The sequence below is a fragment of the Vigna umbellata genome, chromosome 1 (genome assembly GCF_029865625.1).
Source record: "Vigna umbellata cultivar VRB3 chromosome 1, Vumbellata_1.0, whole genome shotgun sequence".
In the NCBI taxonomy this organism is placed as follows: Eukaryota; Viridiplantae; Streptophyta; class Magnoliopsida; order Fabales; family Fabaceae; genus Vigna; species Vigna umbellata.
In genome coordinates, this window is record NC_142165.1 from 2,392,999 (window position 1) to 2,465,087 (window position 72,089).

Genomic DNA, 72,089 nt, shown 5'->3' on the forward strand with positions numbered 1-72,089 from the left:
ATTTTCAAAACATTCATTGTCATATCTGCATTATTTAAGTTTTCGAAAAAAGAATAAATAAACAAAAAAACGATGGAGAGGGCTAAATGATGATAGAAACGAGAACAAACACGATTCAAATATCACACTGAAAGCAAAATAAAAGCGTCAACCCGTAAGTCATGAATCCTAAAGCTCCGGGTAAAGCAATAGGATCAATTAATATATTACATTTCATTCGAATTAAACATCACGGGTAAGTCCATAATCTTCCAATTGCTGAGCCGCGCATCCGGGGAGCAAGCCCACACGAAGTTTGAGCTTTCAGATCCAGCTTCCTCTTCCACGACCGCTATATGGCTAGTGTTCACCCATCCAGCACTGCGAAAACTCTCCTTGATATCACAAATGTGAATCTTCCTCGTCCTTGGTTCTCGTCTCTCCATCCGAGCCAGACTGCGCTCCCTCTTTTCCTCAATCAGCCTCTTCTTATCCTCCTTGCTGGGCTTGTATCCCAGGCCGTACTTGTTTTTGTTCTCGACCACCTCCAATGGGAATGTCCGCCCCTGCCCGTACTTGCCTAAATCGTTCCCGTACTTATAGCCTTCTTTCAGCATAACCTTGGCCGCCATGATAGAGGCGCATGACAGATATGGGTTTACTGGAAATGGTTCCACATAGGTGTTTCCCACGATCTCCAATGATTGAAAAGCTATCTCGAGAGCTTCCTCGGCTGCTTCTATATAGCGGGCGGAGGATGGCCCACTCACCAGGAGATCCTCCTCTCCAGAAACTATCACCAGCTTATCTCCCATGACATATTTCAGTTTCTGGTGTAGTGTGGAAGGTACAACTCCCGCAGAATGGATCCATGGGCGACCCAATAGACAACTATAGGCTGGGAGGATATCCATGACCTGGAAGGTTATTTGAAAGACACATGGGCCAACCTGGACCGGCAACTCTATTTCGCCCATGACTTCCCTCTTGCTACCGTCAAACGCTCTCACAATCATAGAACTTGGCTTCATATGCATTCCGTCACAAGGTAGCCTCTCTAATGTCGTTTTGGGCATGACATTCAGGGAGGATCCGTTGTCCACCAACACGCGTGCTACGACGTGGTCCAAGCATTTCACGGAGACATGGAGAGCCTTGTTATGCCCTCTCCCCTCAGCAGGCATTTCCTCATCGGTGAAGGTGAGGTAGTTATTAGCAGTGATGTTGCTAACAATGCCCTCGAATTTGTTCAGGGAAATACCTTGTTCTACATGGGCCTCGCTCAGTATCTTCATCAGCAGTTTTCTATGGGAGGTTGAGTGCATGAGCAATTCTAACAGAGAGATCCGGGCTGGCATACGATTCAATTGTTCCACCACTTTATATTCACTTCGTTGTATGAATTTCAAAAACTCACAATCCTCTTCGTCGGATATTTCTTTCTCGTCCTCCTTGTCGGGGGTCTCTTCTGCCTGCACCCGTTTCCCCTTTAAGAGCTCCTTAGCTTTCGCGGCCACCGGTGCTTCATTATTGCTAGTTCCTTCTCTCATCAGGTTTGGTGGCGTGAAGATTCGACCACTCCTTGTCATTCCGCCGATGCCTGATATATTTTCAATAACTGGATCCTGGCCGAGGAATTGACTTTCAACACATTGTCCTTCATCGACCGCGTGTGTTCCATACCTCCAAGGAATAGCTTTCTCGCTCTTGTAAGGAAAAGGAACTGGTGTATGGATTACGACGGACGATCTTCCTTGAATAACTGGTGCAGGGGTGGTCCGAGTGAAACGAATTACCAACGACTCTGGCAGGGTTACATCAGACTCCACACCGGTTTGTGCAAACACCTCTTCATCCTTATCCTCGTAGCACACTTGCATCAAATTCCTATCAAGCAGATCTTGCAGAAACTCTTCGAATTCAACACATTCATCGATAGAGTGTTCAGCGCATGGATGGAGTCCACATGCTCTTCCCAAATCATAATCACCGTTTAAAAATCCCAACTTCAATAATTCCTTGAAAATAAACCTTCTGGAACTTCGGATTTTACTTGCATCCCTTATCAGTTCATGCCTCTTAACCTCAATGGCATTTGTCGAGGCACTCCCATGTCCGGATAACGGATTATCATCAATGCTAGGTTTATCTTCTTGAAATTTCAGCCACCCAGCATCGATTAGGGCCTGTACTTTATGTTTGAAGGCCATACATCTCTCAGTTGAGTGACCCACTCCTCCCCCATGATAACTACACTTGGCATCGGCATCATAACCCCTAGGGTACGGAGGTTGCATAGGCATCATCGGACATATAGCAACCAGACCCCTTTTGACGAGGTGGGGTAATAATTCAGTGTAAGTCGTAGGGATGGGGGTGAAGTGAACAAAGTTTCTTTCTTGGGTTTTTCTTGGGTAAGTGCCTTGACCCGCATTTGGATTTGGATTCGCGCCTGTCCCAGTCCTCCAGGCGTTGTTTGTGATTGGTTGCGCTTGATAAAATCCTTGTTGTTGTTGAGGTCTAATTGGATGAGCAAAAGCTGCATTGGCTGCATATGGAGGTTGGCCCAGGTGTGGTCTATAATTGTGAATAGGAGCTTGACCTCTCCATGCAGGCATTGCCGATGTCGCATGCACATCTCCTTCTTTCTTCTTTCCTGGATTGAAGCTGGGCTTTTTAGAGTTTGCTACCGCAGACGGGCCACCGGCAATCTTCCCATTCTTCAACCCAATCTCTATTCTTTCGCCTATTATGACGATATCGGCGAAATTGGAGGACACGTTCCCGACCATGTGTTCATAAAACGGTGGTTGGAGCGTGTTCACGAACATTGCCACCATTTCTTTGTCGTACAGAGGCGGCTCAACCTGCGCCGCTAGCTCTCTCCATCGTTGAGCATATTCCTTGAAAGTTTCATTATCTTTCTTTGCCATGTTTTGCAGTTGCAACCTGTCGGGTGCGACATGCATATTGTACTTATACTGCTTCACGAAGGCGTCAGCTAGGTCCACCCAACAACGTATGCGAGACGGCTCTAAGTGGGTATACTAGTTCAATGCTACCCCAGCCAAACTATCTTGGAAGAAATGGATAAGCAATTTGTCATCATAGGCATACGCGGCCATCTTTCTACAGTACATCGTTAAATGGCTTTTAGGGCATGTATTACCCTTGTACTTCTCAAACTCCGGCGCCTTAAACTTGTGTGGTATTTTTATCCCGGGGACCAAGCTTAATCTCGCGACGTCACCGAATCCATAGCTTTCGACTCCTTCTATGGCTCTCAGCCTTTCTTCCAGAATTTCCAGCTTATTCTTAGCTCCGATGAAACTACCGATCCCCCCAATCACCGTGGTGTGTGGCGCAGCCCCGGCTGAAGAGTCCTCCTTAGCGACTACGGTCACCCGCGTTCCTTCAACTGCGGTCGTCTCATTCATAGCTACACCTGTCATGGGTGCCGAAACTGAGACAGGACCCTGAGTACCGATAGGCGGCACATTGATGGTCGTGGGAAAAGAGAAAGACGTATGCTCCGCTTCCGAGTAATCTCCCATGGGGGGCGTATACCCCGGGGGCAAGCCATACATCGGGAACGGAATCGATGGGCTCAAGGCATTAAACATTGGGGGATAAGGGGGGCCGTTCCCCTCGATCCGCGCTGACGATGACTCTCCCGCAATCTTCAGCGATTCTAGAGCAGCAAGGATTTGGCCGATCTGGTCTTTCAGCTGGCCGATATCGGCCTTGATGGATTCCTGAGACTCCTCCCAGCTTTCCATGATTCTTGAATTGGCTCGAGTCCTGTAGGGATGTCGTGGAAAATTGGCCGTTGTTTTCCTCACTTGTACTGTTTTATTATTTTGATTAATTTTAAATTAGATGAGAACGAAATAAAGAAAACATGATGCATGTTGGTAATAGGTGGAAATCACTGGGTCGCGACAACATTACCGATGGAAATCAACACAAGTTGGTACCAAACAAACATTCCATATCTTTCATTAAAAGTACTCAGTTCAATACATCGCCTACAGAAACAAAATACAAGGATTTCAAAATACATCATTCTCGAGATCGAGCGATAAAGGATTTCATCTCGCCCACCAACCATTTACAATGATTAATAAAACGTTTTATCTCTTCCGGCGGGCTATAAAAGTGAGTACTTGCTTCGGCGTCCAACACCATCTTGGGGATGTTTTCAATTGCTTCATTTGCCAAAGCTGCCAATTGGGAGAAACTTTCCTTCCAATGTCTCACAGCCACTTCTTGCTCTGCGATGTGATCTTCCATTCGCTTCATCAAGGCCTGATGTCTCTCTTCAAACTCCATCGACCTCCATCCCTCATCTTGCGCCTCGATATAATCCTCCATTTGTTTTATCATGGCTCGATGCCCTTTTTCTGCTTCTGCTAGCTTCCAACGCTCTTGGTTCATATCCGCCTCAAACGACGTGGCCATTTCTTTCATCTGATGCCCCGTTTTTTCCACCTGAATCTGCGCTTCCCTTAGTCTTTTCAAGGCTTCCCGCTTATCTCTTTTGGCCTCTTCGTAGAGGTGTTTCCATTGTTTTCCCTCTTCCAACGCCACGTTCTTCTCCTTCACTCTCATAGCTAGCTCTTTGTTTGCGGCCGCAAGGTCTTGCTTCACTCGGAATGTATAATCTCTTTCGGCCTTCTGGCTTCTAACAATTTCTTCATAGGCCTGTGATCCTTCCTCTTTAGCATTCCTCATATCAACAAAATCATTGCGCGCGATTTGTAATTCTTTTTCCAACCTAGCATTCATCTCTCTCAGTTTTTTCATCTCCACCTTCAACTGCTTCACCTCTTCGCTCTCTAGGTCTTGGGATCGCCCTTCATTAGCTAGCTTATCACTGATTGGCTTGAAAGGCAGTTTGATTTCCTTTACCCTTTTTAGGATCCATGATTGATAATTAACCTTGTCGTCTGCCACCCCTACCCTTAGATCTTTTTCAGCTCGCACAATACTTTCCCAAGCGCTTCTAACTTTCCTCAACATTTCAGTGCAATGTCCATCCTCATAGTAGATGAAAAATGCCGTGAGATAGTCCGGCGAAGGTCCCCCTTTCATGGGATGCCCGAATTGTCTTTGAACCAAAAGAGGGTTGTAATTGATGCAATATCGGGCCCCTATGAGAGGTACATTGGGAAAGCGACCACAATGTTGGATAGATGTTTAATTCCAAGCCAAGGAAGACGCCAATTTATTTTTCCTCCATTCAAGCTAGCAAAGAAATGGGCCCACTCATTTCCTCCTTTGTCCGTAAGCCCCTGGCGTGACAGATCTTCCGAAGGGCACTTGACATTGACTACGCCTTTAAACACGCGTGCAGTCATCCAAGCATACAGTGCCGGCACACAACAAAGGATTTTCTTCCCCTTCCTTTCGTGACAGAAACTCATGGTGCCATAAACATCAGCAAGGACTGCCGTCACAGGATTCTCCGATCTCGTCTTTCTCGCCACGAAGACATCTATTGCGGTATAATCCACAAAGTCTTCTATTTTGGGGAATAAAACAATGCCGTACACGGTGAGAGCTAGCACATCCATAAAAGTCTCCCACTCTTCCTTATCAGCCAGATGATGCAGGTACTGTTCCAGATACCCCTGTGTCAGCCCACGCACTTGATGTCTCATTACCAACCTATCTTCGAGCTCCTTGGGCTGTAATTTCATTATGGCAGCAATAGTGGAGATAGAGGTATGATGCTCCAAATGCTGATACGGCATGGTACCCTCCAGCGGTAAACCAAGGATATGCTCAAACTCTTCTATAGTCGGTGCTAGTTGGAAGTCTTGAAAGGTGAAGCATCTTAGCGGGGAGTCATAATACTGTGCTAGGGCTGTGATAGCAGGCAACTGTACCTCCACTTCCATTAGGCCCAACAGGTTTCCATACTTATTCTTGAAAGTTTCTCTTTTTATAGTCTTTAGTCGTTTGCCTAAGCTTATCAGCCCTGTCAAATTCCCCCATGAATCCTCAGGCGAGGTTTCTTTCTTAAAATGATAGAATCGGTCTGTTGGGTAGCACCAGATCTTGTATCGACTTCCATCTTGTAGGAGGTCAAGTGAACACTTGTGATTTCCCCTAAAACCAACATGTCACCAAATGATGTATGAACATGATGCATGATAACATAATGAAGCAAAACATGACCAACAACACAAATGCATGCGTAGCATGAAAATGCAATGTCATTATTTTCAAAAAAGAACAAACAGGGTGAGGGTTAGAGGAATACACATTTTTCCCTTTGTGCCCTAATAAAGATTCAGCGCTTCAGATTGAATGTCAAGTATATGCAACCTCACAAGGATGGCTCCCTGAACCTAAAGGTCGATGGTCACTAGAGCTATGGCCCCCTTCAGAGTATCTCCACAACAGTCGAGTAATCAACTAGATGCGGAGACACAAGTGAAGAGAACAAACTCTAGCTGGGGTTCTCACGATAGCCAAACAGGAAGTATGTCCCAAATGGCACCGCTACACAACCCCTCTATTTCTAAGTTACACTCAGACCCGGGTATAGGGCCCCACTCATGATATGCATAAAGTGTGTGTGTGTGAAGGGAGAGCGTAATGCATACCCAAACCCTCACCTGCAAAACAACCAGAAAAAATCCCAGGCAGATATAGACATGTTCTCTACCTAGGGTTCAATATAGAAAAATCAAAACAAATCATATGCAATTACTTCAAATATCAAACATAGATAAAAAGAAAGGAAGAAAACATAAAGCAAAACCACATCGAATTCGCGCATCTAATTAAATGGCTTGACTCTCTAACGTCCCCAGTGGAGTCGCCATCTGTCGCAACCAATATCGCGACGGGACGACGATCCAAAGAAACGGAACGGGTTTTGAAAAGAGATTTGGAGTCGCCACCATAATTTATTCTGGAAAACTATGGAAAAACCATAAAATGATAAGACACGGTCCACGAAAACCATATTCTGGGTTCGGGAGTCGGTTACGCGTAGGGAAGGTGTTACCACCCTACAACGCCTGCCCTAAGGCAATACCTTTAACTAAATGCACGAATATGATGTGGTTTTCAAAATGTTTAACTATCCCCTAAAATAAAGTTCTAAATAAACAAAATATATTTTTTTAGTTTTTTGGGCCCGACAAGGATTGACCTTGCTCCTACGTATTCTCATTCAGAATGAGAAATCAGGGTTACGTAGTTCTTTTGAAACTGTTTGAGAAGTTTGTTTGGAAATTGTTTGAAAATTTGTTTTGAAATGATTTTGGACTTTTGGGAAGTGAAAGAGGAGAGGTTCTTGGCATAAGGACGATGCGTGCGATCACACATATGCCTAAACCTTTAAAACATTTTTATTATTTTTTAGAAGAGAAGAAGAAAAGGTTCTAACACAAGGACGATGCGTGCGATCACACATGTGTTTAAACCTTTAAAATATTTTATTATTTTTTTTAGAAAAGAAGAGGAAAAGGTTCTAACACAAGGACGATGCGTGCGATCACACATGTGTCTAAACCTTTAAAATATTTTATTATATTTTTTAGAAAAAGAAGAGGAAAAGGTTCTAACACAAGGACGATGCGTGCGATCACACATGTGTCTAAACCTTTTAAAATATTTTATTATTTTTTTAGAAAAAGAAGAGGAAAAGATTCTAACAAAAGGACGATGCGTGCGATCACACATGTGTCTAAACCTTTTAAAATATTTTATTATTTTTTATAAACATGCATTTAAAATGGAAACCAAAAGGGAAAGAAAAGAAAATAAAAATAAAATAAAAAAATAAAAATAAAAATAAAAATAAACATAAAAATAAAAACGAAAAAAAGAAAAAGAAAGAAAAAAATAAAAATAAAAAATAAAAAGGATAAAAAAAAATAAATAAATAAAAAATAAATAAAATAAAAGTAAGAATAAAAATAAAATAAAGAAAATAAAATAAAAGGGTCAAATAAATAAATAATGAAAATAAAGTAGAAAGTAAAAGGATAAAAAATAAAATAAAACAAAAGTAAATAAAATAAAAAGAAAAGGGGCATGAGGGTGCTAAGTAAGAAACAGGGGTGCCTTAGAAAAAATCGAACTGGGCCAAAGCCCGGGCGGAGAGGGGTGCGAAAATGAGAATAAGGGAGCACTGGGAAGAAATTCATTTTTTTTTTGGAACAGAATGGGCCTAAGCCCAGGCCAAGGGAATGGATAGGGGGTGTGTGGGTGAGAAACGGAGGGGTGCGCGAGGGAGAAAAAAGGTTTTATTCATTTATTATTTATTTTTGGATCAGAAGGCCCAAGGCCCTTTTTCATTTCTCAGATCTGGAAAACCCTAGGGGTTCTCACGTCCCAACTCATCTCCAATGCACCCAGAGGCTTGAATTCCTCTACTTGAACGAGAAACCCTTGGGCAATCATCATCCCTCTGCCTCAGTCCCCGTTCAAACGGCCGGCCACCGTTAGCCGCGACCCCGGCTTAATCCAAAGCGACACCGGCGACCAGGCGCCCCCGGAGCCGCCCTCAAACCTTTCTCTCCGTCCTCGCGCGCGGGAGGTCCCTTCCTTCTCCGTTTCTTCGCGCGCGTACGGCTGTCTCCGCCAAACCAGCCACCGCTAGACGCGACTCAGGGCGTCACCTTCGCTCCTCCTCTCTTTCCGCTTCGGAGACGATGACCCAGGGAGGGGTTTTCTTCCTCTACACATGCGCCACCACCTCCTCCAAGACCGGCCGCCGCAGATCCTTCCGGTTGCCGCGCCAAGCTTCTCCTCTCCTTCTCTTCTACCATAGACGCCGCCACCAAAGAGACAGAAACTGCCGCACCCTGTCGCCACCTCTCGGACCACGAACCAGGGTTGCCCTCGCCGGAGCTCCTTTCCTCACCGGCGCCACCCCTCTCCTTCTCTCATTCCCTTTGAAAATTATTGATTAGTTTGGATGTTTTGTCTTCTGAGATTAAGAACGATGGGTGTCTGTTTTGTCTGAAACAGTGGTGGCCCCTTTTCTCTTTTTTTTTTTTGGAATTAACCTGATGAATGTTGTAACATGGGAGTGGGCTAATCTGATAGATTGTGTTACAGGCTGAGGATGACAAAATTTTGGTGCTTGGTGGGATGGAGCCGTGATTTGGTATGTTTATTCGGTTTGATGCAGGTGGAGGATGATCTTAAGATAGAAGATATCTGCGACCGACATGCGCATTGTCCAGTGGAGAGAAAAAACTATTCCTCTTTTCTATTCTCTCATGAGAGCTTATATGAAAACACCTATGCCGTCTCTGTTTGCTTTTTATTACATGTTTTCTGGATGCTAATGGGTACTAAAGCTTTGATGTTGGGGAGTATATGCCTATTTGTTATTGTTAACAAAATAGATGAAGTTTGCAGGCACTGAAACTGCATTTTAGGTGCAGTTTGAATTACCAGGGGGTTTGATTAACAGAGGAAAGCAAACACAACTGTATGCATTGACTGAACACAATTTCATTCATCTTTCACAGGCATAAGGCAAACATACATAAAACATATAAACGAGCATGACCAAAGAGCCTAGATGTATGAAGACTTACCTTCGCAGCTTCAAGAGAAGATAAAACTTTCCTTTTTGCTTTAGTCTCCCTTTTCTTTACTGGATTCAATTTCCCCTTCGTTCCCAACGTTGTTGCAGGTGCCAGAAAACTATAGTGAACGGGTGCCAGAAAACTATAGTGAACGTGAACAAGGGATACCGGATGGCAACGAGGATCCGAGGATAGAGTTGAAAGAAAATGAAAGTTTTTTTTTCTTCCCCACTAAGGCTCAATGTTTTCTCTTCTGATCGTGATGAGTGATCTCTAATGTGATTCTCCCCCCCTTTTGAAAACCCAAAGCCCCCTCCTCTCTGCTGTACCCCTTGGGATCTCCTCTGGTGCCAGATTTCCTTCGTCTCTTTTTTTTCATGTTTTTATGTTTCATTTTGCAGTTGGCTTGATGCCCGTTCAAAACTTTTTCCTCTTCCATGTATGTCCGCTGTTGCCGCTTAAGAATTTCAGCAAGAAAAACAAGTAACTTTTCCACGCTGCCACCACGCTAACACTTTCTAAACATTCACTGTGGCTTCAGAGGAGGGAAAGAGTTGACCTTGGGATTTTACCTTTCTCTTTGCTTTTTTCTTTCACTTCTTTTTTTTAATATTGCAGTGGAAATTTTTTCATAAAAAAAAAATAACCTTTCTTGAATTTTTTTTAAAAAAAATAAAAATAAAAGTAAAAATAAAAACGAAATTAAAAGGAAAACAACAAAAATAGTAATAATAAAATAAAAAAATAAATAAATAAAAATAAAAAGTAAAATACATAAAAATAAACCCTAAAAAACGGAAATAAAAATAAAAGCAAAATGGAATAACATAAAAAAAGAAAAAAGAGAAAAAAAACAAAATAAAATAAAACCAAATGAAATAAAAATAAAATAAAGCAAAATAAAATATAAATAGGAGAGAAAATGAATAGAAACGAGTAAAAACAAAAGGACAAAAATAATAAAAAGGAAAACGGAACAAATTCATTTTTGAGACTTCGTATTAAATTTATCTTTGCCCGTTTATTTTATCTTATTACCCCTTTTTAACTCTATATATATTTTTAACTACCCGGACGAAATTGGGTATTAACAGGCTTCACTACTACAAACCAACAAATTGTTACAATCACAAAGAAAATAAACAAATTGAAGGTTACAACACCTCTCTTGTTACCCCAAGAGATGAAATTCACTTCCCCTAAAACCCACAAGGGATGAACACCTCCTAAAAATGTTTCACGAAGGATGATCACCTGCTTTGAATCTTCCCAAAGGATGACAGACTTTCAACTCAGCAACAACAACAACACTCAATCACACTCCTAGTGAAAGTTCTCGCTCTATTCCAACACGCCAAGTTCTTAAAGCCACAACATAAGGTTATACAAACCCTAGAACATTTATCACCGCACACTGTAGATAAGAATTTCCGAAATACACTTATTTTGTATTTCATATTTCGTAGTTTAGAATGAGAGTCTCAATCTAATTTATAGAGATCTCACTCAAGAATAACTCAAAAAATTCGTTGTGAACTATTTAACGTGTGATAATCAATTATCCATTTATGGTAATTGATTATGCATTTAATAAACTGATAATCAATTATTATAATTTGATAATCGATTATCTTGAGTATAAAATGAGGTTTTCTGATTCAAAACAAATTTTAATGTAACTTAAGATAAACAATACATAGAATCAAATATAAACCACATCATATATATAAATATACTAAATTACAAAAGCTTTAATACAAGACAGATCTTCATGAAGATCTTCTTGCAACAAGAACACTTGAGACTTGACTTTGAGACATCATCAAAACTTCTTCTCTTCAACTTTATGCTAACAAAATATTTGTAATCTATTACAATTTTGTCATCACACCACTTTTAATACATAATCTACGTCCAACCGATATAGAAAAACTTATCATATTTACAATACTACTACCGCACCACTTTCTATACTTGATGAATTTCAATCGATATAAAATCACTATAAAAAATATATTTTACAATAGACCTTCATATTTATTTCTTTACTGATGATAATCATTGGTACAATACCCTTAATGACATAATTGTGGCCCAATAAAAACATCATTGAGAAATATATATACCAACTTCTAGCTAGCAGCCTTTAGCCATGATTTCTGATTAATAATTCCATTAGAAATAATTCCATTTGCAAGGGACTTTAGCATTGGTTACAATGTTCGGTTTGAATTTTGAACTCTTTAAAGTAGTATTGAAAAAAATGTTCTAGAAAACTGAAAGTTTAATAATCTTCATAAAAAAAATAATTGTTATGATTTTTATCTTCTCTAACCAGAAAAAGTTAAATAATAAAGAACTTAATATATATTATGTTTATTAGGAAAAGAGTTTATTGAATACACTTTACCAATAAAATATCAGTTCAATTATATAAGAGATTGAGATTGACACTTGCTTCAAAATCTTAAAAAATAGATTATTAAGTTTTAATTCAAAATCTTATGAAATTAGGTTAATAAGTTTTCATTCTTGTAATATTCTAATGTGAGAATTAAATTCATAAATTTTCATTAATATATAATTTTTACTTACGAAATAACAAGTTGTTATTTTTCTTGATATTCAACCATTGGTACACGTAATTTTATAATTTTGGGAGACATTTATACTCTTCTGTTAGAATGTGAATTACAACAATATTACGAATATGTTGTACCAAAGACACCAACTTCTAGAGTTTATTCACTCTAGACTTTTCTTAAATTCTTTACAAATTCGCTAAATTGATATTGATATTATTAAAAGATAAGTACTTTATTGGTGATGTTATATACTACCGGTTTAGTCTCTCTTCCGAAAATAAAGGATGTTTTTTTTTTTATTTGCTTTGAGATGATGCTGCTATTATTTTTCTACTTTCTTCTATGATCTTGTCATTCACCATCGTTATTTTACTTATGTACTACTCGCGTTTGTTAGTTAGTATCACATGATCAATAAAATTATATATTACATATGTGCATTAGAAAAAAATATGTTAAATTTCATACATACATCATTAGTATCAAAATTTAATGGTTCTTTTTCAAGCTATGATATTTTAAATTGCCCAGTCTATGGTTCTGCCCCTGAAGATGAAGATGAAGATGAAGATGATGAATTAGAGTTCATGGAGACTTCATCAGTTATTTCTTGTTGAACGTCTGAATTTAACGCTTCATTACCTTGTGAGTTATGCGTGTTATCTTGCTCAGAGGTTGTCGAGTTATTCCCATCATTCGTCACTTGTGCCTTACTTGAATTCTCTGAGATGTTGAACACTTCCTGTTGAACAACACCAAACATTAAAATGACGAAAAAACAAGAACATCTTCCATGGGTAAATAGTTTGTGTTAACTGTTTGGAACAACCAAGATAAATGAACAACACAAAGACAACACAAAGACAACATAAAACAACAGGAAATTTGACTCACCCTTGGTTTTTCTTGTGATGAATGGTTAGCACGATTATCCATCAATCGCATCAACCGCTTCCAACGTGCTGCCACAACTGAAGAATGAGAAGGTTCCATGACAAAGTCTTTCACACCAAAGATGTTATTATGGTCATGGGTCATTGAAAAAGTTGGAGTGTCATCAGGTATGTCAGAAGATATGGAGCTTACATCTGCTGCATTTTCTTCATCTATGTTTTGCAAAGAAAGAGGTGAAGAAATGTCCCTCCAGCTGTTTAATTCCGAAATATCTTGCTCACTTACTCTACGAACTTCTCTTGAATGGAGTGAGGCTCCCCACATGTCTTCACTGCCAGAAGTAACATCCTTGTCAATGTCCCCATCATAAATAATCGATTCTCCGTCAGTGGTTGTGGTGGTGTCGTTGTTCTCATCAACCGTCAGTGTAGGTGAACCGATTTCAGAAACCTCCACTTGTAAGTCAGAAGCCAAAGAACATGAAGGGGTGTGACGGATTGGGCCACCACTGAAACATGTTGGCTTGTTCTTTTCAACAGATGGTGGAAGAGATTCATACAAAGAGTCATTTATTTTAGTAGCACTAGCACTTGTTAATGGTAAATTGTTGTCACCCTCTTCAGGCTTAGCAACTGTTGGTTCTTCTACCTTCTCTAAAAGTTGAGCTCTATTATCATCTATTGTTGGAATCATGTCTGACTCATTTGCACGCTCTGAATTGGAGTTTGTTGTTTCAGCATTTTCCACCTCTTTACCATTGATGTCAACAGTTTTCTCAGTTTCACATTTTCCATTCTCTTCACATGCTGTTTCCTTTCCTTCTTCACTTAAAGGAACAAAAGCTTTGGACTCACATTCACTGGCTTCTTCGGATGATAATTGTTCGAGTGGATCATTATCTCCAGTACCTGTAGGAATGTGCATAAGTTTCATCATGATTGAGACAATGTGGGGAAAGAAAAAAAGAAAGTGATCATAAATATTATACCTTGAAGCCTTTCGTCTATTGGGTGTGGTTCTGTTGACATTGTGTGCTCTTTGGCTTCAAGGTCTTCTTGTTGTCTTGGTTCTGTTAACAAATTCTTCAGTTCTTGATCAAAACCGTCCCCTGTGAGATTGGGTTTCTCCTCCAAAGGATCATATGGAATATCAAATGGGCTTCTCAAAGCAGATGGGGCAGAACCAGGCATTTGTATGCCCTCAAATTCTTTCAGAGAATCGAAATGGTTGAGTCTTGTGATAAACAAAGGAGCAATTTGATTTGAGGACATGGATTTCATGTCAATCACACCATTTGATATCTGCAACTTCGATTGTTTTCTTGCTTTTCTCCTTGCCATTAGACTCTCTAGCCTTTTGTGTCTCTCAAACGCACACGTCCCAAGATCCATTGCATTCTTCTGATCATCCTCTTTCGGTTCTACACTTTTGTTGCCATCTTCTAATCGAGGTTTTTCCACATCCACTTTGTTTTCTGTTTTTTTCTGTTGGCCATGATCACCATGAATCACCGGGTCCAGCATAAAAGGTTCAGACAATAGTGTTTGCTTTTCTGGAGCCTCCGAGAAATCAAAACCTGTGTCTTCATCATAAAGTTTAAACTTTCTGCTAAAATCTCTGTTAGAGATAGTGAATTCATTACGAAACACTGATGATAAATCCTTGGCTCTTATTTCCAAACCACCGTACACCTCCAATCTCTTCCCAGTGAAATTTCTTCTTCTACTTGTTGCATTATGTGATGGACACTTATACAGCATTCCACGTCTCTCATTCTTCATCACTTTTGGCGGAGATTTTATTTCAACCCTTTTCTCCTTTGCCTTTTTAACATCTTCTTCATGTTGGTTTTGCTCAGAACTCCAAAATATTCTAACAAAAATGGCGATGCACACAAAAAATGGGGACAAGAAAACCAGCAGGTTGTAAATGTAAGAGAGAAATATATACAACAGGAAGAACACCAACAAAGCACCCGAAACCAATGGATGCTTTCTCATGAAACTGTAGCCAATCTCAGCTGAAACATGAAGCACTCTGGACAAGCGAAGTTGAATATCCCTTGAATTCAACCCCATTTTTCTTTCCTTCAAACTAGGTTCTAATCTCTGTAACTATACGATGCTTTCAAGGTCCTGTTTTTATGCATGCATGCATGCATTTCTCACAACCCTACAATGGAAAACTCTTATGTGGGACATTTTAGCCAATTCCATATCCAAACAAGTTCTTATTATAATGATCATGGTAATAATCAAACTGGGTTGACATGTTTGTTGCAAACTTCAATTGAAACATTTAAAGAAAAATGTGGTCTGTTGCCATGAACGAGGAAAATAAATGTATGTGTAACTTATGTTCTAAGCTACGGAACAAAGAGGAAGAATATCGATGATGGGAAATGAAAATATTGATGTGATTTTTGAGTTCAGTCCATACAAATCATTCTGAAAATCGAAAAACTAAAGAAAGAATAATAAAGAGAAAATAGGTAAAGGGACTCATAAATTACGGTCAGCAGTGGGAAATATTTTTTACCCTCTCCCTAACAAATGGTTTGCCGTTGAAACTATAACCATTTATTTATTTTTTCCCTTTTTAGGAAATTTTTCCTTTGGTTGAGAATTTTATACAGCCCTCTAATTTAGGAATTTAACAGTGCTGTGTTTCTTGTCAACTTGGGTAACCGGAAAAAAAGGACAAAACGGATAAAATTTACGAAACAATTTCACAAATCAAACTCAAAGTTGCAATACACTCCTTACTTGGGAAAACACAGGTCTCTTGAAAATTGGGGGCATTTTGTATTTGAATTCTTACATAAAATGGCTCATTCATTTTATGTTATTTTCCGAAGTTTTTTAAGTGAAAATAGTATTTCGAATTTTACAATTAAGTAATTTAATTATATCACTTTATGATAATAAATTTAATGTAACATAAAAAAAATGAAAATTGTCATTTAACCATGATAACTGTAAACAAGTATTATAATAACATTTTTTTAAATATTACTCGCATTTATAAATCATTTCTAATATGATATATAATGCCGTCAAAAATATGTTGTAATCCGCAAGCCAACCTGGCTCACCATGGGTTTGAGCCGGGTTGGGTTTGAAAAAAATGTAATTTTTTTATGCGGGTTAGTTTTCAATCAGGCTCACTTAGAACTCAGCTCACCGGATTGAACCCGTAGTGAGCCGGGTTGGCTCACCAACCCACCTAATTTAATTTAATTATTTATTATTTTGTGTTTTAATATTATTAGTTAGCATTTTTTATTATATTGTAGATGGTGATAAAGAAGATGTTTCAAGAGAGAAAAATATTATAGATTTATCTATTAAAGATTTGAATATTATAAATGGACAAGTCATACAAAAATTATCAACATTAAAAACTTATTTGTTTGCCTTTGTACATGTTTTTGGATTACGCTGGGATTGTATGATACTTTTATTTATTTATTTTGAATTGTCTTTGGAGTTTAACATCATTTTAGTGTGACGTTTATTTATATTTGAATTAAAAAAAATTGTAATTTTTTATTTTAAAAAACTTATAATTAAATGAGCCAATGAGCCAACCCATTTAACCTACCAACCCGTGGTGGGTCGGGTCGGGTTTGAATTTTTTCAACTCGCTAATAAGTGATCTGGGTTAGGTTGGCTCACTAAGTAACCAACCCGTGGTGAGCCGGGCTGGATCGAGCTGGGTTACCCATTTTGACAGCTCTAATGATATACCGATATCCTGTGGGGCAATAATCATGGATTTGACTTTAAATGGTTGCACACCCATAATTTCCTATTGGAGTGCTTCTCCCTGCACCTCACCTCACGTATCTCATCATGCACTTCTCTGTTTCTTAATTTTCTCAACTGTGCCTTTGTCAAAAAATAAGAGTCTTTGACTGTTTTATTTTAATTTGACCTATTCTACAAAAACTCATTATCTCTTGCCGTATTTCATATTCCCAAACCCTACATCCCCTTTCTCCTCTCTTCGAGTGTTGCCTCCCCTCCTTTCGTCCTCTCTCATTTAAGTTCTCACAGTTTTAGAGTGTGTCTTTCATTCTTAGCAAACTCTCCTCATTCTCGTTTGGTGGCTGTCTTGGTGGTGTCGTGGTGGTGGTGGCATCTTCTCACAATTCACATCAAGTTTGATTGGGCTTTGATAACAGTTGAAAAACTGTTATTTTTATGATTAAAATTGACACTAAAAGCAACCTTTACACTTAGAAACTAGCTTGAAATCATGCTTTTCTTTATATTTCTGGAAATAAGAGAGCTGGACAGGTTTATGCTTGATTTCAGTGTTTTTGTGCAGGTTTTAAGGTGAATTTGGTGAAAGAAGTGAAGAAGGAGAGAGTTGAAATCAGAAAAGACAACAAAAAGTGCAAAAAGGAGAAGCCGAAGTCACCGCTCAGCGGCAGTTTACCGCTGAGCGGCACTCAGGAGCTTGCGGGAGGTCCGCTGAGGGGCAAAATGGCCGCTGAGGGGAGAAAACAAGTCACGCACTCACCGCTGAGCGGTATTTTACCGCTGAGCGGCACTTTAATGGGCTTGGATTTGACTTTTTGTAATTTACGAATGATATATAAGCTTTAGGGTTTCCTAGGGTTAGGCATCTCTGGCTGGAACGAAGCAAACACTCTCTCTTCCACCCCTTTGAAGGAGGATCTTGGATGCTGAGGCTTCCTCTTCACCTTTTTAGGGTTTATTCTTTCATTGTAATTCATCTAGGTTCACCATGAATATGGTGAACTAAACTCTGTATGTTTGTTGGGGAATCAATGTAATCTTGTGAAACTCTCATATATGGAATCTGTTTTTACATCTTTTAATTAAGACTTATGCTTTCTTTCATCATTAGTTAGGGTTTTTCCTCTTTGCTTAATGCTTGCATTGTTTAACTCATTCGATGCATGATTATTGGTTTTGTCGATACGGGCACGTACGGGGAAGTCTAGATCCGGGGAATTTCTCCCAATATGATATTGGTTGTCGTTAAGCTCCTGCACTTATGAACTGATCATTAGGAATGCTAGGAATTGTATGAACTCGTGATTAGGGAGAAGCCTTCTGGAAAGGTACATTAGAGAGTGGCATTAACAATGATGATTTGAATGTTGAATTCCTAAAATATATGAGAGTGGATAAGATGAAATTGACCCCCAACAACATATTCATATCTATATTTCATTGAAAGTGTTTATCTTTTGCTTTTTGCCATTGATCAAAATTCATGCATACATGTTTATTTTCTGTCTTGCATATTAAACCCCAAATATTTCGTTTGTAAGTCTTAGTTAATCAAGAAACCACATAACTAAACTAGGCCGTGAGTCCTTTGGGAAGAACGATACTTGGTCTAACCAAGTTTATTACTTGAACGATTCGGTCATACTTGCCGATTGAAAACAAGTTTGTGACATCATAATTTGGTGTTCATAAATTTGTCCATCAAGTTTTTGGCGCCGTTGCCGGGGACTCTGGTTTAACTGGTTAATTTGTGTGATTATTGATTATCTTTGACTTATTTTTTTTATTTTTTTATTTTATTTTTAAATTTCGAATTTTTATTTTATTTTTCTGTTTTTTTTTATTTTTATTTTTTGAATATTATATCTTCTCTTATATCTTTTTGTGCTAACCAAATCTTTTCTAGGGTTTTGTGTTCTTGTGTATGCAGGAGGCAATTCGAACTAGGAGCAAGAAAACAACAGAACCTCTGCTTGAAGGATTAGAAGATAGTAGACGGAGGAGAAGAATCAGAACATCTAGAGAACTTTTCCCTCCTCCGGAAACTTTGTTGCAACCATCACCACAAGGTTCTGACAATAGCACAGAAAATATGGAGAATAATAATATCAGAAGAACTCTTGCTGATTACACCAATATAGCTGGACCTCAACACTTTAACAGCATAGCTAGACCTAGAGTCAATGCAGCCAATATGGAGGTCAAACCAGCACTGATCCAACTGGTGAAGAGCAATCAATTTAATGGGTTATCTCATGAAAGCCCATATGAGCACCTTACTACATTTAATGAAATTTGCAACACAGTGAAAATCAATGGGGTGCCAGACGAAGCAATCAAACTTAGTTTGTTTCCTTTCTCATTGGGAGGCAATGCTAAGCTTTGGTTGAACTCTTTTCCAGAAGGAAGTTTCACAGAGTGGGAAGCAGTGGTAACAAAGTTTTTGAACAAGTACTTTCCACAATCAAAGGTGACAAAAGGCAAGCAAGAGATATCTTCATTTAAGCAGGGCATGGAAGAATCACTGGGGCATGCATGGGATAGATACAAAAGTCTGCTAAGAAAAACACCCACGCATGGCTTTGAAGAACAGGAAGTAGTCTTAACTTTCCTTGGAGGGCTTGGTTCACAAACCAAGATGATGCTTGATGCCTCAGCAGGAGGCAATATTAAATGGAAAACTCCAGAGGAAGCTATAGAAATCATTGACAACATGGCTACTAGTGATAATGAGCTCAACAGTGAAAGAGGAGCTCCTATGCAACAAAAAGGGGTTCTCCAATTACAGACACATGATGCCTTGCTAGCTCAAAATAAAATTCTAACTCAACAGCTGGAGACTCTGACTAAAACTCTTGCACAATTACCTAAAGAGTTGAAAACTGTTGCACAGGTACAAACCAAGTTGTGCGAATTATGTGGAGGTGATCATATCAATGGTCAATGTGCTTTTCCAGTGGAAGCCTTGGAGGATGTTAATTTCATGGCTAATCAATTTCCATACCGTCAAGGGAATTACAATCAAGGGTGGAAACCACATCCAAGCATTGGTCAAGGACAAACTGGGCAAGCAAATCAATATAATAAGCAGCAGCAGCAACCAACCTTTTGGCAACAGTTATCTATGCTTAATGAAAGATCAACAAGGTTGGAAGAAACTCTTCAGCAATTCATACAGAAAACTGAATCTTCTCAAAAGAGCACTGAAGCTGCTATAAAGAATTTGGAGATTCAAATGGGTCAGATTACCAAGCAATTGGAAGAAAGGCCAAATAGAAATTTTGGGGCTAATACTGAGGTTAACCCTAGAGAAGAGTGCAAAGTGGTAAAGAGTGTGAATGAAGAGATAATTGAGTTAGAAGAAGGAGAAACAGAAGAAAGAAGAGAAATAGAGAGCAAAAACAATTTTCCTTTTCCAATAAATCAAGAGAAACAAATGGACTTCACAGAATTATTCAGAATGGTGGATAATAAAGCACCTTGGGAACAGATTTTACAAAAAATTGCAGTTTACACAAAATCTGATGAAGAAATCTCTACAAAGAAGAGACGTAGAGATGATGAGGCAAAAGAATGTATAACTGTTAAGAAAGAGTCATTCCCTCTTAAAGCGTCAGATCCAGGCAGTTTTTCTATCCCTTGTACTATAGGGAAGAAAAAGGTAAAGAAAGCTCTCCTTGATTTAGGTTCAAGTGTTAACTTGATGTCTTATTCTTTACTGGAGCAAATCGGCAATGTTAAAATGAAACCTGCAAAGGTTAAAATAGTAATGGCCGATGGATCTTCAAAGGAGCCATGTGGGATTGTAGAGGACATTATAGTTTGTGTTGGCAAACTTCAGTTCTTGGCAGACTTTGTGGTGATGAAGATGGAGACTGAGAAGATACCTATCATACTTGGAAGACCGTTTATGAAAACGGCCAGGGCTATCATAGATGTAAATGAAGGTATAGTGGTGCTCCAGGATAGAGAGGAGAGAGTGGTGGTAGATGTTTTCAAAGATGAGATGCAAGCAAAGGAGGAAGAAGCTAGTTATAAAGCTGCATTTCGAGATGCACCCATGACTAGCCGTAAAGAAGAAAATCTTGAGGTTTCAGGTAACCATTGTTTGTTGTTTCAGGTACCCCAGGAAGAAGAGATTGGAAGAGGAGAAGAAATTCCTAGAGACTGGAAGAAAAGAAGACTCCAACTTGGCTCACCTGTTAGAATCAAGAACAAGTTGTGGGTTGTGAAGGGATTTAAAGAGAAGGAGATGATAGAGATAGAGTCTCCATATTCTAGAAGAACCAAAACAGTTCAAAGGAAATAGCTGAGGAGTTGGTGGAATGACAACATCAACTATAAAGAAGATGGAACTTGAGCTTTATTGGGTCAAGCTAATGACGTTAAAAGAGCGCTTGCTGGGAGGCAACCCAGTGAATTTAAAAACTTTTGATTTGGTTTTGTAATTTTTAATTTGTGAACATTAGTTTTGTAATTATTTTGTTGGAGATAGCATCTACTGAAGGATGCTAGGTGGTTAAGTATCTACTGAAGGATACTATGGCTGTAACACCTACTGATGGGTGTTGGTAAGAAAATTTAACACCTACTGAAGGGTGTTGGTGGATTTTGGGTCAGGCTCGTGACGTTAAACAAGCGCTACCTGGGAGGCAACCCAGTTGATTGAATATTTCTGTTTGTTTATTTTAGTTAGGGTTTGCATAAGCATTTTGAACATTGAATTGCAGGGAACCAGTGAGGGGCACATATGGGAGGCACGTAGGTTAAGAAAAGAAGGAGAAGAGCACTTCACTAAAGTGCCGCTGAGCGGTACTCTCGCAGAATAGGGTTTTAGTTCCCCTTAGCGGGACCCGAGCCCATTAGGGTATTTTTAAACCCTAAGTTGCGCATTCTTTCACACTTTCAGACTTTTCTTTGCACAAACACTCCCACATACCTTCTCCAAGGTTTTCCACATCTTTTCACTCTTCCCTCTTAAGAAAATTTCTCTTCTACTCACTTTTTCACTAGTGTGCCATCAAAGTTTGGGGTTGGAAGAGAGCATTCTAGCTTGGAAGCATTCTCATTGCATCTAGTATCTCCACCCAAGTAAGTAAAATGCATTTTGTTCATTCTAGGGTTTTGATTTTGAATATGATGGTCAAAGCATGAAGATTTAGGGGTTTTGATTTCTTTGCATGATTTGATGATATATTTGATGTTTGAACCGATTAAACTGCATGATTATGAACTGGAAAACTGAAAATTGCATTTGGGTGGAGTTAGGAAAGCTTTAAAACAGGTTTTCAAAAATCTGCAGAGTTACCGCTGAGGGGTAAACTGCCGCTGAGCGGCACTCTGCCAGATTTTATTTTTCTGGTTTTGTGTGATCTGGAATGTGGTACTGGTGGCGCTGAGGGGGAATTCTGGCCCTCAGCGGTGGTTTAGCTTCGAAAGGAGTTGTGTTTTTTGTTTTACTAATGATTAACATCATGTTCTGTGGTTTTGTATTTGTGTTTTGAATGTAGGAATGGCATCATCTTCAGGAAAAAGATTGAAAACCATGGCAACCAAGAGAAAGGAAAAGGAACCAGAACAACTCCACTCTAGCAGGTTCCTATCTAGGAAACATGAGAAGCACTTTAAAGTGGTTCAGGACAGGAGACTTCTGATGGAGAGAAAGGTTGGAATGATACCTAACCTTGCTCCTCAATTTGGAGAGCAAGTTTTAGGGAATGATTGGGGAAAGCTAGCCACTTATCCTGCACCTGCTAACATAGCTGTGGTAAAGGAATTTTACACCAATGCAAAGAAGATTGGTGATTATCCAGCTGAGAATTATTTGGGTTATGTCAGAGGCCATGCTATCAGGTATGATCCTGATTCTATCAATAACTTCCTGGATACTGTGTGGGCTGGCGAGCAGTGCCAGTTTGCTCTTTGCATGGAGGAAGGTGCTGATTATGAGGATGTGGAGAGAGTATTGTGTATACCTGGAGGACACTTCCAAAGGAATCGATCTGGCTCAGTGGTTAACATTAGGAGGACAGATTTGACTCCTCTTGCAAAGTATTGGATGGCGTTTTCTCATGCCAACATTCAGCCATGTTCACATGTGTCAGATATTACTCTCAGCAGGGCATTTTTCATCTACTGTGCTATCAGAAACTTGAATGTTAATATTGGGCAGGTGATAGCTGATGAGATTAGTGTGTGCGCCAATACTTCAAACAACAAAGCACCACTAGGACATCCTTCTTTGATCACGCACCTTTGCAAGATAGCTGGGGTGGACACTTCTGCTCCACCTTTTGAGAGGCCAAGAAAAGCTATTGATGAGGCCTACTATAGACAGTACTGTGGAGGTGATGATGCAGCTCAACCAGTTCCACCACGCCGTGCTCGTAGAGAGAGAGGGCCAGCACAGAGCCAGACATCTGCTGAGACACATGAAGTAGAGCCATTCCAGATGAGGGACATGTATATGTCTCTTATAGGGGCTCAGTTGCAGTCCATTCACAGAGGGCAGGTGGCCACTGCTGAGATGATTGTGGGGATGTATGATACACCTCCAGCCCACAGGTGGACTATGGATGAATTCCATAATGTGGTAGCTTGGCCAGAGGAACCAGTGCATGGAGGAGGAGCTGAAGCAGCTGAAGCTTCAGCTAAAGATATGGAAGAAGATGAAGCTGATGAGGATGATGCATTTGAAGATGATGAAGATGAGGAGGAAGAGGAAGATACAGAGGACAGCTCAGATTGATGAGGAGCTGAGATAGCATTTACTGATGAATGCTATCATATGATTATGCTTTTGTGGTTTAAGTTTTCTGAACTTATTTGTTTTTGTTTTTAGATTAGGGTTTGATGTACTCTATTTGAAACCTGGTTTCTTGTGATGGTTTGCTATTAACCGTGATTGTGTGATAAGTAATGCTGAATGATGCTTATGATTGATTGATGTTGAGATGATGTGCACATTAAAATGCTTATACAAGTGATTCACAAGTTTTGTGAACAAATGCATGATATCATGATTGTGATTGTGAAATTAAGCAGGATGTGTATGTCAAATGTGAATGAGCTTATATGTGAGATTTTGAGCTCCAGAGTTGTTATTGTTGAATGCTATTACTTTGAAAGCATGAATGATTTTGCCCAGGTTTTCTATGATTGAATCAATTGCTTGTTTTGCATCACATGATCAAGGCCATTTGTTGAAAACCTTTTTATTGGCCAAATTCATAAAATTAGCCACTAAAAGAGAACACTGTATGTTCTATCCTTTGAACCCTTAGCCTTGAATAGACACTGAAAACCCTTGATTGAAAATCTTTACCTTGAGTTAAGTAGAAGATCTTGTGTGGTATTGTTAAATGTTCAAGTTTGGGGTTGTTGGGAAAACATGAAAAGCATTGAGCTAAGAGCTAAAAAGTAAGAATATGCAAAGAAAAAGAAAAGAAAAGAAAAAGAAGCAAAGCTCAATGCAAAGGCAAAAGAAAGTTGGGAATGAATAAGATGATTGTGTTGTATGATTCTCTTAACTCAAGGATTTTGTGATCCAGAAAAACCAATTTTCTTGTTAGCCCAGCCACATTATAAGCCATAGAAAAGTCCTTGTGATGATGCATGCTTGTGAATGTTTTTGATTGTGGTAAAATGAAAGGCAAATTTGATTCATGTGACATTGTGATAGTAGAGTGAATGAGTGATCATCTCGTATACATTTGAGTGTGAGTGAAACACTTGACTTAGTGAGGAAATATTACATGAACACATGAACACCCATGCTTAATTGATTGATCATTCATGAGAATAGCATTTGTTGGAATTTAAATGACTTTGTGAACACTAAAGCATGTGCACATCTTGATTAAACTCTTGGTCATAAGTTTGAGTGAAGTTGTTACTTATCTTGAAAAAGAGGATTTTTGAATGAGTGAACCATCATATGAATTGGTTGAAGATTGAGTTACATCTTATTTGCTTGAGGACAAGCAAAGTTTTAAGTTTGGGGTTGTGATAACAGTTGAAAAACTGTTATTTTTATGATTAAAATTGACACTAAAAGCAACCTTTACACTTAGAAACTAGCTTGAAATCATGCTTTTCTTTATATTTTTGGAAATAAGAGAGCTGGACAGGTTTATGCTTGATTTCAGTGTTTTTGTGCAGGTTTTAAGGTGAATTTGGTGAAAGAAGTGAAGAAGGAGAGAGTTGAAATCAGAAAAGACAACAAAAAGTGCAAAAAGGAGAAGCCGAAGTCACCGCTCAGCGGCAGTTTACCGCTGAGCGGCACTCAGGAGCTTGCGGGAGGTCCGCTGAGGGGCAAAATGGCCGCTGAGGGGAGAAAACAAGTCACGCACTCACCGCTGAGCGGTATTTTATCGCTGAGCGGCACTTTAATGGGCTTGGATTTGACTTTTTGTAATTTACGAATGATATATAAGCTTTAGGGTTTCCTAGGGTTAGGCATCTCTGGCTGGAACAAAGCAAACACTCTCTCTTCCACCCCTTTGAAGGAGGATCTTGGATGCTGAGGCTTCCTCTTCACCTTTTTAGGGTTTGTTCTTTCATTCTTTCATTGTAATTCATCTAGGTTCACCATGAATATGGTGAACTAAACTCTGTATGTTTGTTGGGGAATCAATGTAATCTTGTGAAACTCTCATATATGGAATCTGTTTTTACATCTTTTAATTAAGACTTATGCTTTCTTTCATCATTAGTTAGGGTTTTTCCTCTTTGCTTAATGCTTGCATTGTTTAACTCATTCGATGCATGATTATTGGTTTTGTCGATACGGGCACGTACGGGGAAGTCTAGATCCGGGGAATTTCTCCCAATATGATATTGGTTGTCGTTAAGCTCCTGCACTTATGAACTGATCATTAGGAATGCTAGGAATTGTATGAACTCGTGATTAGGGAGAAGCCTTCTGGAAAGGTACATTAGAGAGTGGCATTAACAATGATGATTTGAATGTTGAATTCCTAAAATATATGAGAGTGGATAAGATGAAATTGACCCCCAACAACATATTCATATCTATATTTCATTGAAAGTGTTTATCTTTTGCTTTTTGCCATTGATCGAAATTCATGCATACATGTTTATTTTCTGTCGTGCATATTAAACCCCAAATATTTCGTTTGTAAGTCTTAGTTAATCAAGAAACCACATAACTAAACTAGGCCGTGAGTCCTTTGGGAAGAACGATACTTGGTCTAACCAAGTTTATTACTTGAACGATTCGGTCATACTTGCCGATTGAAAACAAGTTTGTGACATCATAATTTGGTGTTCATAAATTTGTCCATCAGGCTTCCAGGTTGGTTCCCATTTCTTTAAGCTTAGATCTGATAGATTCTATGATAGTTGAAGTATGGTTGATGTTTGTGTTGTTGTTCTGTGTTGTTGATGATGCATTTCTCGGACTGGATTGTGCATTCATGGATTTGTGATAGGGACGAGAGTGCTTGTCCCTGTACCTCATGGATCTCATCCTGTACCTCCTTATTTTTTAATTTTCCCAACTGTGTCCCTGTTAGAAGAGAAGAATCTTTGACTGCTTTATTTTAACTTGAACAATTCTACAAACGCCCATTCTCTCTTGTTGCATTTCATATTTCCAAACCCTACATCCCATTTCTCCTCTCTTCGAGTGTTGTCTCCCCTCCTCCATCATTTGAGTTCTCACAGTTTTAGAGTGTGCGTTTCATTCTCATAGAACTCTCCTCATTCTTGTTTAGTGGCTATCATGGTGGTGTCGTGGTGGTGTTTGCGTCTTCTCAAAGTTCAATTGCTTAGGCGTCCAAGTTGGTTCCTATTTCTTTAAGCTCACATCTAATAGACTTTATGATAGTTGAGGTGTGGTTGATGTTTGTGTTGTTGTTCTGTGCTATTGATGATGCATTTCTGGGATTAGATTATACATTGATGGATCTGTGATAGGGATGAGAGTGCTTCTCCCTACACCTTACGTATCTCATCCTCCAATTCCTTGCTTTTTAATTTTCCTAACTATGCCCCTGTCAGAAGAGAAGAATCTTTGACTGCTTTATTTTAATTTGACCCATTCTACAAAAATCCATTCTCTCTTGGCTCATTTCGTATTCCTAAACCCTACACATTCTTTCTCCTCTCTTCGATTGTTCCATCGCCTCCTCCCCTCGTCCCTCATTTGAGTTATCATAGTTTCAGATTGTGCCTTTCATTCTTAGAGAACTCTTCTCATTCTCGTTTCGTGGTTGTCGTAGTGGTGTCGTGTTGGTGGAAGCGTCTTCTCACAGTTCACATCAAGTGTGCTTGGGCGTCTAGGTTGGTTCCGATTTCTTTAACCTCAGATCTGATATATTGTATGATAGTTGAATTGTGGTTGATGTTTATGCTTGTTTTGTGCTATTGATGATGCATTTCTAGGATTGGATTATGCATTGATTGATCTGTCATAGGGTTGAGAGTGCTCCTCCCTACACCTCACGTATCCCATCCTGTGGCTACTTTTATTTTTCCAATTGTGCCCCTGTCAGAGGAGAAAAATCTTTGATTGCTTTATTTTAATTTGACCCATTCTAAAAAAAATCATATCTTGCTGCATTTCATATTCCCAAATCCTACACCCACTTTCTCCTTTCTATGATAGTTGTCTCCCCTCCTCCCTCATTTCTGTTCTCACAATTTCAAAGTGTGAATTTCATTCTCACAAAAGTCTCCTCTTTCTCGTTTGGTGGCTTTCGTGGTGGTGTCATGGTGGTGGTGGCGTATTCTCATAGTTCACATCAAGTTTGCTTGGCATTCAGGTTGGTTCCCATATTTTAAAGCTCAAATATGATAGATTGTATGATAGTTGAAGTGTGGTTGATGTTTGTGTTGTTGTTCTATGTTGTTGAAGATGGATTTCTAGGATTGGATTGTGCATTAACGGATCTGTCATAGGGACGAGAGTGTTTCTCGCTGCACCTCGCTTATCTCATCCAACTCCCTGATTTTTAATTTTCTCAACTGTGCCCCTCTAAGAGAAGAAGAATCTTTGACTGCCTTATTTTAATTTAACCTATTATATAAAAAAAAATTCTTACCGCATTTCATATTCCCAAACCCTACACTCCCTTTCTCCTCTTTTTGAGAGTTGCCTCTCCTCCTCCCTCATTTGACGTTTCATAGTTTCAGATAGTGACTTTCATTCTCACAAAACTCTCCTCATTCTCGTTTGGTGGCTATCATGGTGGTATAGTAGTGGTCGTGGCGTATTCTCACAGTTCACTTCAAGTTTGGTTGGGCGTCCAGGTTGGTTCCTATTTCTTTAAGCTAAGATTTGATAAATTGTACGATAGTTGAAGGGCGGTTGATGTTTGTGTTGTTGTTCTATGTTGTTGATGATGGATTTCTGCAATTCGATTGTTCATTGATGGATCTATGGTAGGGACGAGAGTGTTGTTCCCTGAACGTCACGTATCTCAACCTGCACCTCCCTATTTTTTAAGTTTTCGAACCGTGCCCCTGTTAGAATATAAAAATCTTTGACTGATGCATTTTAATTTGACCCATTCTACAAAAAACCCATTCTCTCTTACCGATTTTCATATTTCAAAACCCGACACCTCCTTTCTCCTCTCTTCGAGTGTTGCCACCCTTTCTCCCTTCCTCCCTCATTTGGGTTCTCACAGTTTTAGAGTGTGTCTTTCATTCTCAAAATACTTTCCTCATTCTCGTTTGGTGGTTATCGTGGTGGTGTCATTGTGGTGTTGTTGTGTTATCGTGGTGTCTTCTCACAGTTCACATCAAGTTTGCTTGGGCGTCTAGGTAGGTTCCCATTTCTTTGAGCTCGGATCTAATAGATTGTATGATAGTTGAAATGTGGTTGATGTTTGTGCTATTGTTTTGTACTATTGATTATGAACTTATGGGATTGGATTGTGCATTGACGGATATGTGATAGGGATGAGAGTGCTTCGCCCTACACCACACATATCTCATCTTGTATTTTAATTCTCCCAATTGTGCCTCTATCAGAAGAGAAGATCTTTGACTACTTTATTTTAATTTGACCCATTCTACAAAAGCTCATTCTCTTTTGCTGTATTTCATATTCCCCAAAACCAACATCCCCTTTCTCCTTTTTTCGAGTGTTTCATCCCCTACTCCCCTCCTCCACTCTTCCCTCATTTGAGTTCACACAGTTTCAGAGTGTGCCTTTCATTCTCATTGAACTATCCTCATTCTCGTTTTGTAGTTGTCGTTGTGGTGTCGTGGTGATAGTGGTGTCTTCTCATAGTTGACATCAAGTTTGCTTGGGCGTCTAGGTTTCTTCCTATTTCTTTAACCTCAAATCTGATAGATTAGATGATAGTTGAAGTGTGGTTGATGTTTGTGTTGTTGATTATACATTTCTGGGATTCGATTGTGCATTGATGGATCTTTGATAGTGACGAGAGTGCTTCTCCATGCACCTCACCGATCTCATACTCCATCTTCCTATTTTTTAATTTTCCCAACCGTGAGAAGAATCTTTGAATGCTTTATTTTAATTTGGACCCATTCTACAAAAACTCATTCTCTCTTGCCGAATTTCATATTTCCAAACTTGATACCCCTTTCTCCTCTCTTCGAGTGTTGCATCCCCTCCTCTCCTCCTCTCTCATTTGAGTTCTCATAGTTTTAGAGTGTGCCTTTCATTTTCACAAAACTCTCTTCATTCTCGTTTGGTGGCTTTCGTGGTAGTGTCTTAGTGGTGTCATGGTGTCTTCTCACATTTTACATCAACTTTGCTTGGGCATCCGAGTTGGTTCCAATTTCTTTAAGCTCGGATCTAATAGATCGTATGATAGTTGAAGTGTCGTGGATGTTTGTGTTGTTGTTTTGTATTGTTGATGATTCATTTTTGGGATTGGATTTTACGTTGATGGATTTGTGATAGGGACGAGAGTGCTTCTCACTACACCTCACTCTCATCCTGCATATTCCCAAACCCTATACCTTCTTTCTCTTCTCTTCGATTGTTGCCTCCGCTCCTCCCCTCTTATCTCATTTGAGTTATCATAGTTTCAGATTATGTCTTTCATTCTTAGAGAACTCTCCTCATTCTCCTTTCGTGGTTGTCGTGGTGGCGGTGGCTTCTTCTCACAGTTCACATCAAGTGTGCTTGGGCGTCTAGGTTGGTTCCAATTTCTTTAACCTCAGATATGATATTGTTGGTGTTTGTGTCGTTGATGATGCATTTTTGGGATTAGATTATGCATTGATGGATCTGCGATAGGGACGATAGTGCTTCTTTCTACACCTCACGTATCGCATCCTACACCTTCCTATTTTTTAATTTTCCCAATTGTGCCCCTATTAGAAGAGAAGAATCTTTGACTGCTTCATTTTAAATTGAACCTATTCTACAAAAACCTATTTTGTCTTGCGGGATTACATAATTATAAACCCCACACCCCCTTTCTCCTCTCTCCAGGTGTTGCATTGCCGCCTCCCTTCCTCCCTCATTTGAGTTCTCATAGTTTTAGAGTGTGCCTTGCATTCTCACAGAACTCTCCTCATTCTCGTTTGGTGGTGTAGTGGTAGTATCGTGTGTCGTGGTGTCTTCTCACAATTCGCATCAAGTTTTCCTAGGCGTCTAGGTTTGGTCCAATTTCTTGAAGCTAAGATCTAAAAGATTGTATGATAGTGGAAGTGTGGTTGATGTTTATGTTGTTGTTTTGTACTATTAATGATGCATTTCTGGGATTGGATTTTGCGTTGATGGATCTATGATATGGAAGAGTGTTTTTCTCCCTGCACCTCACGTATCTCATCATACAGGTCCCTGTTTTTTAATTTTCCCAATTGTTCCCTTGTCTAAAGAGAATAATTTTTGACTGCTTTATTTTAATTTGAACTATTCTATAAAACCCCATTCTGACTTGAGGCATTTCATTTTCCCAAACCCTACACCCCCTTTCTCCTCTCTTTGAGTGTGGCCTCCCCTCCTCTCATCCTCCCTCATTTCAGTTATCATTGTTTCAGATTGTGTCTTCCATTCTCACAAAAGTCTCCTCATTCTCGTTTGGTTGTTGTCGTGGTGGTGTCCTTGGGTTGTCGTGGTGGTGTTGTGGTGGTGGCGGCGTATTCTCACAGTTCACATCAAGTTTGCTTGGCATCGAGGTTGGTTCCCATTTCTTTAAGCTCAGATTTGATAGATTGTATGATAGTTAAAGTGTGGTTGATGTTTGTGTTATTGTTCTGTGTTATTGAAAATGGATTTCTGGATTGGGTTGTGCATTGACGAATTTGTTATAGGGACGACAGTGCTTCTCCCTACACCTAACGTATCTCATCGTATAGCTCGGTGCTTTTTAATTTTCCCAATTGTGCCCCTGTCAGAAGAGAAGAATCTTCGACTGCTTTATTTTAATTTCACCCATTCTACAAAAACCCATTGCCTCTTACCAAATTTCATATTTGCTAACCTGACACCGCCTTTTTCTTCTTTTCTAGTGTTGCGTCCCCGCCATTTGAGTTGTCACAGTTTCAGAGTGTGCCTTTCATTCTCACAAAACTCTCCTCATTCTCATCTCGTGGTTGTCGTGGTGGTGTCGTAGTGGTGACATTGTGTTGTCTTGGTGTCTTCTCACAGTTCACATGAAGTTTGCTTAGGCATCCAGGTTGGTTCCCATTTCTTTAAGCTCAAATCGAATAGATTGTATGATAATTGAATTGTGGCTGATGTTTGTGTTGTTGTTTTGTACCTTTGATGATGCATTTCTGGGATTGGATTGTACATTGATGGATCAGTGATAGGGACGAGAGTGCTTCTTCCTACACCCCACGTATCTCATCTTGTTGCTTCCTAATTTCTATTTTTCCCAAGTGTTCCCTAGTCAGAAGAGAAGAAGCTTTGATTGCTTTATTTTAATTTGACCTTTTCTACAAAAACATATTCTCTCTTTTTGCATTTCGTATTCCCAAATCCTACACCCCTTTTCTGCCGGTTGATGTTTATGTTGTTGTTATGTGTTGTTGTTTAAATTTGGCAAAAATATTTAATATTTTAAACTTCAATCTATATTTGATGATGATAAATAAGATTCATGATAATAACATTAAATTATTATATTATAATAAATAAAATGTCTTTATATAAAATTTTCAAAACATATTTAGTAAAAATAAAAATGATCAAATGAATATTTAAAAACCATTTGATATGTCATTGAACAAAGTCACATAAATAAATAAAAGATTGTATAATAAAGTATTTTGAAGGGCTAAGAAAACTTTGAAAATATCGAATCACTTAGACCATTAAAAGATAATGATGATGAAAATTATTTTATCAAAACTTATGAAGCTCCAACACGATTCTAACATTGCATGTTCTCATTTTTCGATGCACTATTGGCACAAAGACACATTGGGTGTGCATGACATTAAACGGTTTTTTTGGGCTAGACACAATCCTTTTCATGGTTGTGTCACAGAAGACATGATATTGTTCCAATAAGACACTAAAGTTGTTATGACCCAATATTAGACATGAGTGTCATGCAAAAACCACATGATTGTTACGCTTACTAAAGTTGTGAGCTTAACATTATCATCATAACTAAGTGTGGAAATTGCTACATTATTATTCACAATTATTTTCATCCCTAAAATTTCAGTCAATCAATTTTGAAAATACTTTTTACCATTGTTTTGATTAGTATTGGTTCCGCACCACTTATTCTGAATTTTCTTTTCTTTAATAATGTTTGGCATTGGAAGGACTTAGAAAATAGAGTATTAGAGTAGATAGGTGTATTAAAATAATGAGACCAAAATTTTTATTTTCAAATAATCTTATAATATAAATAGAAATTTCTAAAGCTCGGTTCATTATCTAAATCACCTCTATCTCTCTAAAACACTGTTTGCTTTCCTTTCTCTACCTTCTCTCTAACTTTTCTAAAGATTGGAGTCTTTGATTGACGATTAGGAAGTGCCTAGACGATCCTGGTGTCAAGGGCAACAATCTTGACCAACTAAATATCTTATTCTGAGTCGGTAAGTCGTTTTTCCCTTTTTCCCATACGTTTTTGAACCATGATCATACAATTGTTTTTGTTTGCATGTATCTAGTAGTTTCTTTCTTCAATTCTCAGCTCAATTTAGGTTATAAGAGTTGTTCCCTATCATCAATTAGTGATCTGTAGGTGTTTCTAGAGTTTCCTTGCGGTGGAAGGCAAGGTTGGAGTAATCCTGTGAGCTGGGCAGTATATCTCTGAGGTAAGGGGAGCTAGAGTACTTTGATTTTTGGAATTTTGTTGTATATATAAATGGTCAGCATGTGAATCATGACTTATTAACTAAATTTTTGTTTTAAGGTATTATTGAGATGTATTTTGAATGTTATGGTGTGTCAATCGTTGAACTATGAATTTAACTTGATTGAATGATGTTTAATGTGTGATTGGCTGTGTTAGAAGTTAGAAATTTGAGATAATATGAATTGGTTGTGAATTGAGTCATCATGTTGTGGTTTAGAGTAGTTTATGTTTGTTTTAAGTTAACTGGAAGGATGTGAGGTAGTGAAAATGAGAACTAGGAGTTAAGGGCTCAATTGGTCTGTTGGGCCAGTTTAGGTAAGTCAAATGTGACTTGTTTGAGTCATCAAAATGGTGAAAAATAGGTTCAAAGTGATAGATTGTGATTTGAGTGTCTAAGTTGATGAATTTGATGATTTCAAGTAGAAACTGATCCATAAACACTTTAGATTGATGTTAGAAAGGTTTAGGAACGTTTAGTCAAGTCTAATTAGGTATATAATACAATTTAGGAGTGTTAGAAGTTGGGAAAATAGATAGAATTAGTATTTGGGGTTTGGGTTGCATAATTTTGCAGATTTTCGTTCTGCAGATTATGCAGACTCACTGAGCGAATGGATTCCCACAGCGAGTCATCCTGGCGAGATGCTCTCTACCAGGGCATTCGCACAGCGAATTGGTGCAATGTGCGAATGGTTTGAGAGGTTTATTCTCTGTCTGATGATCCGCATGGCGAATCGGGGCGTTATGCTCCTGGTTGGGGTGTGAGACTACTGCCATTTTTATTCGAATAGCGAGTAGGAGCGAAAGGTCCGAGTTAGTCTCCTCTTTATTTCTTTGTCTTGAGTTGAATTAAGTTAAGTGTTATATGCATTGTGATGTTTGTTTGAGGGTGTATGTTTGATTATTATTATGAGTAAATTTAAAAGTAAAAGTATGTGATTCAAAGTGGTGAATGTAAACTTCAGTGTAGAATCTCTTGGTGAGATTCGAGGTTGTTTAGAATGAATGCATGAGCTCAGTCTTGGGGGTTATCCTGAAACTCCAATGGTCTTTCATTCTCAAGTAGAGAGGATTGAACCATGTCGTGAGGAGTAGTAGGAGGGTTTAGTCTTGGAGGCTTCCAATATGCTCCAAGGTGTGGTACAGACTAACCTCGTGAGTGTGGTAGGGTGAAACCCATTGGCAATGGCTTTGCAAAGCAGTAGAGGCCACCACGAGTGCATGACACACCATAGCTCGACAATCATTCTAGGAGGACCCCTTATTCTAGACCATCCTCTTCTGGGTCTAGGGGTTCTTCCTCTCAACCTTCAGTTCATTCAGGGCAGTCTAGCTTTTCTAGTGCAGCGAGGTGTTATTCTTGTGGAGGGCCTCATCTTCAGTCGGTTTGCCCTCAGATGGCGAGGTTCAAGAGGTGCAATATCTGTAGGCGCGAGGGCCATTATGCTAGAGATTGTCCTACAGTGTGGAGGACAGATCCTCAGACTCAAGAGGCTGGGAGAGCATTTTAGAGGGGCAGTGCCAGACCGCAGGCATCTGGTCGAGTTTATGCTATATCTGGTGCTGAGGCATCCATTTCAAGCAACCTTATAATCAGTAGCTGCTTATTGTTTGGAAAACCTTGTTGTGTATTATTTGATTCTGGAGCGACACACTCCTTTGTGTCAAAGGCTTGTGTAGAAGAGTTGGGGTTGTTACAATATGATTTGATTGTATCTACTCCCACTTCGGGATTGGTCAAGACATTTATAGTATGTGCTAGATGTTCAGTGGTTATGGAAGGGCGTCAGTTAAAGGTAAATTTGATTTGTTTACCACTACAAGGGCTAGAGGTGATCTTGGGAATGGATTGGTTGTCTGCCAATCACATTCTCATAGACTGTGGTGAAAAGAAGTTAGTGTTTCCTAAAGAGGAAGAGGCAATGCTTAAATCTTCTGGGAAGTTGAAGCAAGAGATGATTGGAGGAGCTTGTTGTTTTCTAGTGATGTCTCATGTGGTAGTTAAGCAGAGTGGGCGGAGTGTAGATCACTTAGTGGCGAGTGATTTTTTGGATGTGTTTACTCAGGAAGTGCCTGGGTTGCCTCCTTAGAGAGAGGCTGAGTTCTCTATTGATCTGGTGTTAGGTGCAGGGCCAGTATCAATAGCTCCTTATTGGATGGATCCATCAGAGTCAGCTGAGCTGAAGAAGTAGATTGAAGATTTGCTTGAGAAGTAGTTTATTCGGCCTAGTGTATCGTCGTGGGGTGCGCTTGTGTTGCTTGTGAAGAAGAAGGATGATAACTTTAGGTTGTGTGTGGACTACAGGCTTGATGACTTGATGGATCATCTGCATGCAGCTATTGTGTTCTCCAAGATAGACCTAAGATCAAGTTATCATCAGATTCTGGTCAAGGCAGGTGATGTGCAGAAGAATGCCTTTAGGTCCAAATATGGTCACTATGAGTATGTAGTTTTGTCTTTTGGTGTGACTAATGCTCCAGCCATATACATGGACTACATGAACAAAATCTTCAGGCCGTTCTTAGATAAGTTTGTTGTTGTCTTTATAGATGACATACTCACTAGTGCAGTAAGAGAAAATGGCACCGGTTACTTTTGCTTATAGGCACCAGTTCTACAACCGAGGCATATACAGGCGAGGTAAAAAGGTGTAGGTTTTATGCCTCAGTTATGAACTGAGTCAAAAAGGATAGGATTATGCCTCGGTTTTTAGGTAACCGAGTCAGTAACGTGTTGTTTTTTTAATTTTTTCAAACTTTAGGATATTGATTCACTATGGAATGATCTTGCTGATGTTCCTAAAGCTGGTAAACAATCATCCTTATCTCCTTGACATTGCTTGTTGACCATTGCTACCTTCAAGCTTTCCTTCCTAATCACCATTTTCCTCACTTCTTGCTCCTCCTTTGGCTTAGGCATCATCTGTTCATGGTCAGCCAACCAATAAGCCTGTTTCAGGAGTGGAGAGTCAGAACTCAAGGCTTCATTTGGGGTTCATAGCATAGTAAGAACAACAACATATCAGAAATTACTACATACACCACAAAGCAATACACAACACACAAAGAAGCTTCATCGCACCTTCATCGCACAGTATACAACATCATCAACAAAAGAGAAGCTTCAAGAAGATCCTAGAAGTTTGTCAGGAACTAACATGAAAGCGCGAACAAAGTACTTTCATTTGCCTTCTCCGCAGGCAACGATTCGGAGGCCGTCGGGGGACCACTGAAGGTGGTCGATGCGCCCGGAGAGGACTCTTAACTCCTTCAAAACGAAGTCGTTTCGCGTGCCCCAGATCCTGATGGTACCGGAGGCGTTGACGAAGGCGACCCACTCGCCGTTGGGGGAGCAACGCGCGATGGTGACCGAATAGGCATGTTCCCCGTAGACAGAGACGTGAAGGGGATTCTCGAGGCTCACGATGACCACAAATCTAGCATTGGTGTAGATAGTGGAGTTGGACTTTGCGTCGCCGAAGACGAGGCTCACGATGTCGCAACCGACCAAGCTCTGTTTCAATTGATGCAATCTAGGGTTCATAGCGGCGCGAGGCTCGTGCATTTGATTCGATTGTTGCAGGTACCATTGCGAGGAGACGAACTCGTGAGGTTGAACAATGACTCAATTTAGGGTTCCATGGCAATTGGGATTTTTTGATTTCTAGGTTTGCAGGTGATGAAGATGAATGGTGGTGCATTCTGCTTGCACCGCTGTCCAGATTTCTCTGATCGAATTGCGGTGTAGATGGAGGTTGCAAGGCTGACGACGGAGCTTCGTGAAGATGGCCATGGAAGATTCTTTGTCACGATGAAGATGAGGCGCAATTCTGGTGGCGCATTGATGGAGGATAGCGGCGGCGCTAGGTGGCTGACGGCAAGATGGCTAGGGTTTCGCCCAATGGTTGGAGGTCGCAAGGAAAGAAGAAGAACGAGGAGGCGCGCTAGGGGAAGAAGGAAACTGTGTAAACTTTTTCTCAGGTTTCAATAAATTTGAACCACTAAAAGAGATACTAACTCGGTTCATCTCTAATCGATGCCTTAAAGAGCTAAAAGAAATTCAAATTAACTCGGTTCATCTACTAACCGAGGCAGCGAAGTGCATAGACTTCGGTTCTTTCTGAACCGAGGCATATAAGTTCACCTTAATTACAAAAATGCCACCGCGTTTTAATATGCTTTAATTTTGTAAAAACCGAGGCATATTAGACGCGTTAAAAGACTTTTTTTTACTAGTGACTTATTTATTCTAAGACTCGCGAGGAGCATAAGGATCACCTTAGGAAAGTGCTTGGAGTATTGAGAGAGAAGTTGTATGTTAAGTTGTCTAAGTGTGATTTTTGGTTGGAAGAGGTGCAGTTTCTGAGGCATGTCATCTCAGTTGGTGGCATTTCTGTGTATCCAGTCAAGGTTCAAGCAGTGCTTCAGTGGGAGAGATCTAAGTCTACCACTGAGATCAGGAGTTTTGTTGGTTTAGTGAGTTGCTATCGTAGCTTCATAGAAGGATTTTCTAAGATAGTAACACCGTTGACTGAGTTGACAAGGAAGGATCAGCCTTTTGCTTGGACGGACCGATGTGAGACTAGTTTTCAAGAGCTAAAGTAGAGTTTGACTAGTGCTCTAGTTTTGGTGATCCCTGACACAGGTAAACCTTTTGATGTTTTCTGCGATGCCTCATATCAGGGGTTGGGTTGGGTTGTGTTGATGCAAGAAAGTAAAGTGATTGCCTATGCTTCTAGGAAACTCAAGGTTCATGAAAAGAATTATCCCACTCATGATTTGGAGTTGGCAACATTGGTTTTTGCCTTGAAGATTTAGAGGCACTATCTCTATGATGCACAATTTCAGGTATTCAGTGATCACAAGAGTTTGAAGTATCTCTTTGATCAGAAGGAACTGAATATGAGGCAGAGGAGATGGATGAAGATCCTGAAAGATTACGAGTTTGATCTACTCTATCATCTTGGGAAGGCAAATGTGGTTGCGGATGCCTTGAGCAGGAAGTCAGTGCACGTGTCAACATTAATGGTCAGAGAGTTGGATTTGATGGATAGTTTCAGGGATTTGAGACTGTAGGTGGAGTTGGAGTCATATTGTATCAGATGCAGCAGTCTTGTGGTGTCGAGCTATCTGTTGGGCCCTATTAGAGAGAAGTAGTTATCAGATGTTGTGCTATAGAGGTCAGTGTTTGATTGGTATAGAGCAGCATAGAGACTTCGTTTTGGGGGTTGATGGTATACTACGGTTTAGAGGCATAGTCTGTGTTCGTAGTGATTCGAAGCTGAGGAGATTGATCCTTGAGGAAGAGCATCAGAGTCATTTTAGCATGCATCCTAGCATGACTAAAATGTATCAGGACGTCAAGGAATGTTTCTGGTGGTCTTGGATGAAGAGAGAGGTATCACGGTTTGTATCTTCCTGTTTAACTTATTAGAAAGCTAAGGTGGAGCATCAAAGACCTGGAGGTTTATTGCAGCAATTGGAGATTCCTGAGTGGAAATGGGATAGCATAGCCATGAATTTTGTTACCCATTTAAAATAGACGATCAGAGGTCATGATGCTATCTAGGTGATTGTAGACCGGTTGACCAAGAGTGTTAACTTCTTGGCAGTCAATTTAAGGATGTCTATAGCGAAGCTTGCTCAGTTGTATATCAGAGAGGTGGTGAGACTGCATGGGGTGCTTTCCAACATTATATCAAATAGAGATCCACAGTTCACATCTCGTTTCTGATAGACGCTTCAGAGTGAGTTGGGCAATCGACTACAGATGAGTTCAGCCTATCATCCCAAGACTAATGGCTAGTCAGAGAGGATGATCCAATAACTTGAGGATTTGCTGAGGACGTGTGTCTTGGATCACTTGGGAGTCTAGGATGAGGTGTTGTCGTTGGTGGAGTTCACCTACAACAACAGTTATTAGGCCAACATTGATATGGCACAGTTTGAGGCACTGTATGGGAGAAGATGTAGACTGGGCCAGAGTTGATTCAGTGTTGACTGGGCCAGAGTTGATTCAGTAGACTACAGATAAAGTGAAGTTGATTCAAGAGAAGGTGCGGGCTTCTCAGATTAGGCAGAAGTCTTATGCTGATTAGAGGCGGAGACAGTTGGAGTTTATAGTTGGGGACCATGTATTCCTCAAAGTGACTCCTACTACTGGGGTAGGAAGATTCATTCGTGCGAGGAAGCTATCTCCTATGTATCTTGGTCCTTATCAGATTCTGAGACGTATAGGGTCGGTTGCTTATGAGATAGCCATGCCACCCCAGCTGGCGAATCTTCATTCAGTGTTCCATGTCTCACAGCTCAGGAACTATATGCCTTATCCTTCTCATGTGCTAGAAGTTGAAGATGTGCAAGTTAGAGAAGATCTTTCAGTGGAGATGCAGTCTGTCAGGATTGTGGAGAGCCAAACCAAGCAACTTAGAGGAAAGACCATCAGTCTAGTCAAGGTTGTCTAGGATAGTAGGACAGGTGATTCCACTTGGGAGTTAGAGGAAGTTATGAGAGATTCATATCCTCACCTGTTCTCTAGTAAGTCTAATTTTCAAGGACGAAAATTTTTGTTGTTGGGAATAATGTAAGGACTTAGAAAATAGAGTATTAGAGTATATAGGTGCATTAAAATAATGTAGGTGTTTCTAGAGTTTCCTTGCAGAGCAAGGCAAGGTTGGAGTAATCCTGCTAGCTGAGCAGTATATCTCTGAGGTAAGGGGAGCTAGAATACTTTGATTTTTGGAATTTTGTTGTATATATAAATGGTCAGCATGTGAATCATGAACTATTAACTAAATTTCTGTTTTAAGGTATTATTGAGATGTATTTTGAATGTTATGGTGTGTCAATCGTTGAACTGTGAATTTAACTTGATTGAATGATGTATAATGTGTGATTGGCTGTGTTAGAAGTTAGAAATTTGTGATAATATGAATTGGTTGTGAATTGAGTCATCTTGTTGTGGTTTAGAGTAGTTTATGTTTGTTAAGTCAACTTGGAGGATGTGAGGTAGTGAAAATGAGAACTAGGAGTTAAGGACTAAATTGGTCTGTTGGGACAGTTTAGGTACGTCAAATGTGACTTGTTTGAGTCATCAAAATGGTCAAAAACAGGTTCAAAGTGATAGATTGTGTCTCTAAGTTGATGAATTTGATGATTTTTAGAAAGGTTTAGGAACGTTTAGCCAAGTCTAATTAGGTATATAATACAATTTAGGAGTGTTAGAAGTTGGGAAAATAGATAGAATTGGTATTTGGGGTTTGGGTTGCATAATTCTGCAGATTTTCATTCTACAGATTATGCAGACTCGCTAAGGGAATGGATTCGCACAACGAGTCACCCTGGCAAGATGCTCTGTGCCAGGGTATTCACACAGCGAATTGGTGGGTTGTGCGAATGGTTTGGGGAGTTTGAGCCACTGCTTGGGGCTCTCGCATAGCGAACTTGGGCGATATGCGAGGGGTTGAGGTTTGGTACCTCTGCGAGTTAATTCGCATAGCGAGATAAGTCGTTGTGCGAGCAACTCCTGGTTTCGCCTTGCGAATAGGGTGCGCGGAGCAACAGGCTGAGTTAGTATCCTTTTTATTTCTTTGTCTTAAGTTGAATTAAGTTAAGTGTTGTATGCATTGTGAAGTATGTTTAAGGGTGTATGATAATATATAATTAAGTATTATTATGAGTAAATTTACAAGTAAAAGTATGTGATTCAAAGTGGTGAATGTAAACTTTAGTGTAGAATCTCTTGGTGAGATTTCAGGTTGTTTAGAATGAACGCATGAGCTCAGTATTGGGGGTTATCCTGAAACTCCAATGGTCTTTCATTCTCAAGTAGAGAGGATTGAACCATGTCGTGAGGAGTAGTAGGAGGTCTTAGTCTTGGAGGCTTCTAGTAAGCTTAAAGGTGTGGTATAGACTAACCTCGTGAGTGTGGTAAGGTGAAACCCATTGGCAATGGCTTTGCAAAGCAGTAAAGGCCACCACGAGTGCAAAGCTCAACAATCATTCTAAGTCCGGACAAGTCAAGTCTAGAATATAACATGCTAGGATGTTTGATTTAGTTACTTTGCTTGATTTATCTTGTGTATGTTATGTGCTATTAATTTGTATGTTTTCTTTTACATCTAGCTTACCCTTCTGCTTGTGTTTGTATCTTGTATGTTTGGTGTTCTTTCTATGCAATGATCATCCTATGGATATGAGAAGAGGGAGATGAGGTGTCTTTGGAATAGACTATGGAGGGCGAGGATGTTGTTGTTTAGTTAGTTAGGTTATTTATTTTTAGCATATTGTTTTGGTATACTCTTATGTATATAAAGTTTTAAATTCTACGGTTATTTTGGATAACTGTAAACTTTATACTTTATCTTCCAGTCTTTAAGTGTTCTCTTTTATTATTTCTGTGACTAGTATTACATGGTTTATTACTATATTTTGATATATTAGAGGCATTGTTGTTAGTGTAATTGTCATGTAGGAAAAATTTTATTATTCAAATCCCTTACTTCTAAACAATTTGATAGATTTTTTTATTCTTACTTTTAAACTAAAGTTTGTTTTCCTAAAATATGCAAACAATTTGTTGTCTCTTTATCTTACTTTCATCTTTGTCCTTTTTATCTAGATTACTTATTTGAAAGATAATATTTTTTTTGAAGTTAAATATGTTTTTAATTTTTAAAAAATAAGGATTATAGTTAATTTTAATTTAATGTCGCAAAAGAAATTAACACATTATACTAAAAGGGTTATATTTCTTTTTTATTTTTTAAATTTAAAGACTAAAATATATAAAAATTTAAGAGAAAAAGATATTTTAATTTTATATATAAGTTCATAACTAAAAATACATTTAACCTATTGTTTCTCTTAATATTTAAATCCCCAAACACGTCTTTATTTCAAGTTTGCAGATCTTGTTTCAGATTTTTTTAGCTTTTCTTTTTATGGTGAACATACTACTTCCTTTGGTCTCATACTTCTCCCAAATCATCTTAACGTATTCCTTAAACTCTCTGTTAGAAGCATCTCAAGCGTCTAAAGATCGAATGGCTTTGGGTCCCAATCTATTTTGGAATTTTTACCAACAATTGCACAATGAAAGTGGTATATGTTTTTTTTAAAGGTTAAACCCCTTTAATTGTCCTTATTTATGTAGGTTTTTTTCAGTTTAATCTCCGTTTTTTTAAAATCCCCAGTTGAGTCCTAAATAGTGTTGATTTGAATCAATTGAGCCCCTGCCGTTAATTTGGCTTAACGAGGTTAAGTTTTTGATGAGGTGTGAGGTTGACATGTCAATTTTTTTAAACTTGGCATGGTGAGCGTTGAAACGTGGCATGCTGATACCTTTATTAGTGGAATTTGGTAAAATGTTATAATTTAATATTAGGGAATTAGGGATTCTGAAATGAAATGGGATTTAGGGTTCATTCAAATTGAAATTGAAATTCACACTCCTTCTTGTTCCTTCTTCCTTGTCGAACATCTCGTACACGAAAACCTTATGCACACCGTCCTTCAGCTACGGCGTTCCCATCCGAGACTTCAGGTGTTGCACCAAGCCCTTCAGGTAAATCCAGGCGTAGCCGAGATTAGCGTCGAACTCGTTCCCGACGACGCTAAAGCTAGGCCAGCCAGTTTCGATCACGACGAGTGGGATGGTCTTGTAGCTGGCAACAGCGAGGGCGGTAACAACGGCGTCGACCATGACATTGAAGAGGTTGCGGTAGAGGACGCAATGGTGAAGTTGTCGCGGAAGTTGAAAGGGTATTCTTGGAAGAGCGCAATGCTGAGGGGGATCTCAGGGTTCAAACGATAGAGGTTGTAAGGGTAGAGGTTGATCAAGAAGCAGGAATATGTATCCTGCAAGAATTGGAGGAGCATACTGAAGAGTGTGATCCCCGAGGGTTCTTGAAACTATGCGTTTGAGGGCTGGAACGGGGATGATAAGGCGGAGTAGAGCTTTGAGATGGTGGTGATTTTGACAAGGTTGTGCTAGAAGAAATGAACATTTTCTTTTCTTGGACGTGGGGACACAATTCAATTTCTAGGAATATGTATCCTGCAAGAATTGGAGGAGCATATCGAAGAGTGTGATCCTCGGGGGTTCTTGAAACTATGCGTTTAAGGGCTGGAACGGGGATGATAAGGCGGAGTAGAGCTCTGAGATGGTGGTGATTTTGACAAGGTTGTGCTAGAAGAAATGAACATTTTCTTTTCTTGGACGTGGGGACACCATTCAATTTCATAGAAATGTTCAGTTGCCACTATCTTGTTCATTTTGTTTAACAGTTAAATATTTTATTGTTTAGGATGTAGTGAGTTATTGAATGATAAAGAGAATCGACATTTTGTGTTTAAGGAACCTTTGAGTACATGCTCAGAACTTCTGAACAAAAATACCTTTATCATAGAAAATAGAGGGGCTATCGAATTTCATCCTGGAGAAATGCTTACTTCCTAAAAAATAAAGTTACAACTTTTCCTAATTAATGAAGGAACTCGTCCTAGTCTATATGCAGCAGGTCTTGATGTTTAGATTATTTTTCTTTTGATGGGCGTAATCCTTATTTTCTTTTTAGGTCAAAAGGAAACATCTTCAATATTAAAACACCTTGGAAAGAAGTGGGGAAGTTCAAGTATAGTCGAAGGGGAGCTTATACTTTTCCCATATGATGTTATGGAAACTCTATCTGGGTGCACGTGGGGAATGCGTTGCCTACGGAGATGGTGGTGATTTTGACACGTGGATAGAATGGTACTACGTGGGTGTAGAGCCAGGACTCTGCTACAGAGCAGTTTTGGGCGATTTGAGAGACCATGTTGGGGATGGTGAGGAAGAGCGTCGTGTTAGTGTAGAGGAGGCTCCGGGTTATGGATGGGTCCGCATTTTCCAACTAAAAAGTTTAACCTCGTTAAACTAAATTAACGGTAGGGACTCAATTGATTTAAATTAGCAATGTTTAGGACTCAATTGGGATTTTAAGAAAACAGGAATCAAACTGCAAAAAAAACCTACATAAAAAGGGCAACTAAAGGGGTTTTGCTTTTTTGAATTAATTATAATATTTTTATTTGGATAGAAAATGAAATTATGATAACAATAATCTGAGTAATGTTTACAAATAAATTCCATTCGATACCCACCCTAAGAAAAATATAAGGAAAGTGTAAAATAAATATAATTGGGTTTTAAAGACTTTGTTTGAAGTGATAAAAAAAAATATTATTGGATGCATAAAAATAGACTCTTTATATTTTTTATATGATTTTTAATAATATAACCCTTTTCAGTGACCTTAGAACTACCATAAGAGAATTGTGATCGAGAAAGAAAGAAGAAGAAAAAAAGCAGACTTTTCCTAATTTATTTCTTCCTAAATACTTGTATTTATCCAGAATCCATAATATGCCACATTAAAAGATTTTAAAACCAGAAAAGAAATTTAAATATTTATACAATAAATGACCCATAATTGAAAATTAACTGAAAATTATGTAAATGCAATTAACTAGTATATTAAAATTGTATTAAGTAACAATTAAATATGAGTTAAATCTAATAAATTAAAAATAAACATCATGGACTAACAGCACCCACTAATCCCTCTGCCCACACTTTTAATTAGTCCATAATGAATTTTAGGAGTTACACTATAAAAATTCAATCCTGACCTTTGCATAAAGGCACACAATTAATGGCTATTATAATCCACTTGCTTATTACAGTGTTTGGCTTAAGCTTCAGCATTTGTCAACCCTAATTTCACCTAACAGAAAACCCTATACCTGCCCACAATAAACAATACTTTCCCTTTTGATTTATTCTCCTGTTCATGGATATTGTATTAAGAGGAGAAAGTCATGGTGAAAATGGCTTTCAAATTTATGGTTGTGATGTTATGAACCATGCTTTGACATCCACAGACACAGATCAATTCCTATGTGGCCACTTCCTTCATCATCAACAACAACAACAGACAAAGAACAATGATGCATGTGGTTTTTCGGAGGAGGCTTTTAAGTGGACAAACATCAACCAAAACCTTACACTGTGTCTGGATGATATGCAATGTAAGAACACAAAAGTGGTGGGAAGGAGAAGGAAGAAACAATCTTCTGTGTCTTGGATCAAAGGACAGTGGAATAAGGAAGAGGACAGGTTGAAAAAATTAAGACAAGGCTGTGTTTTTCAAATGTTTTTTAGTCTGATAAATTGTTGTGAATATAAATTTGTGCTGAGCATTGAAGCTTATTTGGTATAACTGCAGGAAACTGATAAGGTTGGTGAAACAACATGGTGATAAAAAGTGGTCTGAAATAGCTGAGAAGTTGGAGGGAAGAGTTGGCAAACAATGTCGAGAAAGATGGAACAATCATTTGCGTCCTGATATTAAGGTTTGTTACTTCAACACTTAACAGTTACATTACATCCTAAGATTAGTTGAATTAGAATAAATCTTGTTCACCCTAACACAATAAGGTTGGTGAATCTGAATTTGAATATAGTTTTTTATGTTTTTTTTTCTTTTTTTCTGTACTTGACTCTTAGTTTATGCTGTTTTCTTGGGTGAATGAATCTTAACACTGCTATTTATCAGTATCTACACTCATTCTCTTCATCTTGAGAAGTATGGTTTAGGATTTTTTTGGTTATGTTTTTGAAACTTCAAAAGTGGATTCAATTGTAAAATGAGAATAGGTTCAAAACTAGTTCAAGGACAGTATCATTTTAACTAAATATTGATATTATGTTTCTTTTATAGTTATGATATTATAATTTGTTAGCTTTATTATAATTTTAGATTTAAACTAGTATCTTTGAGAGATTAATAACAAGATTAAAACGCTGATATTTTGACATTTTTTATTTCTAACTCTAATTCTCTTGAATGAGTTATATCCTTCAAATAAGGATGGTCAATGTTTCTTTTGGAATTTTAAAATGTTGTCAGGAGATGATATTCTCCTCAGTGGGAATCAGTTTTTAAGATATTGTCTAATACACAACCAAAATGTTGATCTACATTTAGATAAAAGAAAAGAAAGAAAATATGTTATAGAAGATATATAATATAAGAAAACAAAGATAAAAAATAATGTTCTTAATAGACTTTTATTAAGAATGTGTTTATGTATATATCACTACTCACAAAACATCTTTCAAGATGTGAACAAATCTTAATACCTCCATCTATCAAGATGTGCACTATTCACATCAGATTTGGTGCATCAATATAATCATACAAAAGAGATTCATTTTTTTTTCTTATAATGGTTTTTCATGTTAATTTGTAGAGAATATTTTTATCATATACTAAAATTGATCTCTTTTACAAATAAGTATCTTAAAAAATTTTAATTTTTTTTCAATTGATTTTCAAACTTCGTCTCATTTATAAATAAGAATCTTTGAATTTGAATTGTATTCAAATTATTTCTTAGATTTTATCATTTCTAGGGAACATCTAAAATTTTAATTTTGTTCTAATTAATCCTTAGAAGAAGTTATCAAACTTCTATAAATAGCTTCTTCTTTTTTTGTAACTTTAAGTTAAATTATATACATCACATAATCCTTCAGACTTGTGACATTTTTAATTGATTATGTAATTGTAAAATAAACAACAAATTTTGGAATTTTATTTTAATTAAACCTTAATTTATCATGTCTTATAAACAATTTTCTGGAAAAGATTATTTAAAATGAGAAATAGTATAAACAATTGTGTTATTAATACATTTATTTGTTTGAATACGGTTGATGCTTCTATTAATTTATTTAAAATTTTGAATTTGAATACTGTTGATACTTCTATTAATATATTCACAATTTTGAATTTGAATACTGTTGATACTTCTATTAATATATTCACAATTTTGAATTTGAATGCTGTTGATACTTCTATTAATTTAGGATGTATAGATTCTAAATCTTATGATTCAAACTTGTAAAATTAATCTTTTCAAGATAACATTGTAAATATAATCAAATAAAATCAAAATAAAATATTTTTACAAAATCAATTAAAAATGATAATAAATTTAAAAATTGGTGTAAAATTAAAATAGATCTTTAAATATTTTTTTCTTTATTTATAAATTTTTATTTTATATTTAAATTTATAAAAAATGAAGTATAGCAAGCCAAAGAAGAAAAATAAAAAATTAATGGTATTTGATGTAAATATTTTGCTTATACTTATTAAAAAAATAAAAAAGAACACTATTTGTAAAAGTTGGATAAGTTTTAAAGATTAGTTATAATCAAATTAAAAGTTTAGGTATTTATTTAAAAGAAAACAATTGATTTCAAGGATCAATTGAAACAAAATTGAAGTTCAAGCTATCTATTAGTAAATGTGATGGATTTTGAATATCAATCAAAATAAATCAAGATTAAAGTACCTATTTATAAAAGGGATAAACTGTAGGGAGATTACTAATTTTTTTTACCTTTTAATTTGAATTTCAAAATTGTATTATTTTAATGTCACACAAGTTTGCAATATAATATATAATCTATTTAGAACATTATATAAGTTTTAGCAGATAAATTTTTTAGAATTTATAGATCATAATTATTTAAATTTATAATAAATTATAAATTATATAAGAATTTTAATTTAAAATTCACTTTATATAGCCATAAGTTATAATATTATTATCTATATGTTTATATATAGTTAGTTTGTAAATTATTTACTTGTAAACTATATAATTTAATATTATTATATACTTATAAACAATAGATTATGTTTGAAAAAAATAGTTATATTTTTTGGAAAAAAAAATGATCAGAAAGATAGCTGGAGCGAAGAAGAAGAAAGAATACTGGTAGACATGCATACGAGGCTTGGAAATCGTTGGTGCGAGATGGCGAAATGCCTTCCAGGAAGATCAGAGAATGCCATAAAGAACCACTGGAATGCGACGAAAAGGAGACAGAATTCAAAGAGAAAGCACAAGAAAACAAAGACCTCTAATGGAAAACCTCATTCCTCCATACTCGAAGACTACATCAGAAGCAAGACCATCATCACCACAAACTCTACACCTCTTACTGCCCCAACACCCTCACAGGACAACAATGCACACAACCCTTTCAACCATCTCTTCTATCAACCTTTTCCTAACGAACCACTCTTCATGCAACAAATTTTCACGGAGAATGTCGAAGCCTCTAAGCAGTCTAAGATGATGTCTCCAACCTCATATTTGGATCACTGGAACATGATGAATGTTGATGATGTTGATGAGAGTGAGGTTGTGTATTCTCTGCAATACCCAGATAATATGCACTTCAATGATAGTTTCTTCCCCAGAGAGACCCATCCCCCAGCTACTTACCTTCCTTCGGATTTTTATGTCTCTCCCTTGTTCAACGTAGCATCTGGGTATGGAAATCAGAATCTCAACATGGATTTTCGGCATCAAGGTGCCTCACAAGTAAAAGGAGAGGAGATCTGGTAGACTTTCTTTCTTCATAGTTCAAAAGGTTTTTCATTCTTAGTTACAGCTTCATGATCAGGTCGTATTTTGAAATAAGCTCACAGCAATGACAACTTAATTTTTTTTGGTAACATTTGAACTTCTTAATTGCGATAACGTCTGCATGGGATTTACTGTTTTCTCTTTGCATAATCTCCTTTTTCTGTATGTTGCATTGATTGATTCTCCTTGTTGCTTAAGTTTTTTTCTTTCTTTTCTTTTACGTATAAGATTTGGTAGGAAATATATAACCATATTTGATAGGTGCTTGATTTAGATATAAAATAATGCAGACTGGAAGAGCATTGAAAAAATTTTAAGCTTTTTTGATTATGAATTTTTTTAATATAAAATTAGAAAAAATATTTTGACAGATTTTTTTAATAATATTGATGCAAAAACAGCTTTGTGTTTAAAACTTGATACATTTTCCTAAAATATACTAACTAAGTATGTAACGAAATATTTCTATTACAATTCAATACATTCTTCTCATATGATAAGAAATAAGTTCTTTTAGCTCATAGTTAGTTGTATGACAACACATAGGGTTGGATACGAATAGTGTGTACTCGTAATTTGATTTGTAAAATGAAAATTCTACTCGCACTCGTTTGCTTCTCTTGCGCATATTTGTTTCAAAAAAATCTGCAGATATTTTAAAACTCACACTGTATATGTAGATGTCCGCAAATTTTAAAAAATATATATTTTATATATTATTGAAATAAAATTTAGATAAATTACAGAAAAATATATAAAATTTAATATAAATAAAATAAAATATAAACTAAAATTTAATTTTAATTAAATTTAATCTAATAGATATAAATTAATTATATTTTAAATCAAATTTAATTAAATAAAATATAAATTAAATTTTTATTTTTATTTTTTTTAGATAACGAGTTGTGGGTCAAGTAATATAATACTTGTATCCGACCCGCTTATAAGTGGATATTAAAATATCCGCAACCCATGAATATCAACTACCGTATGAATTTTATTCACGAATATCTATGAACACAAATTTTTTTATCATCCTATTGTATGTTGTGGTATATTTTATTTTATATCTCATGCATTAACTAAACATATGGTATAGTTTCAGATTTTATAATCTTGTACATTACTCTATAAGAGATATCCTTTATGGACATTTTTACACATTTTCTTATTTTATGTCTATTAGAACATGTAAATTATACAAATGATAATATACTCATACGTAGATATGAAAATATAGCTGTAGTATAAAGTAATAAAAGAAATTTTATGTCTCGTGACTAATAAATAATATGTAATAGTTAATAATAAGCAGTACCGTCAAAATGGGTTGAAATCCGTGAGCCAATCCGACTCACCACGGGTTTGAGCTGGGTTAGGTTGGAAAAAAATGTAAAATTTTTTATGCGAGCCAATTTTGACTCACTAAGAATCTGGCTCACACGGGTTGAACTCATGGTGGGTTGGGTTGGCTCACCAACCCACCTATTTTTTTAATTAAATTAATTATTCAAATCCTATTTTTTTATTGAAATCAAATTAATTAAATTAATTATTAAAAATGCACAACCTTTACTTAGCAATAGAGCCTTTCGCGCGGTTGTCTTTCCAAAAGTTCCCCTATGCAAATAAAACCCTAAGATTATAGATTTGATAATATTATAGTGGGAGATAAAGAAGAATATGCTTCAAGAGAGCATAATACTCTGAATGTATCCATTCATGACTCCAATTTAATAGATGGATAATATTATAGATTGGATAATTCAGAAATATATCATTTGTTTGATCTTGTTTTTAGACCTATCTACAAGCATGACAATTTTATCTTGTGTTATATATTTTTATTAACGGCTATATGTAGTTTCTTGGTGAAACGGTTATGTATGTCTCATTAAACTAAATTGGCAATGATAGCTTATAATATATATAACAATATATTTCTTTTGTTTCATTTTCTTTTATATCAATTGGTCCAATTATTACTGTTTCAATTTGATCGATCAAAGTTACATGTTAAGAATCTGAGAAGAAGAGGGTGAAAAAAAAGTTAATTAAGTGAGCCAATGAGTCAACCTGTTTAACCCACCAACCCGTGGTGGGTCAGATTGGACTGGATTACCCGTTTTGACAGCTCTATAACAAGAGTAAAATTTTTTCTACATACATAAATAAATGGATAACACATCAAACATCGTCACGATTTAATTGTAACTTATCATTCAACTTTTCACACATTTTCATGTTCTATGCTTATTAATCAAATTTTAAATTTCGAACTTTCATTTTCACATATTTAGAATTGTTAAAAATGTGAATTATGTTCTCTACTTCTAAGCCCTCATCTTAATTTTTAAAAAATTCACCTTAAGTTCTACTACAAGTTCAAAATAATTTTCGTAAGCAATATATTATAAGTTTTTCTTTGGGACAAAAATATCACCTCATTAACAAATTATTAACATTTTAACCATCATGTCCTTACTTCTCACACTTAATCTTACTTTCAAAACTTAACATCTAGCACAAACAATTGTCTACCTCTATAAATACTTTATAGATATGGTCAAATATATTAGTCAGAATTGTTTTCTAGTTAAATGTAATTAAAATTTCTATCTAAATTATTTTCCAATCATAAACTCACATTTAAGACTTGTATTCCTACAATTTTACTATATATTCGGACAATGAAAGTAAGTTTTGGAACATTATTATTTTCTCAACAAAGAAATATAAATGACCCACAAACAGTAAACAGTACTTTTTTCTTACTATTAGTACACAACGTATAAATACACAACCCAAATTCCAAGTACAAAAAACATAAATACATATAGACATTCAATGTCACCACCTCGGTGGATACATGCAGCACAATGACGAAGACAACCTCGTTTTTATGACGACGTGGCAACACCTGGCCCACCTTGGAGCTTACGTGGATGCAAGAACACCTTGAGCCCATTCTTCATGAAAAGAGTGAGTGACATCTTCTGCTCCACCCGGTGACCGGGAACTAGCGATAGCCGGTAACGCAAGAGCACAGCGGCGGCCACTGATTTCATCTGCAGGTATGCTAAGTCCTTGCCCAAACAAGTTCTCGGTCCAGCGTTGAAAGCCACGAACTTGAACCCATCCTTTGGCGGTTCAAACCGATCCCCGCGAACCGAAAGCCACCTCTCTGGTTTAAAGTCCATGCAATCCTCGCCCCAAATCGTCTCCAGCCTCCCAGCAGAGTATATAGAGTACGTCACCGTCGACCCCGCCGGAACCACTGTCCCGTCCGGCAGAACGTCATCGTCGACGGCCTGCTTGAAGTCCTGCGGCACTGACGGGTACAGACGCAGTGTCTCCGCCAGTGCGGCCTTCAGGTACACCAGCCGATCCGCCTCACCAAAGTCAAGGGGGTCCTCTGTCCACCGGCGGCGGTCTCCACCACGTGTGTCGGAGAGAACCGTTGTGATCTCTTGCATGAGCTTTTCCTCCACGTGAGGGTGTTTCATGAGGAGCCAGAAGAACCAGGTGAGGGCCACCGATGAGGTGTCCCTGCCCGCGAGGACGAAGTTAAGGACGATGCGTTGAAGCGCAGCGGAAGAGAAGGGTTTGCCGGCTGCGTCACGCTTCTTCATGAAACGCGAGAGCAAGTCGTCGGAAGGAGTTTCCCTGCGATCCGCAACGGCGTCGTTCATGTAGGTTTCCACCACTCGGAGGCTCTCCTTTAACCTCTTTTCGGATCCAATGCACAGAAGCTTCTGGAACCTCCACACTATACCCGGGTAGAGGAATCTGTAACATAACAAAACGTAGATTTAACATTATGAGTATTGTAACCTATAACAACAAAATTATTGTCTTGAAAATTGAATTGGAAATATTGTAATTGCTTGTATATCGAAATTTGAAAAAGTGTACAACTATACGAACCTGTGCATGGTGGCTTCAGTGGCGGTGTCAAAAGCAACGGCGAAGGGGTTTTCGGGAAGGTCGGGGGAAAGAGTTTCGGGGTCTTTACCGAAGGTAAGTCCGCAGATATTATCAAAGGTCAAGCGCAGAAGAAGGTCTTGTAGGTCCACGGAGACGCTATCTTTCTCAGCTTTGTCCATGATGCACCACAGCCGATTCTTGATGGAGCGGTTAACCCACCGAGACATGGCATGTTTCAGAGTGCGTGTGGTGAACTCGAGAGCCGCGGTTTTACGCTGCATGAGCCAGGTGTCGCCGTCGCTGTTGAAGATGCCGTGGCCGAGGAGGTCGTGGAAGGCGGCGTGCCACCTGGGGCCCTTGGGGTAGTTGTCGAAGCGCGTGCGGAGGACGTGCTCGAGGTTCTTGGGGTGGCACGTCACGGTGTAGAACCCTTGGCTACGTGCCAAGAAGGGGAAGGGGATGATACACGTTTGGTAGGTGGCGGAGGAGCCAGCAGCGCGTAGGTTGGCGGCGATCCAGTCGTGGACACGGTGGCGGTTGTGGAAAAGCTGGGGGAGGCTGCCGAGGAAGGGGAAGGGTGTTGGACCGGTTAGGGTTCGGGCGAGGAGGAGAAACCAGAGGAAATAGGCTGAGAGAGTTGCTGTTAGAGTGAGGAAGAGAGAGAGGGTCTCCATTTGCATGGTGGCGGGGCTTCAATGAGGAATGTTCTTGGGTTGGGTTTATATTTATGGAGAATATAGTTGGTTTGATATATTTGATGAGATTTTGAGAAAGTTTAGGAGACGGTAGGTTGGAATTAAGTTGTCTACGTTAGTGGACATGTATCATCGTTCACGTTTATGTCAATAGTGCCTATGTTGTACCCACATGCAAAAATTCCACATGAGGTGTGGGAAAAATAAAATAATTTACAATGTCATAAAGGATATATTTGTCTTTTGAGTTCGTGGCAGCTCGTATGGTGGTTTGTGAGAGAATAAATGAAACGATGCGTTTCAGTGATTTGGAGTTGCTGTAAAACAGGTTAGTAGTAACTGCACTAGAAGAATTTCTCCCCCTTTTTGATCATAAGCAAAAAGTAAGTATGCTCCTCGTCAAAATGTTCTCCCCCTTAAAAAAATGTATGCACTAAATGAGAATATGAAAAGATTCTATTTATTTTGGGAAAATGTCATTGCAGCTGAGAAAATACAACCAAAGTAGTACACTAATTGAAAACAAGCAACCAAGCAGCCTAATCTAGAAATCTGGAGTAGGTGGTCTTTCCGAAGGATGAGGATTGAGGCAATTTTCAATGTTGCCAAGACAAGTGTCTAAATCATCAAACTTCTCAATCACATATTCCTCATGAGTTTGCTGCATTTCAATGAGTTCATCAAAACATGCTTGATGAGCTAAACTCATGTCCTCCAATTGCTTGGACAAATTTGCAAAGTACTCTTCCATTGAGAGAGAGGAGGATGAAGGCATGGTAGAAGGTCCAACTTCAGATGGAGTAGCAGCTCCTACTGGTTTTGCCATATGGGCATCCATATCATCATCTTCATCATTCTGATGATCATCATCCTTGTGAATGATCATGCGTCCACGGGCGACAAAACCCATTTGACGAAACGTCGTCTCCCCAATTTCAGTGTCAATTGCTTGGATGGCTTGGGTGAGCTCTCCTTCTATACAAACTCCTTTCTATTCAATAATCCTAGAGATGAGAAGAGCGTAGGGAAGATGATAGGCATGATACTTTTTGACCTTTAGATAGTATCAGAGATGAGTGCAGGCCAATCGGTATGGATATTATTTAAAATCCCTTAAAGAAGAAGAAGATCCTGCTCAGAACATTGAGCATGATTTGTAGCACGGGGGCACAAAAGCCACACTATCAGATAATGAATTAAGCATTCTTCTACCTTGAAGCCACCCACCAGCAGTTGACGGTTATGTGTTTGCTGTTGAGGATGTCGCAGAAATGATTGGAAGGCTAGCAAGCGATTGAAGTCCGGGACCCTAAGGTGAACTTTGACAACATCATCCCAAATGGTGAGTTGTGCCACGTTAGTCCATATGTCGTCATCCAAAATAATTGGGACCCCTTCACCTTGGTTGTGACGATGCCATCACGGTATTTTAAATTGAAGTAGAACACTCTGATGAGATCAGGATATATACACCCCTTTTGTTCTACTAGATGTGTGAGACCTTGAGCTCCAAATAAATCAGGGAATTGGAATCCATAGAATCGGAAAAAATCCAACCTGATGAATTTAACTTCCATGAGCCTACGTTCCTGCCAAAAGTTGGCGAAATCTGCATGCTTTTCTTGATCGGAAATCCAACCTTCAATGGATGCAGGACGAACATCTCTTGAACGAGATGAAGAAGCACCAACAGTCCTCCTACGAGGTCTTCTTGAATGAGCCATGGCAGGATGAGAACAATGGGATGTGTGAAGAGTGATGGGAAGAAAAGAGGAAATCTGGTGCAGATCTTAGTTCAGCAGAGTTTTGGGTGCAAAGAAGCGGCTAGTAATCGATTATAAGGGGTTATTTATAGGAAGAATTGAAAAACTAGCTGTTTATGGTCTTTTATAGCCATTGTAAGACGTTGTAACGACTTTTTTGTTGAAATTGTACGCATAATAATCGATTATGGTAAGTGTTAACCCTCAACAAGTGTAACTGAATCGTATCAAGTAATAATAAATGGTAAGACCAAGTATTATTTCCCAAAGGACTCACGGCCTAAACAATTATGTGATTTGTTGATTAAATTAGACTTGTGAACGAAGTTTTGTAGATTTAAATGCAAATACTAAAAAGTAAATATGAATGCATGTATTGATCAATTGAACAAAAGAAGAAAAACGTGATTGAGATATATGGAATGATAATGTTGTTGGGGGTTTTCAATTCATCCTATCCACTCTTATGTATTCAAGAATTCATCTTCGTCATTAATGTTAATGCCACTTTCTAATTTACCTTAAACCCAATGTCTTGGTGAAGAAAGCCTACTCTTAATCACTAGTTTACAATGTCTTGTCTCCCTAGCAATTATTCATGCATTACATTCGCACATAAGCTTAAAGGCAACCAATCCTCCTATCCCTATGTCTAGGCAATATTACTAATGGGAGAATTTCTTCATGTCTAGATTTATCTATATGTGTCCATACAAATAAAATCAATGATCATGCAATTGAATGAGTTAAACAAAGCATGCATAGAGAATAGAAGAAAAACCCTAACAATTAATGAAAGAAAGCATATGAATCAAAGAACCAATTCAATACATGAGAGTTTCAAATGATTACATTGATTCCCCAACAACAATAAAGGTTTAGTTCACCATAATCATGGTGAACCTAGATGAAAAATAATGAAATAATGAAAGATAAAACCCTAGAATTTGAAGAGTGGAGCTTGAGCATCCAAAATCCTCCTCCAAGGGGTGAAGAAAGTGTGATTTTGCTTCGTTCTGCCAAAAGATATTAACCCTAGGTCGATTAAAATGGCGTTGAGCAGTAATTACCGCTCAACAGTAAGTGCGGTTCTTCTGTTTGATGCTCAGTTGTAGTTTTGCCCCTCAACGGTGACTGCAAAACTTCAGAGTGTCGCTCAGCGGTAATTTCCGCTGAGCGGTACTTGGAGATCTTCTTTTATGCACTTTTTCTTCCTTTTCTGACTCCAACTTATGGCTACTTCACTTTTTCCATTCAATTCATCTTAAAACCCGCAAAAACAAGGAAAACCAAGCATAAAACCTATCCAACTCTCTTATTTCCAAAACATAAGCAAAAACATGATTACAAACTAGTTTCTAAGTCATAAAGGTTGTCTTTAAGATCAAAATTAAGTCTAAAAATAACAGTTTTTCAACTGTTATCACAACCCCAAACTTAGAACTCCTCTTGTCCTCAAGCAAACAAAATGTAACTCAATCTTCCACCAATCCGTACAATGGTTCACCACATTCAAAACTCCTTCTTTCAAGATAAATAACTACTCAAATCAGCTCAACACAAAGAATTCAGTCAAGATGCACACACACTTTATTGTTCACATAATCACATAATATTCAACAAATGATATTCTTATGAATGATCAATCAACTGAGCATAGATGTAAACATGTGCTCATGGAATCTTTCCTCACCAGATAAAGTGTTTCACTCAAACACACAAGCGTATAAGAGGTCACTCCTTCACTCTACTATCACAATGTCACATGAATTAACTTTGCCTTTCATTTAACCATAATCAAATACATTCACAAGCAAGTATCATCATAAGGACTTTTCTATGGCTTATAATGTGGTTGGGCTAACAAGAAAATTGGTTTTTCTAGATCACAAAATCCTTGAGTTAAGTGAATCATCTAAACACAACCATTCTTCCTTCTTCCCAACTTTATTTTGCATTGAGCCTTTCTTTTTCTTTCTTCTCTTTTCCTTTTTCTTTTACTTTTCACATGCTTAGCTCAATGCTTTTCATATTCCTTTTTTTAAACCACTCAACAACCCCAAACTTGAACATTTATCAATACCACAAGATATCTTCAACTCAACTCAAGGTAAAGCTTTTTCAAAAAGGGTTTTCTATCATGTTCAAAGCTAAAGGTTCAAAGGATAGAACACATTGTGCTATCTTTTTATTGGGCTAAAATCATTTGGCTAATAAAGGGTAACAACAAATGGCCTTGACCATATGACACATACAAGCAAGTGATTCAGTCATAGAAACCTGGGCAAAGTCATTCATGCTTTAAATGTAATAGCATTCAATCACAAAAACTCTAGAGTTCAAAACCTCACATATAGGCTCATTCAACATTCCACATACACATCCTGCTTAGCATCATAATCACAATCACAACATCATGCATATGTTCACATAACTTGTGAACAACCACCTGTATATCAGCATATAATGTGCATAATCTCAACATCAATCAATATCCAAGCATCATCAAGCAATACTTATCATGCATAAATCAGAAGCAAACCATCATAGCAGATAAAGTTTCAAAGTGAGTACATCACACCCTATTCTAATAACAGAAGCAAATAAGTTTAATTGTACAAAAGAAAAGATAACAAATCTTGCTCTAGAAGTGATATCATCCATCAGTAGATGCTATCTCAACTCCTTATCAACCCCTGTTATCATCTGAATCTTCCTCATCTCCTTCTTCTTGGATCCTATAGTCTTGATTCTTTTACCCGATGAGGAGGCCATCCCTGCATCAAACACGATTCACAAAACCACAAGACACATGGTTAAGCATTAGTAAACCACAAACAACTCCCTAAAACACTCCTTATCTTAGAATGCTCTAGGAATGTGAAGAAATCAGCCCCTAACGAAAATGCTCTCACCAAACCCCAAACTTGGATGGAAACTTGATGCAAAAATGGTTGAAAGAGAAGTTTTGTGAAGGGGGAAGGAGGACAAAGTGTAAAAAACTCTTTGGAGAGTGATTGAGAGTGTGTGGAAATAGGGAGACATCTTTCTGAGCCCAAATAAAACAAACCAGTCAGCCCAATCTGCAGCGGTCGCGCTCAGCGATAATTACCGTTGAGCGGCATTTGCGGCACCAACTCTTCTTCTTCCTAGCTTGCCCTAAGTGTCCTTTACCAATGCCTCTCACTACCCCAATGCATTTAGTTTCTCACATCACTCAAACATACAATCCCTATAATGCATCTAAAGCAGAATCATAACAAACAAACAAAGATAAAGTCAATCAATTGGGTTGCCTCCCAGGTAGCGCTTGTTTAACGTCATGAGCCTGACCCAAAATCCTCTAGCACCCATCAGTAGGTGCAAATCTTTTCTTACCAACACCAATCAGTAGGTGTTAACGAACATAGTATCCTTCAGTATATACTCTTCCACCTAACATCCTTCAATAGATGTAAACCCTATAACAAATTTATAATCAAAACAAAAAATACCAAAAGTTCAAAATTACATCACCAAACCAAAAATTAAAAGTTTTTAAATCACTGGGTTGCCTCCCAACAAGCGCTCTTTTAATGTCACTAGCTTGACCCAATAAAGCTCAAGTTCCATCTTCTTTTTTCTTCTTATTGCTGAACTTCTTCAGAAATTTGATAAAACCAGGAACCTATTTCAATGTCTCAATCATAGGAACTTTAATCTCCAACTTCTTGAAGATTTCCATAAAGCGCTCCAATTCTTTCTCCTTCCTATGACACTTCTTTGGATGAGGACGGGGTTTTTCATATGATTCTTTCTTTTTTCCTCTCGTCCTCTTTTTCTTTTCTCTCACTTTCTTTATCTTCACACAAATTTTCTTTTCTCTCACTTTCTTTTTTTCTTCTCTTTTTCCACTCACTTTCTTAATCTTCGAACAAATTTTCTTTCTCTCTTCTCTCTCAACCACTTCTCTTTCTTTTTCTACATCTTTATCTTCCTCACTCAACTCTTCTTTTTCTTTTCTCTCTATCTTTTCTCTTCTAAAAGCTTGTCACTTCTAGTGATAATGGCTTGAATGTGACCAATCTGCATCTCCATCCTTTTACATGATGCTTTAATGCTTTTCTGAGTAGAGATGGATTCTTGCATAAATTGTTTAAAGACGTCATCGAGAGAGCTTTCTTACTGCCATTGTTGTTGTGGTTGATTCTCAAATTTTCCGGCAGCTTGCCACAATTGACTTTGATCCATGCTTGAGTGAGGTTCCCACCAGTGGTTGAGATTACATTGGTAGAATTGAGTGCCCATATAGTTAAATTCTTGTCCAAATTGCATCCTGCAAGCATTAGGCACAAAACCCTAGAAAACATTTGTTAGCACAAAAAGATAAAAAGATAAAAAAGATACAATGATGAAAAGATAAAAAAATTGAAAATATGAAAAGATGAAAAGATAAAAACATGAAAAGATAGAAAGATAAAAAGATGAAAAGATAAAAAGATAAAAAGATAAAATAAAAATATAAAAAGATAAAAATCAAGTCAAAGCTAATCAATAATCACACAAATAGAATAGTTAAACCACGAGTCCCCAGCAACGACGCCAAAAACTTGTTAACCCTCGACAAGTGTAACCGAATCGTATCAAGTAATAATAAATGGTAAGACCAAGTATTGTTTCCCAAAACACTCACAGTCTAAACAGTTATGTGATTTGTTGATTAAATTAGACTTGTGAACGAAATTTGTAGATTTAAATGCAAATACTAAAAAGTAAATATGAATGCATGTATTGATCAATTGAACAAAAGAAGCAAAACTTGATTGAGATATATGGAATGATAATGTTGTTGGGGGGTTTCAATTCATCCTATCCACTCTCATGTATTCAAGAATTCATCTTCGTCATTAATGTTAATGCCACTTTCTAATTTACCTCAAACCCAATGTCTTGGTGAAGAAAGCCTACTCTTAATCACTAGTTTACAATGTCTTGTCTCCCTAGCAATTATTCATGCAATACATTTGCACAAAAGCTTAAAGGCAACCAATCCTCCTATCCCTATGTCTAGGCAATATTACTATTGGGAGAATTTCTTCATGTCTAGATTTACCTATATGTGTCCATAAAAATAATATCAATGATCATGCAATTGAATGAGTTAAACAAAGCATGCATAGAGTATAGAAGAAAAACCCTAACAATTAATGAAAGAAAGCATATGAATTAAAGAACCAATTCAATACATGAGAGTTTCAAAGGATTACATTGATTCCCCAACAACAATGAAGGTTTAGTTCACCATAATCATGGTGAAACTAGATGAAAAATAATGAAAGAATGAAAGATAAAACCCTAGAATTTGAAGAGTGGAGCTTGAGCATCCAAAATCCTCCTCCAAGGGGTGAAGAAAGTGTGATTTTGCTTCGTTCTGCCAAAAGATATTAATCCTAGGTCGACTAAAACCTTATATAGACTCCTAAAGATTACAGAAAAATTGCCCAAGGCCCATTAAAATGGTGCTCAACTGCAGTTTTGCCCTTCAACGGCGACTGCGGGACTTTAGAATGTCGCTCAGCGGTAATTTCTGCTGAGCGGTACTTGCGGATCTTCTTTTTTGCACTTTTTCTTCCTTTTCTGACTTCAACTTATGCCTACTTCACTTCTTCCATTCAATTCATCTTAAAACCTGCAAAAACAAGGAAAACCAACCATAAAACCCATCCAACTATCTTATTTCCAAAACATAAGCAAAAACATGATTACAAGCTAGTTTCTAAGTCTTAAAGGTTGTCTTTAAGATCAAAATTAAGTCTAAAAATATTATCACTTCAAAAAAGAATTTCCAGAAATGCAAGCACAATCGATTATTGATGGTAATAATCGATTATATGTTCATGACTACCCCAGATTTGAAGAGCTAGTTAGAATAATCGATTATGCCTCAGAATAATCGATTAAATGCGAACCGAGCCCTTTCTAAAACGCTCGAAATAATCGATTATATCCCTTAGATAATCGATTAAATATGCTTGGAGTACGAAAAACGTGAAAAAGTCAGAAATCTTTAGTCTAAGACATGTCTATGACTCCTAACTCTCTTCTAAGTTCATAGAATCTATCTTTAGGCAAGACTTTTGTGAAAATATCTGCTAATTGATTCAAAGTATCAATATATTCTATAGAGCAATCACCTTTTTCGATATGATCTCTTAAGAAGTGATGTCTTATCTCTATATGCTTAGTTCTAGGGTGCATTATGGGGTTCTTGTTTAGGTTTATAGCACTAGTGTTGTCACATTTTAGAGGAATGTGATCAAGGAAGATATCAAAATCCTCTAATTGTTGTTTCATCCACAAGATTTGGGCACAACAATTGCCTGCAGCTATATATTTAGCTTCAGTGGTAGATAGGGCTACACATGCTTGTTTCTTTGAGTGCCAAGACACTAAAGAACAACCTAGAAAATGACAAGTACCACTAGTACTTTTCCTATCTATTTTACAGCCCCCATAATCTACATCAGAATAACCAACTAAGCTAGGCAATGCATCAAAAGGATACCAAAGTCCAAAAGAGATAGTTCCTTTAAGGTATTTCAAGATTATCTTAACAACAGTTAAATGAGATTCCTTAGGATTTGCTTGGTACCTAGCATATACACACACACTTTGCATAATATCTGGTCTACAACAAAGATCCTATCATCCCTCTAAAGCAAGTTTGATTAACTTCTTCTCCAGATTCATCCTTATCTAAGTAACAAGTAGTCGTAATAAGAGTGTTGGCTTCTTTATAAGTATCCATTCCAAATTTCTTAAGTACTTCTCTACAGTATTTGGTTTGGGACACAAAGGTTCCCCCTTCCATTTGCTTTATTTGTAGTCCTAAAAAGAAATTCAGTTCACTCATCATAGACATCTCAAACTCACCTTGCATTATATTTGCAAAACCCTCACATAATGAACCATCAATAGATCCAAAGATAATATCATCCACAAACACTTGAACAAGTAAAATATGTTTTCTTACTTTCTTAATGAATAAGGTTGAATCAACCTTTCCTCTAGAAAAATCATTTTTAATCAAGAAAGTACTAAGTCTTTCATACCAAGACCTAGGTGCCTATTTAAGGCCATACAATGCCTTTTTCAGTTTAAACACATGATAAGGAAATTTAAAATCTTCAAATCTAGGAGGTTGACTAACATATACCTCATTTTTTATAAAACCATTCAAAATTCACTTTTTATATCCATTTGATACAATTTAAATTTCATCAATGATGCATAAGCAAGTAAAAGTCTAATTTCTTCTAACCTGACTATTGGGGCGTAGGTCTCATCATAATCTATACCTTCCTCTTAACAATAGCCCTTTGCAACTAGCCTTGCTTTGTTCTTTGTAATGTTTCCATCTTCATCAAGCCTATTTCTGAACACCCATTTTGTGCCAATGACTTGATAGTCTTCTTTTCTAGGAATAAGTTCCCAAACGTCATTCCTTACAAATTGGTTTAATTCTTCTTGCATAGCAATGCATCACTTATCATCTTGAAGAGCTTCTTTTATGTTCTTGGGTTCTACTATTAGACAAAAATTATTTAAATTACGTCTAGTAGTTACCCCTTTTGAAATGTCTTCAATGATGTTGTCCAAAGGGAGGCCACGTGGTTGTTTATAGTTCTTAGGATCCACTTCTTGATTTTGAGTTTGTCTATGATTATTTTCGTTTAAGTACATCTCTTCAAGAGCTTCCCTTAAGTAATCCTCATTTCCTGCAATAGGTTTGTTCGACTCAAGAGGGTTTACCTCAAGGTCCACAATTTCATCAAAGACAACATGTATTGACTCCTCAATTATTAAAGTTCTTCTGTTAAATACTCTATATGCTTTGCTAGTTAATGAGTAACATAAGAAGATAGCTTCATCAAATTTAGCATCAAATTTTCCTAAATTATCTTTACCGTTATTCAATACAAAGCATTTGCACCCAAAGATTCTTAAATGAGACACATTTGGTTTTCTACCTTCAAACAATTCATAGGGAGTTAACTTAAGAATGAGTCTAATAAGCATCCTGTTCAACACATAACAAGCAGTACTAACTGCATCAACCTAAAAATATTTAGGTACATCAGATTCATTTAAAAGAGTTCTAGCCAATTGACCTATTTTTCCTTTCAACAACCTCATTCTATTGAGGAGTTCTAGGAGCAGAAAAATTATGAGTAATTCCATACTTATCACAAAATTTTTCAAAGGATTCATTTTGAACTCACCATCATGATCACTTCTCAAAGTTTTGATTTTCAAATCCTTTTCATTTTGAACACGTTTTGCAAAAGTTTTGAATGCTTTAAAAGCTTCATTTTCAAAGTTAAAAAGAGGGTCCAAGTAAATCTAGTATAGTCATCAACAATTACAAGTGCATAATAGTTCCCACCAAAACTTTTAATTCTAGATGGACCAAACAAGTCCATATGCAAAAGTTCTAAGGGTTTTAATGTAGAGATCATGCTTTTGGATGAAAAAGAAGATTTTGTTTGTTTTCCTTTTTGACATGTAGAACATAATCACCTTTTGCCATTCGACTTGGTTCCTTACTGCCTTTCATTACTCGGTTTGAACTGTTTGGTCTCGACATGTTTTACGTGCTCTCGGTCATGTCCTCCACTACTCGGTCTTGGTCATAACATTACCACTCGGTCCTATGTTCCTAGTCGTGACTGCTCATGTCCTGACTGCTTGGTCTTGGTCATGAAGTCTACCGTTCGGCTTGAGAAATTGGTTGAGAAGCTAGAAATGTTTGTTGCACAGAAGAGGCAATGGGCTGATGATGTTGGGAACTCAAATTCAAAAAAAGATTATGACATGTTAGTTGATGATTTTGGGACCAGTAATTCACAAGAAGATTATGAGGTAGTAGTTTCATCTATTGCGAAGTCAAATTCTAAGAAAGAGTCAGAGATTGAAGGTGATGATGTTGAGAAGTCTAATTCTGAGAATATTTTTGACGTTACACCTGATGGTGTTTGAAAAAGTTTCAATGAAAAAGGTGGTGATGTTTTAGGTAATGAAGAGATGGTTACTGAAAAATCTGACATGTACACGCGTTTAAAAGCTCAACGTAGGAAGTGTGTGAAAAGTCTTGTTTTGAAAACCCCCTTGGACAAGATTAGATAGGAAAAATCGTAGGCGCATTGTATAGTTTATGAACTTGTTTGTCTTTGAATATTAGTTTGAAATGATAAATACTGTTACCAAACACAATTGTAATTTTGAATGATGTTAAGTGTTGTATTTTTTTGATGAATAAAGGTTGAATATATGATCCATTTGTAATTGTTATTGAGTTGTTCATTTTCCAGGTTCAATGAATTTGATTTGGGAATACATTAATTTTTATGTTGTTTTTGTTGATAAGGGCAATTGAAAACCATGTGCTTCATTAGAGATAAGCAATAACTAAAACAATTTTGAAGTCAATGTTGTAAAACACTAGATTTTTTACTATAGTAAGTGGTTATTCCATTGAAAACTTCTGGTTGGTTGTCACAGATTTTTTGAACAACAATAAAATGATGAAACTGATTTCAAGTGGTTTAATATCAATAGTTGAGTAAGCAATTAATGTGCATCCGGTTATTTGGTTAAAGGGACTGATATTATGCACAATAGTTATTTGGTCATTTTAAATGCTTTGCTTTTTTGCTCTAGTAAGTGGTTATTTCATTGAAAATTTGTGGTTGGTCGTCACAGATATTTCATACAACAATAAATTGATGAACCTGATTTCAATTCGTTTGATATCAATAATTCAGTAAGCAGTTAATGTGCATTGCATGATGTGGCGAAATGGACTGGTATTATGCATAATAGTTATTTGGTCATTTTAATTGCTCTGATTTTTTGTTGTAGTAAGTGGTTATTCAATTCCAAATTTGTGATTGGTTGTCTAAAACATTTATTACAAAAACAGAATACTTCAAATGGATATAACTGGCAGAGTATAAATATAACATTTGTGTAGAATGTTTGTAAATATGACATTCATTTTCACCACATCTTTTCAAATCACATGACCAAAAAAATGTCAAAACATAGATGTGAGGAATTTAATCGTAAGTGTGAAATTTGTTATCCAAATACATTATCAATATTAGTTGTGGACGATTGCGTGTTTTGCATGTCATTGTGTAATGATGTCAGCAGTGACATGAACCCAGGGGATTGCACAGTTGATACTTGCATGACAGAACAAGAGTATAAAATGACATTTAAATATATGCACGTCATACTAAATGTTAAATCAATAGAGTATGAAAATGCAATTGAATCTTATTGGTCCAATTGAGTTGGGTGTTGTGTAATGTGTGTTTAGTGTGACATCAATGTTGTTGCTGAATGTTGTATTTGGTACGTCCATCATTTTTTCCTTTATGAGTAGCCGGTATGAAGTTAGTTTAAATTGCATTAGTTTGGAAATTTTTACATCACCAAATGTTTATTGCAACTAATAATGCTAAGAATTAATAAAATAATTATTTACACCAATATCAATGGATGTTCTAATACTGCCTTTTATTGATGGTTTCTTCCTTATTAGTCTCTCAGTTGTTGATTTCAACCTTCTTGTCCTAAGTCGACCCTTTCACTTCACATATTTAGGGCTTTGGATTTGAACATTGTTTGCAGTTGTGTCTACATCATGGCCTATGGTAGTATCATACAGGTGTTCTTCTTGTATGTGGTTGTTGTTATTAACGTTTGGTGAAGGTGAAATTTGTAGGCCATGCTTGTCTACAAATGAACTAAGGTTGTCAAGCAATAATTGTGTCATGTGTATTGACTCACAGGAAATCTCAGCAATATTTCCAAAAGTCTTAATTAAGTTATCATATCGTTCAATATGTGGATCCTTTTCCTTGTTGTTGTATGTTGCTCTAATATACATGTGCTTTCTGCAGATACTTTTACACCATCTTGTGAGTATGTAATTAGCACAAAGCTCTGTTACTTGCTCTTGTGCCAAAACACATACACAATGTCTACATATAATGCCCCTAAACTCAAAAAGCGAACAACTACAATTAACATCCATTATGTCTCGCTGAAATGTAATCATGAATACCCTATCTTACTTTATTTCATTATTAATGGAGTCCTCCATGACCTTGTACAATGATGAATTATCTTCTACGACAACACCATCAATGAAACAATTAATTTTACCTCTAAATTTGGACTGTATTTTTGCAAACTTAGCATGTGTGTAATGCTTTTGGAATTGTCGCTCTATGAATAATTGTGAACCGCATGCAAGAGTTGTGTTTAATTACGTGAAGTCAGCTTAAGTCTCTTTCTCTATCTTGTGTTGTAGTGCATTATCATATTGTTTAACAAATTCTTGAAGAGTAGTGCGTGAGTTAATATATCCATCAAAAAATTCATTCATGCTCTCGCTTCTTTGAGTTGTTGACATGCCAGCCCAAAAAGTGTTTCTCAAGTAACAACGAACCCACTTACATCATTCTCCGTAAAGTGAAGAAAGCCATTCATTCGTGTCAAGTGAAAATGTTGTTATCATCCTCTCCCATCCATAAGCAAAACTATCAACTGAATCAGAATTATACACAACTTGCTTAAGTTGTCGCTTGATATCTTTGTAAGCTGCATAACCTTGTAACTTCTCAGGTATTTTTTTCATTATATGCCACAAGCACCACCTATGACGAGTGTTAGTAAACATGAGTTCTATGGCTTTCTTCATTGCTTTGCACTGATCCGTAACAATTCCTTGGGGTGGTCTGTTCAAACCGAAGCCATGAATTAAATAGCCAAACAAATGAATTTATGTTCCTCTGAACATAATAAACCACAACCTAACAATATAGATTGGCCATGATGGTTTACACCAACGAAAGGAGCAAATGACATGTCGTACTTATTTGTTAAGTATGTTGTGTCAAAAGATATGACATCACCAAAATACTCACAAGATGCCCTACTTCGTGCATCAGTCCAAAACACATTTAGTATGCGGTTGTCGTCATCCACATCAATGTCGTAAAAAATATCCTTATTTAATTCTCTCATGGAAGAGAAATGGTTTACGAGTGTCGTAGCATCACCATCTTTTGATAAGGCTGTTCTTTGTTTGATCACATAATTTCTAACATCATGTTCGACAAATTTCATGTTCTCGTAACCTCCTGCAACACAAACCAAGGACCAGAAACTCTTGTTTATCCTAACTCATGCTTTGGCATTCAAGTCTAGAGTTCTTTTGACGTTGAGATTCATCCTTTTATTGCCTCGGAACAATCTCGACTTTGTTGGACTAAGATCATGACTATGTACATCATCAAATCCTGAAATGTACTACTTATCATTTCTTTTTGATACAATCATTCGAGCTGCACAATCGTTAGCACATGTTGGACGTCCAATCATTTGATTCTGAATGGGGGACACATATTTTCCAACCCTAGAACACACCATCATGAAGTAACATAATTTGTTCTTGTTGTTCTTCCTTGAACTCCTTGTACGAATTCCAAAACCCTTTGATATTGCATATTGTCTATAAACTAACTTGACTTCATTAATAGTTTCAAAAACCATTCCAATTGTTGGAGGGATTGAGTGAGGTTGAACACTGTTTTCATTTAATTCTTCTTCTGGTTTGTCATGTTGTTCATCAAATTGAATATCATCCAAATAACCACATACAATCAATACAAAAATGATTACTTACATTCAATCAATACAAAAATGATTACTTACTACACTAATTAATATCATCCTTCATATTCAACTTAATAAATTTTGTAGATGTCCATAATCATTTGAAGAAATAACCACATACCAATGAGCAAATAACCACTTACTGCACCATTAAATGTTGTTCATGAATGTGAATTTCATCCAAAGATGTATTTATATGTCCTCCATCTACTTGCTTTTCATACATTAATTGAGTGCAAAAAATAGAACTACAAACCGAACTAATGAATGTCATCCTTAATTTTCAACTTCATCAATCTTGTAGATGTACATAATTATTTGAAGAAATAACCACATACCAATGAGAAAATAACCACTTAGTGCACCATTAAATGTTGTTCATCAATGTGAATATCATCCAAATATGCATGTATAAGGTCCATCTACTTTGTTTAAGTACATTAATTCAATACCCCATTTATTGGTAATTACTGCACTAGTTAATATCATCCTTCAAAATGAACTTAATAAATTTTGTAAATGTAAATAACCAGTTTAAGAAATAATCATATACGAATGACCAAATAACCATTTACTGTACCATTAAATGTGTTCACACGTACACTATGGAATGATTTCTATCACACTTAACATTAGAAACCATTATGTCATCTCTATGAATTAAAAGAGGTAATAAATTCAAAAATTACACTGAGAACAATATGAGAAATACAAGGAAGATGAAAAACCTTTTGGGCAAGTCAAAATGTTTTTTTTTTCAATATAAAGTTGTAATAACTCACCTATTTAATAAAAATGCAATGGTTGTTTAGATTAATGCACTTCAATAAATGAGTTTGAGCTCTCCATTCACTCATCTCGTGTCCTACCAATATTAGGGTTTATGGTTGAGCAAGAACTTCATTGCGTTGGAAACAACATTGTCACGACCTTTCATTCCAATCCAAACATGAAAAAATGTGTGGGTCATTAAGTTTTGGCAGAGGCATTAAATGGAGAGTCATTCCATGACTTCTATCACAAGCAATCACAATTAATGCTTCATAGGGGCATTTTCGTAATTGCAGAATTCCCTTATTAAAAGTTGTCATGGGGTGGGAATACGAAACATTTCTCTGCAAAGGAGGCACAATATCTGCGTTTGAAGGTATGCCCAATGTTAAGGTTACATTTCCTTCACCCCCAACTAATTCTTTACTTAGCTAAGACATCGATTTTCTTTGCTTATGTCCACATCCTCTTCATTTTTTATTTTTGTGAAGAACAAAACAGAGTTTGGTAGTTGTTTTCCTGGTTTTCAATTTTCCCCCAATTGTTTAGGTTACATTTGCTGCACTCAACCAATTGTTTGCTTGGCTAAGACATCCATTTACTTAGTTTATGTTCACTTCTTCAATTTTTTCTTTGTCTCATGCATAACTCATAGGATTTAGGGTAATAGGATGTAATGGGCATAAGATAGAACCCGAACGATATAAAGCCAGGGAATCGAACGATAGAAAGGAGGGACCGAATGGTAGAAAGGAGGGAACCGAACGGTAGACAACCATATGACATAATGTTGTGGTTACATTTCGTTCACATTGAACCAATACTTTGCTTAGCTAATACATTGTTTTAGTTTGTTTAAGTTGACTTCCTCTTCAATTTTTTGTTGTCAACAATAACATACAACAATTGAGGCTTGGGAACATCTTGATATTGACGAAAGTGATCTTGATAGTTTTATTCGTCGTTGCAATTCTAATACAGTGTCATTTCGCGCCCTGCTGGTGTCACTGAGGCAACTATGGTTAACCGACAACTGAATGGAAACATTCCCACACAAGAATTTTTGAGTGACATAGCAAAAGCTAGTTTTGATCACGACTTCAAATCCAATGCTTGGGTATGACTGAAAAATTCATTGACATCCATGGTAAGTACACTAATTGGGAGTTCATGTTCATAGACAATAGTAATTTTCCATTTGAGGAAGATTATGGAAATAATAATTTCATTTGCAAGATTGTTGGTTAAACATGACGTTAAGCATATCTCAACCCTTGATTCGTTGAGAGGAACTTGTAAGGTATCTTTGTTGCGATGTCTTGTTAAAGCTTGTGAACATAACGAACTGGGTGACATGAAAATAACAATTTGGGTTGGTTGATGTATATTGTTAATGGGTTTAGTGAAATGTTTATTTACTTTGACTACCATCTTGAACTATTTTTGTGGGAAATGAACCTTTTTCTTAACAAGATCCAACAGGGACTGTAAAAGCAAGTTTTCACCACAAGACCATTGATCATCTTGAAATAGGTCCACACTTAAAAGTTGGAAGTGTCAAAATCCTACAAGATGTAAGTATATTTTTTCTGATAAATAATTAGCTATTAACCTTATATTCCTACATCAATATATGGAGTCAACCAATAATGTTTGAACAGGTTGCAATTTTTTCACCAATACGCGGAACATACTATCTTAACATAACTCTTAAGAATATTGTTAAGGTAAAGTTTACAATATTTTGTATTTTACTGTTATATATATTGTGAACTTTTTTTAGAACTTTGAATTATAGTCTCCAATTGTGCAGGTTTTTGGAAGTGATATTGACTGCCCAACTGATGACCTAGTACGTCTATCAATACCAATTGTTACCAACAAGTCTCCAACACGTTCCGTTGATGACATCCTTACGAAATTCATTTCACCTCTTCACAGCGACAAACCTGAAGGCAGTGGATCAAACAAGAACAATAAAAATGCAACAAATTGAAGAATTTCATAATTTGCTTATTTGTATTTCAGATTTATCGTTATTGTCAGTTTTGAATATTGTGCGTGTTTACATGGATGTGTTATTTAGTAAAATTTTTGAAATACTAAAGTTAGCTTCATCAATGTGTTGTTGCATTAAGTGCTTATGTAATGTTTGTTATGTTATAAGTTTTATATGATGTTCATGTGATGAAAAAAATTTGATAAATTGGTGTAATACCTAGTTATTCCTTCTTCAGTATGTGGTTATATATTAACGTGGTTATATATTAACGTGGTTCTGTACAACTTACAAAATGACTAATAACGAAATTAATTGTCATTTAATGTTGCAATTGAATAACTCTTAAACCATAAGAGAATGATTAACAACGAAGTAGAATGATTACAACAAATAATTATGAGCAGCCCAAAAGAATCAAAGACAGATGGTACAACTGAGTCAAAAAATGATTTCAAAAGTAATCATCCAGTAAGTGGTTATGTCTTAAGTGTTTTGTGGTTATTTGTTAAGGTCGTTATGTACAAATAAAAAAATGCTTTAGTTCAATATCAAGGATCATACTACTTTGTTTCACTAAGTTCTTGTGAAATAAAGGGTATGTTGTGTAGTATGAAATTCGTTATAAACAAGAAATGTAGTGGTTCTTGACGATACATTTCATCACATTCGTTGCTGCAGTAATTGGTTATGTTGTTAGACGTATGTGGTTATTTCTAAATCGGGTTTTGTAAAACAATGAGTCGTTAAATTCAATATCAATGTTCAAATTTTTTGGTGCAGTAAGTGGTCATATGGTAAGCTTTATTTGGTTAATTACTGAATTGCTTATGTACAACAATAGAAGTGTTTAAATTCAATATCAATGTTCAATTTTTTTGGTGCAGTAAGTGGTTATATGTTTAGTTTTATATGGTTATTTACTCAATAGCTTATGTACAACATATGTTCTGGTTCTTCAGTACACATGTATTGATGCAGTAACTGGTTATGTACTCAGTCCTATGTGGTTATTTCTGAGAGGTGTTCTGTACAATAATAAAACTGGTTAAGTTGAATATGAACCATCACATTTCTAAGGTGCAGGACGTGGTTATATGGTAACTCTCATGTGGTTATTTTCTTAATTGGTTATGTACAACAAATGTTGTGGTTCTTCACTATTCATTTAATCACATTTATTGGTTCAATAATTGGTTATGTACTAAGACATATGTGATTATTTCTTAAGTAGGTAATACTCGGACGTTTGTGGTTATTTCTTAAGTAGGTTATGTACAAGTACAAGAAATGCTTCAATATGTGGTTTTGTATGGTTACAACTACAACAACATCATTCATTGAAGTTGTTCACCATACCCAAAATAGACATTCAACATTTAAACATTTTCATTGTTCACCATACACAAAATGGACACTGGTTATTTAAACCTTTTCATTCACTGGTGCTGCAACTACATAAAGTGTCATTGGTGCTACTAGTACATAGCAAATGCAATTTGTGGTCCTTCATTAAACACACTAAACAACTTCAAAACCAATAAGGAAAATTGTATCCAAATCTATCATATTCCAGCAATTACATTACAAGTTCTATCCCTTCTTCAATGTCTTCAAGTTGTTAATGTTGTCCTACTTCATCACTTCTTCA

General features: G+C 37.1%; 3 protein-coding genes and 2 pseudogenes across 3 annotated transcripts; 1 reads left to right on the plus strand and 4 right to left on the minus strand.

Annotated features, from left to right (window-relative positions):
• Window positions 1–206: 206 nt before the first annotated feature.
• Window positions 207–3,758, minus strand: LOC148204391 (uncharacterized; annotated as a pseudogene).
• Window positions 3,759–12,659: 8,901 nt separating this feature from the next.
• Window positions 12,660–15,099, minus strand: LOC124821712 (uncharacterized). The gene is made up of 3 exons (XM_088113945.1): window positions 14,010–15,099; window positions 13,022–13,929; window positions 12,660–12,869 (listed from the first exon to the last, which is right to left on the minus strand). The coding sequence occupies exons 1-3, from the start codon at window positions 15,097–15,099 to the stop codon at window positions 12,660–12,662; spliced, it is 2,208 nt and encodes a 735-aa protein (XP_087970071.1).
• Window positions 15,100–42,477: 27,378 nt separating this feature from the next.
• LOC124836673 (glucan endo-1,3-beta-glucosidase 2-like) lies at window positions 42,478–44,808 on the minus strand (annotated as a pseudogene).
• An 85-nt stretch (window positions 44,809–44,893) lies between these two features.
• Window positions 44,894–48,530, plus strand: LOC124836675 (transcription factor MYB64-like). The gene is made up of 3 exons (XM_047311851.1): window positions 44,894–45,219; window positions 45,329–45,455; window positions 47,859–48,530. Exons 1-3 carry the CDS (start codon window positions 44,894–44,896, stop codon window positions 48,528–48,530), a joined length of 1,125 nt encoding a protein of 374 aa, XP_047167807.1.
• Window positions 48,531–51,245: 2,715 nt separating this feature from the next.
• Window positions 51,246–53,170, minus strand: LOC124836671 (cytochrome P450 86A1-like). Its single transcript, XM_047311848.2, has 2 exons — window positions 52,482–53,170; window positions 51,246–52,343 (listed from the first exon to the last, which is right to left on the minus strand). Exons 1-2 carry the CDS (start codon window positions 53,159–53,161, stop codon window positions 51,455–51,457), a joined length of 1,569 nt encoding a protein of 522 aa, XP_047167804.1. The 5' UTR covers window positions 53,162–53,170; the 3' UTR covers window positions 51,246–51,454.
• Window positions 53,171–72,089: the final 18,919 nt, after the last annotated feature.

Bases quoted from the DNA above. Each gene is read 5' to 3' on its own strand.
- LOC124836675 (XM_047311851.1), top strand. From the start codon at position 44,894: ATGGATATTGTATTAAGAGGAGAAAGTCATGGTGAAAATGGCTTTCAA. The intron at 45,220-45,328 runs GTTGAAAAAATT...GTATAACTGCAG, and splicing joins TGGAATAAGGAAGAGGACAG to GAAACTGATAAGGTTGGTGA. The intron at 45,456-47,858 runs GTTTGTTACTTC...AAAAATGATCAG, and splicing joins ATTTGCGTCCTGATATTAAG to AAAGATAGCTGGAGCGAAGA.
- LOC124821712 (XM_088113945.1), bottom strand. From the start codon at position 15,099: ATGGGGTTGAATTCAAGGGATATTCAACTTCGCTTGTCCAGAGTGCTT. The intron at 13,930-14,009 runs GTATAATATTTA...ACATTCCTACAG, and splicing joins AATAGACGAAAGGCTTCAAG to GTACTGGAGATAATGATCCA. The intron at 12,870-13,021 runs GTGAGTCAAATT...GTTGTTCAACAG, and splicing joins CATCACAAGAAAAACCAAGG to GAAGTGTTCAACATCTCAGA.
- LOC124836671 (XM_047311848.2), bottom strand. From the start codon at position 53,161: ATGCAAATGGAGACCCTCTCTCTCTTCCTCACTCTAACAGCAACTCTC. The intron at 52,344-52,481 runs GTTCGTATAGTT...GTTATGTTACAG, and splicing joins ACTGAAGCCACCATGCACAG to ATTCCTCTACCCGGGTATAG.